Here is a 72,089-nt window from a genome sequence, read left to right as displayed (position 1 = left end):
AAATTGTTTGAAGTTTAAAAATAAGTGATGAATAAAGCAAAGTAAATATTTTCACTTATTTGTTAATTATGAAGTGCAATTTCAATATTGCCAAACATATTTGTTGGAAGGTATAATGGAGAATAGATCTTGCATGTATTGAATACATAAACTCAAAATTTCAAAAAAGCAAACTTTATAATTTGAATAATTTCATTTTAATGTAATATTGCCATTTTTTCATTCCGTTTGGAGTTTTTGGTGGGGTCTGTGGATTCACCTGTAAGTAGATACAAGATCCGTTATTTCTACAAATCCCAACCTGCCAAACACTCCAAACAGGATTTGCAAGACAGGTAGCCTATGAGACTTTTTAATAATTCAGCTCTTTCAGTTCTTTTACCGCAATCAGTTTGCTCTAACCAGTTTTCAATACATATGTATTGTAAAGAAAATCACCTTTAGATGATTTTTCTTTCGGATGAGTTATTTCTTAGATTGTAATTTATTTGGCTGCTAAAAAAACTTCTGTACTCCATATAAAGTTTTTGCAAAGCGAAATTTTTATATCATATTTTACATCACACACATCAAAATACATACATTAGAATGAATTACATACGTGAGAATCGTATTTCAGTATGAGAGATGAAGGTTTTTTAAATAAAAATCTTACATAATATCATGCAGTTTTTAATTTTACGTTAATGTGCATTGCTAGACTACATTGTGCATAATATCTATTTAAATCATGGTGTTTATAACATAATAGACTTTCCATTGATATAGTGGCAGGGAAAACTCGTTAATTGTGAGGGGTTGCACATAATCATATATGGATGTCTTAATTCTTAAAATAAATGATTTCAAAGGAACTTAATACAGCAGAGAACATAAAATATGAATATGTGTCATGCAATAATCGAGTTTCTTACGCCGCTGAATCAAAACATAATTTAAAAGTGCATTATTATTAGCTAAAAACTAAATGTTTCACCTGTTTCCATTTTTTCACGTATAGCACTTGTTTCACTTATTTTCCCACGTGTCCCAACATATTACACTTGTTTCATTTGTTCCATTTGTTACATCGTTTACAACTGTCGCGCCTGTGTCACTTGCATCACAAGTTGCACCTGTTTCACCTGTTGTTTCTGTTCCACTTGGCTCATTTGCTCTATCTGCTCCGTCTGTTGTATCTCTTACACCTGTAGCACTCGCTGAACCTAATACATCTCTTCTATTTGCTGCATCTGTTTCTTCTGTTCCATTTGTTTCACCGAATTCACATCCCCCATTGTTTGCAAGTTTGGTACACGGTTCAGTCAATAGATCTTTGTCACCGTGGAATATTTTATTATAAAAAAATCCCAATACACGAGCGTGAAATGCCAATCTAAAACCAATCAACATTAGAAGTACTCCTCTAAACTCCTTCGATTTATTTGGAAAGGCATCATCGATGATGGGAGTAAGATCTTCCACAACATCCAGCAATACAGAGGTAAATTTACTTAATGATTCGACGAAGTTGATTAAAAGTGCAAGCCAATAGAACCAATTCTTAGAAACTTTCTTATCGCGTACTCTCTCCCATAGGCTTCTTGTTTCTGTCGTTTTATCAGCAAGTAAAGGAACCCGATCCACAAAGTTTACAATACAGACAAGTGCTGTAAAAATAGGAACTGCAAGAAGGAAAAGAAGGGACGAAAAAATTCTTTTTCCAGAAAATAAGCGCACAATGTGAAACACGACAGTCACTACCATGAAGAAGAAAAAAGAACAAAAAGAACCTTTCTTATAGACAACTTTGATTTTTTCTCTTTTGAATTGGTATTCATCATCCCATATAAATATTATAATGAGGATTATCGATGATACGATTGACATGAAAAACCAAGCTATAATCCAATGTAACTCATTACCAAACACATGATCTGGTTCACAATTCAGGATCGATTTCTTTTCGAAGAGAATGCAACGCATGTCGTATTTTAAGAATACAACAGTACCTATTAGACGAGGTATGATCATGATTATGAACAGCTTCTGAAAAAAAGCATACAAATCTTTAAACCATTATTTCAAATTGTTTTGTCAATTATTCTTCACGACTACACACAATTACATCTTGCTTTTTTATGTGAAGTAAAGGATTCTATAAAATGAAATTATATCATCTATGCAATTTTAATTGTGCGAGTTTTCAAAAAAACACTGCGTAGAAAAGCAATGCTCCAAAGGTCCCAAGAAAAAAATAGTATTTAAGATTGGCACGTCGTTTTAGAGCCTTGAGATTTACTCAAAGCAAACGTACTTTCAAAACGATTAACAGCTTCATATCTTTGTTTATTGTCAGGGATCATAGAAGAACTTTATAGCAATATCTGAGAAAAAGCTGGGAGATGAATGAATTATGCATTTTTGTTTAGAAGCATTTGTGTATAAAAATATCTAAGAATGATGAATTTTTTTAAAGAAGTTTATAGAAATGAATAAAATTTCAAAGCTCTGATAAGCAGAAAACTTTATAAAATACAAAAAAACAGATTCCAAATGTTGACATCTTTTTTGCCTTATATTTTAGACAATGAATAAAAGTTTTGAAACAGAGTCTGTTATATTTATCTTTAGCAGTCGATCTTATCAACAGATTGATGGTGCAGCTATTTGCTGCTTTCAAGTATCTCTAATTCGCTGATATTCTATGTCTTTCAAAACTGTTTCTCCACTTTTAAACTCTTCTTTATCAATGTTACATTAATTATTGCTTTCTTTCTTTTAGATAATTGTATCATGTACCTCTCTTACTTAACTCGTTCTGGTTTCATTCCAATTAAGTATACAAACGCTTATCAAATTTTCATTTACTTCATAGAATGAATCCAATGAATCCAATTTCAAACATCAATAAAAATAGTTGCTTGCTGTGAGCGGTCAAATAGCAAAGTCAAATAAACAGCAAACTTCAAACGTTTTCTGTATGATTGCTTTGAATACAATTTTTTACAAATCTGACTAAAACGTTCCCTTCATAAAACGTGTGGTCTTTAGATTATTATGATCACTGAAACAAATAGTGTCTTAGAGAACATACAATAAAACATTTTTTAATAGGGCATTCCTTCGAGCCCCCATTTAACTTAAGTGTCACAGCTTTGGCTAATGCATCATCCCCCCGAGTTTTAACAACCAGACGACGCCATTGAATGCACTATAAGACACGATTTCTCGCAATTTTTCACAGCAGAAATTGATAAAATTTACATGTTCACCTCCTGAAGTGGGTCTGTTCACTATGGCGGCCTTCCACCTTGAAATTTAATTAGTGATTCACGACCTATGTAATATACATATCAATGGTTTCGACACGCATTTTTCTCAGATGTCGGATATTTGTCGGTGTTCATCGATAGAAATACTTCATGCAATCAAAACAAAAAAATCAAGATGGCGGCGATATGAAAAATCCATTGAACTAACATACAACTGGAACATTGAAATGAATATAACCGGAACGCTACTTTCAAATTGTTTGTATGAAGCCAAAATTTGCAGGACTTTACCTTCAGACACGCGGCAAAGTCCCGCAAATTTGGCTTCATTTGGCTTCATTCGTGATCCACTCGCGGGAGTGTTGTGAAGAAAACAAAGCTATTTGTCTATTTCATTTGTTTTGGTTGCGTTGTACAAAATGAATTTGAAAGAAAGTTTTTGTTTTATGGTTTTGAGTTAAAAGCTTGTGATTTGGACTGTAATAAAACGCGTTTTCAAACGAACGCAATTTTCGAAGGGAGTTGTCGATTGACTGGGAAACAAACGCCATTAACAGAAAAAACATTGGCGGCGTAAATAGTGCATACTTTCAAAGAGAATATTTTATCATATCAAGGGATTTGCAAATTTAAAAACTAAAATTTCAGAGCGAAACTTGTGTAACTTTTTCATGTGATTGATTTTGTATTTGTTGTATTTATATCTCTAAATAAAAACAACGAAACGTGTTGTCGAAACGTTTAGATTATTAAAATGTTACTTTTTACGGTGTGTCTATTGTGTTGTTCTGTACATTTTTTTGTCAAAGAAAAAGACCTTTCTTTTCCATTTTCAAACGATGAATCATTATCAAATCAAAAATATTTAACCTTGGTTAATAATCTTAAAAAATGATTTATTTTTCTAAAGTAAAGTTTTTTTAAAGTTTTTAATGATATGTTTTATAATTTTAAAATTGCCGTGTTTTCTCCTTGAGTGAAAAGACTGGGGAGAAGGTAAAGTTCCAGTTATATTCATTTCAATGATCTGTCACGATAAGTCAGAGGGTAAAATGAAACCAGATTTTTTCATTTTTGCAGATCGAACCAGTCTTTTTTAAAAAAAATTCAAAAAATAATTTATTTGTAAAATTTCAAAAGTAAACCATGCGGTAGTTTTTCAAAATACCATCGAATTTGAAGAATATTAGTCAAAATTATTGAATGTCAAAAAAAATCTGAAAAAAGTCATAGCATTGCCGAGAAATTTTGAAGCAAAGACGCAAATTACGAAAAGCCCGCGCGATTTTTGGTGATTTTCTGAGTTTTTTAAAGTTCCAGGCATACACAAACGTTTAAACCACCTAAATATTGTTTATCTATGTCAAATAAACTAGCCTATAAGGTTTCGTAAGAATTGAGCAATTTGCCAAGAGAAAAATGTGTTTTTTTAGAAGCATTTTTGATGCCACGAAAATACACCTACTGCAAATACAGCTCAGTGTCATAAAGACAAGTGAAGATCTTCGCAAAAAGAGTTCTTAAAAAGCTGTATTATTTGTTTGTAAATGTAGATCGTCCAGGTTGGTATAGTCCTGAGAAGGACTGTTTTTGTTGTTGATGACTGACGTTTCAACAGCCTTAGCGGTAGTCATCTTCAGAGTCATTTTTTTGACTCTGAAGATGACTACCACTAAAGTTGTCAAAACGTCAGTCAACAACAACAAAAACAGTCCTTCTCAGGACTATACCAACCTGGACGATCTACATTTACAAACATGTAACGATACTCCCGGGTTCAAACCATTTACTTTAAGCCATTTTATTGATGTATTTTTTAACATTCTGTTCCATCTTGTAGTACTAATTTGCCGATCCTTTGTCCTCTATTCTTGCAGAATATGTTTCTCCTCAAAAATACCTCGCTGTTGCAGGATATTTTTCTGAAGGACGCAATTTTATAGCAAAAAATGTGTAAAAAAACGACACTAAATTATTTTTTCACGTTTTTCTACTGCCAAAAAGCCTAAACAAACACCGGTCGCCGAAAAAACACGCATAGTTTCAGGGGGAGTTTAACAAATTTTACACGTCTTTTGGCTTCAGCCAATTATGCGACAAAACCATTGGACAGAACAATAGGAGTTATCGTTCCAGATGTATTTTAGTTCAATGGAAAAATCCAGATTTGCCCACTGGAGCCCTCTATTTGCAAAAGTTGGGACATGTATTGTTCTTTTGTTAACAAACAATGATTGAGAAGTATTGGTCAGCGACCATTGTGTAAAACTGCTCTTGACTAGGTTTACTTACGAAGGTTGTTTTCGAGTCAATAAAACTGTTGAATTGTTAGCACTAGGACCAAGTTTTCTAATGATTTTTTAGTTTTGTAACATTTAAAGCCAGTGCTTTATAGAAAGATTATGAATTATCATTATGTTCTGAAATGACTCTAATTCAAGCACCGCGGAGGATCAATAATTGGGGGGGGGGGCTAATATTCATACATTCATGATATGTAAGCTATAGCTCTTGAAAACCCTTGTTTTCTAAGGATTATAACATGAATATATGAATATGAGCCATCCCACCCCCCAATCATCGATCTTTCTAGGTGCTAAAGTGTATTTGATGACACTAGATGTCCACTTTGAAACTTAAACGCAACCCTTTAAGGCGCACGATTTTAATGATTTATTTGTGACTTTATTAAATGTAGCATAACGGTAAAGTATAGACTGAGAACACTGGAAATGCCATTACTGAAAACAAATTTCAAAAAATTTCGAAAGGGTATGCCGCCAGACCCCCTAAACACTCTGTGGTAATGCCGTATGGGCAATCTCACGCACGAGCAAATTTGAGCCTTGGCATCTATGACTTCAACAAACAGTTATGGCTAATCCAATATGCTAAAATAATATGATTTTGAATTTTGTATTTTTTATGTTTAGGTTATTCTTTGAAAGTACAGTATCAGTAATTATAAATTAAAGATTTACTGAAACAGCTGGGTAAAATAAATTACTTGGAATGAAATGATATTACTGTTGAAATGAGTTGCATAAATCCTTTTAGACTCTCGACAATTCTGTAGAAAGAAAAGATGACAGAAAGAGTCGTGAAAGTGTTGAAAGATTAATGCGTCATCCCATAAAGAAAAAAATAGAAAAACACGTATTATACAATTAAAACTTGGGTGTTCCGCTTCCAGACTATATTGCAGAAAATATCTTAACAATTAATGATGCTGGCAAAAGAGCAGTTGCTGCTTTTTGGACGAAAGATTGGTGAATAAATCTGTGCTACTTCATTACCCAATTCAAACATATAAAGTTCAATCTTTTGTTCGACAAATAAACAGGTTGAACTTAAAGATGCAGCAATAAAAGAGACGGTAGAGGTTAACAGAGAAATGTTGAGGGAAATTTTAGCTTTGTTTGCTAAGACACGCAGAGCAATAAACTCTAGGTTCGCCATGAAAATAACAGATTCCACACACGAGACATTACAAGAACATGTGTGTTTTTTGTATGGATTACGAAAACGAGGTGCGATATGAAATACTTCATCGAGAAATACTGCATACCAAATATTCAAATGAGAACAAGATCATTGACATGTTCCTTCCTCCTCCATGTCAGTCCACGTCAAAATTTCATTCAAGTAGAGCAAATTGTGTTGCAAAACTCTGAAAATCAGTTGCAGATTCCCAGTTACAGTTACCAGATATTTTTTCTCAGGGATGGACTAATAAATGTGAAATTAAATGGATGGACAAAACCTTTCCTAACGATATCGATGAATTGTTCCTGAATGAGATTGGCACAGATGTTTCATACTTCGGAGCAAATGAAGACGCCGACGAAGATTTTTAATAAACTTCTGGCAAAAAACTTCACCTTTAGACGCAACAATTGTAGAAAACGTTTGTGCATGTTATGTTAATTTATTGTTTTCGATACCGAAAATTAAAAAGTTACCATAAAATGAAATAAGTAATCAGTCAGGTGCCCATTAAATAGTTCTTTTCGAAGAACGCAATGTTAATCAAATGATGTTGATCATCAGCTTGAAATTTATTACACAGAGAAATTTCTGAAAGTTGTCTTCACCAGCAAGTATGTGGTGTACTATGCTAGTGTAAAACCACCAAAATCTCTATAAAACCTTACAAATTTCCAGATTCCTTAATTCCCTATTTCCCAGACTTCCTAATTTTCTGGTTGTCTAGTTCCTCAATTTTCTAGTTCCCCGATTCGCCATTCTCTATTTTAAAGATAGGAAAGGTTTTAATTTGTATTCCATGTCAAAAATAATCGCAGCTTATTATCGGTACTCATTGATTAAGTTCCATATCCTTTGCGACCCTCGCTCACAACAATCAAGTCAAAATTCAGGTTATATAAGAAAGTTGCATAAGAAAGTTGCAAGAAAAAGGGATGAAGCAAATAATCAACCAATATAGGTTCATATTGATAGGGCAGAACCTAACCCGGATGATTTTCGTGTATGTCATCCATTACAGCAAAGAAAAACGTAAACTACGCTTTAAATGTGTTGTAACGCCGTCAATCACAAAGTATATTGTATTGTTGTTTTGACTGCTTACCAGCCAATGACGTCACTACCGCTCGAGATAATTTTATGAAAATTTTATCCAAAACGGCAAAATTTATAAAACTTTTGCTACAAATATCTCAGCAACAAAATATTTTTGAAAAAAAATTTTGCTATTTTAGTTATTAGACATCACAAATTTATGCCATAAAGTTTTCGTTGCCAATGTCCTTCAACGAACCTTGGCTTTATTACCAAAACCTGCCTCAAGCATCACTTGTTTTGTAAAATTTATCCCAAAAAGATAATCAATCTGTAACCAAAAGATCGAAATCGATCTTTAACTACACTTTTACCAACTAAGTTTATAAGACCAAGTAAAGAACAACTTACCTTTAATAATAATAACACGTCATTCTTCCGTGGCCAATTGAAACTGCTCAAACAATTTCTTATTTTATTACAATTCCAAACGCTTGATTCGCATCCATGTTTGCAAGGACACATATCTTTTATAATACAGTAAAATATGAGACGAGGAATTGAGCTTATAATGCAGTATACAAAATCAACAATGAACAAGCAATATTCAACAAGCAATTCATAGCAATTTTTGTTTTCACTACGCGATGTATCTGCAACATTCCCTTGTTCGCCATTCTTCGAACTCGTGACTTCGATATGGAGTATCTCAGATTCAGACATTTTGTTTTTATAAAAGAAACCAAATTGTGTTTTGTGCTGCGTTGTTGTTGAAATGTTGTAATGCTTTTGTACGCATGAATTCCTCCTTATAAACTCCCCAACAGTGCTTAATTGCTTACAAAGGCTGGCTGGCATTAACACTGATAAATACAATGACATGTTTTCTATGTAATTGAGTAAGTTTCTGTGGTAAGTACTGGAAATGGAAAAACTGCATTGGTTTGTCTGTCGAGCAATCATTAAATTAAGGCGAAATCAAAATTAGCTAATTAACAAAATTCTCCAAATTGTTTTCATAGTGCGGTCACCCAGCATGAGATTTGGTGTAGATATAAGTGGAGTTATGTGCGGAATGACAAGAGTAAGATACTGACATATAGCTATAGTAACTTAAAAACTGTTCAGCATATGGTGAAAACTGTACAGCATATGATAAATGAATGACAAATTTTCCCCTTAACTGTCAGAGATGTGCATTGTGGTTCGGCATGCATTCATAATATGTAATGGTTGATTGGCAACAATGTTCTTAATAATATGAACTGACCAATGCAATAATATATATGTACGGAGTTTGGATTATTAAACTAAAATAAAAACATTTGTAACTTTGAAAATCCTATCTTGACAATCCTGTCTCAGATGGGTGATCTTCTCATCCCGAATCAAAGCATCTGTAAACTTTATAACATTTAGCATTACATTATTGGAATTTGGCGAATTTCAATGCTATTAAGCTCTCTGCATGAGGTTCTTATTTATGTGTTTCTATTTCTAAGACAATTTTTCATTTGGTGATGTATAATTACTTTTTCAATTAAAATGTTCAACATATATATATTATTAATGTTTATAATACTATTTGTTGAAGATCTTGACTCGCTCTTAAAGACGATGTACTGTTCTTGTATTTAGTCCAATGCAACACTTATCCATTATTCTTATTGTTTACATTTCGCTCTTTCACTCTGATCGCAGCATTTTGCTTGTATGTTAAATGAAAGGCAGTCCAGCATAAAGCAGATAATGCAAAAAATGTAAGATTAGAGCATGATCAATGTGTTCTATGGGATTAAGAGTCCCGAGCATAAGATAGAACTTAACGATTTCCAAATGATAGGGCTGAATATCGAAATCAGCAACTTTCGACACTATGTGAAGAATGCCATTATGTTCCAAATGATTTGAAGAATGTTGGCGTCAGAAAAATTAATTATTGGTTAACACGTTTTATTTTACAAGTAATGAAGAGGGATAGTTCCCCGTATCCTGTTAACCTTGTATATGCTATTACATGTGGATTGATGAAAAAGGTTCGATTTGAACATTCTTTCAAAGGACAATGCAAATTTCGACTCGTTTCGAAAAGCCTTGGATTCTGACATGAAAGAAATGACAGCTTTGTGAATAGGTACAAAGAAGCAATCGTCAGAACCTGTATCCAAAGATGACGAGGAGAAATTATGGTCTACAGGATTGCAACAACGAGAAGTTGACGTAAAGGAAATAAATCAATTTGCACAGGCAGCAAATTCTCAGGACTTTAATATCCAGTATGTGTCTTTGTTCATCAAAATCGAAATCACTATCATGTGCGCATAGCACAATTATTAGACAATTTTCATTTCCTCTAACATAAGGAAAATGTGAATCTGATAATATTCTTGTTAATTGTAGACGGACGGCTGGAGATATGATGTAGTTTCCGGAAGCCGAAGTTAAGGTCAATACAAAAACTCCGGCAGTGAGATTCTAGTAAACTTTGACCAAATAATTTCTTAAAATTCCAACAAAAAAACGTACGAAGTTATTGTTGAAGGAAAAGAAAAAACTTTCAGAGAAATAGAGAATTTTATATATAAAGGGCACATGTCGTCTTATTGTACTGACCACTGGATAGTCCAAAAAGGACATTTTTGTCCCAATAAACATATTCTGATACAAAACCCAGTTTTTTGTCGAAGTGCAAGAGTGATAAAAATTAAAGCATTGCGTTTGGTCAAAGCAAAGGTTGCAAATTTGGTTGTTACAATATTTGAAAAACCAATTAACAGTAACTAGTACCGCCACAAGGACAAATGACTAACATTTACACATCTGGCAATATGTTCTATATCATGTCCTACATGATCAATGATGTCTAAGCGAGTTTTTTCTCCAAGGGAAACTATCGTACCTGAAAAACGGTGTGCTTCACTTTCAAATTTCTTAAAATTTAAGCTATGTAAACATTCGACTGAAGCTGGACCTTTTTTTGAGGACCTTTCAACAGCGTTGCGTTATGGTTTTCAATACAGTCAAACTATTACTGAAGCTCACTCAGGGATAAGATGAAAGGGATTCAAAAAAGTTTAAAAGTTTTTAAAACGACCAAAGCGCAAATCTTATAACTACTTCAATTTACTTTATAACAACGGCAAAGATATTGTATATTTTGGTATTAAAACTCTTCCAGTAAACTGGGCAAAAAACTTAATAATTTTATTCCTTAGCGTATTCCTCTTGAAAGCATTTGAACTGTAGACAATCCTCGAGCTCTCGTTTTCGTTTTCCATAGAAAACTTCCAGCTTGGAGAGCACTGGATTAATTTTGAAATATAATTTCGAGAGCACAGAACAAATGAAAGCATAAAAGAAGAAGCGAATGTCATGAATATACTGGAATTGATGAGAAGAAAAAGACTGCAGTGGTTCGGACATGTGTGCCGGCGTGAAGAAGATATAGACATTCGGAGAGTTAATGAGATGCAAGTGGAGGGGAGACGGAAACGAGGACGCCCAAAGCATCGGTGGAAGGATACCATCAGGAGAGACATGCAGCTATGTGGTGTCAAAGAAGAGGATACCCAGGACAGAGCAGCCTGGAGAAGTCTGATAGAACTGGGTCTCCGGCAAAAACCCGCTACCCGAGCAGGACACAGCAGAGAAAGGTGACTAATGGTGACTTTTTCCAGTCTTGTGTTTTGTTCGAGTTATCTTTCTGCCACATGTCCGACACAAGTTGCTCACCTACATAACGCAGACCGGCGGCTGTCTAAAAGGTAGCACTCACTTTTTTATCGTGTTCTTCGAGCAATCTTTGACATTCTTCTGCCGTTTCACCATATTTTTTTAACTCAAGTTTATCTATTGCCTTCAGAGCCAGCTTTGTTGCAATTTGACATCACGTCATGAAAGGTTCTTGTTCTGAAAAAGACAACTTTGGAAGATAAAAAACTCTCCTCTTCAAAGTTTATATTAGAGACACCTCCTCTTTCTAAGTTTGTAACAGAGACACACCTCCTTCAAGATTATATTGGAGACATTCCCCTCTTCATGTTTACAGTAGATACAAAGATTTAAAGTGTGCGAAAAAAGTTGTACAATCTGGTATTACAGCAACTCTCAAACTTTTGAGTTTTCTCCAGGTGGATCAGTTTCCTTTCAAAGAAATCGTTGCAGAGGAGAGGAGGGGTAAGTAAAGGGTTACACCACTCGTGAACTTTTCTGTGCTTTTGATAAAAGTGATATAAGAAAGTTTTCATTTCCCAATCTATGCTATAACACCTTGACAGGAGTCAGGAACTTTTCAAAGTTACCATGGTAACTGGAGGCCTGTCCATACGACTCCATGTTCTTCCAAATAAGACATACCAACATCATGTAGCCACTGTAATACATAAAAAATAAACACAATACAGGACAAAAATTGTACCGAACACCGAATCATGGTTATCACGTGAGCATCATTTCTTCGAATATCCAAATTTTAAAATTGCAAATGACCGTAAACGATTCCGTGACTTTTTGACCAATTTTTTTGCATTATAATTGCGATAATGTCAGTACTATTTGGTGTCTTGATTGCTAATTTGAACATTGTGCATTTTGGAAACTTTACGGCAGTTAAAACTATACAAGGTAGTAAACTAATAATGACTAAGAATCTACAAGCGCATGTCGAATGTAACAACAAAATTACAATACACTAGCTACATGTAAAAGACCCTACGTCATGGCCCCAAACTTGCCATGCGGGTCCATGCAATATCCAACAAAAGCTTGTCCCTGCTATCTGTGCCGCAGACAATTGAGTTGGTGTCGTGGTCATGGCCCAATGCTTTGCAATAATACTTTTCTCACCAAATTCTCCAATGAATAAACGCTTTCTCTGAAAATCATCTATAATATCGTCTTTCTCTTCGCAGGAGCTGACAAACTAGTGAAGAAGAATATTGGAAGGAGATTGCTCTATGATTTCCTGCAGCATGGAAAAAGATCGCTTTTAGGATTATAGGTGATTTAGGGGAATGGCAAATATATATAAAAGAGTGCCGAAAAGAGTGACAATCAGTAACGAACAAACATCAGACTATGGAAAAGATATATCGACGACATCTTTGCCATAGTCAAGAAAGACAAAACTGAACAAATTCTGGACACCATAAACTATACCACAAAGAACATAACATTCGCTAAAACGAAGAGCACGACAAAAAACTTACTTTCCTCGACTTCCTATTGACCAGAACGAATGACAGTTTACTAAAACACAAGTATACCGCAAAACTACCCACACAGACCAAATACTCGATTTCAACAGCAATCAACCAACACAGCACAAAATAAGCTGCATACGAACACTTTTTAACAGGATCAACACTCAATGCAACACCGAAGAAGCCAAGAAAACATAACGCAACTATTTATACCATTTAACATTGACGTCGCCCACAAACCTACATAAAAACTCAAATCATGTTTTACCAAAGACAAATCAACAATTCATGATGCAACCGACGTGATCTACATGATACCATGTAAAGATTGCTCAAAGCAATACATAGGAAAAACATCAGAGAAAATCGTAATAAGACTCACAGAACACAAAAACGCCATAAAACGACGAGATCCGAACTCACTACCGGCAGAACATACGTATGCAAATAACCAAACCTTCGAGGTGACAGGAGCTAAACTACTCACACGTCAATTTAAAGAAGCTTGGTACAGTACAAACAACGACAAAATAAACAGACATATCGACATACCCATCATATATTCACAACTAAAGAAAAAGAACAAAAAGACTGCAAACAACAACAAAACTACAACATTACACCCTAATAATATTAACACCAATCATATTCACAATACACCAGAGCCCATGACAACGCATTCCACACCGTCCAATCATCTTAATCCACCAGCTAATCCAATTAGATGCTCCAAATATCTACAAATTCAAAACAGTTGTAAATAACTTCCTGTATATTTTTAAGAAAGGCTCAAAGCGCCGAGTCAAAAGCTCGATAAAAAATCATTTTTAAATCCGGAGAAGCGTTTATTTCACATTAAGAGAGTGAGTATAAAAACATTTTCTTTCTCTCTCTTCCTTTGTCCAGATGCCATTATCCATTGATTGATAAAACACATAATATGAGAAGTCAGACCAATCATTTACATTCTTTTTTAATCATTTCATGACACGTCTTTCCTCTAGTGCTATAATGAATTATTGTATTTACAAGCATTAGTTCCTCACTAAGTTATATTGCTACCATCTCCTAGTAAATTTTGAGCTTACAACATATAACTGTAGAAAAGAAATGAATGATTGATGTGAAACTTGATGAATCGTGACTATTGTCTGAAAATTGTATGGTCTGGATTAAGTTTTATAACGTTGGATAAAGAATTAATTAGTTTTGGAGAAAATTAAACACTCAGGGATGAAGTTATATACGGTGGGATAGAGTTGTTCAATATGGGATAAGGACTGCAATTGTTTGGGATTTAAGGAATCATTGTCAACCACAATGCAATGCGCGCCTCTTGTTTGTTTATATTTAAGCTAAATATGATAATTTATTCTATCACACGATGAACTTTCTCTTTTATTCTTCGTCATAACTTCCAAATGCCAAGTAATTATTTGAATACCAAGTTTTGGTCTTCTTCTTTAAGGCATGTTTTCAACCGTTGAGCTTGCCATAGTTTTAAATAATTGTTAGTCGACTCAAACAGATAAGTTTATGAAAAAAATAACTAATAAGCTTCTAAAATCCTTTTTCATCAAAAATCGACACAAAATTTTATACATCCCCAAAAGATTGCATAGAATATCCACGCTTACAAACTGATACAACGTTTGTCTACTTATTCAATCAAAAAAAATGGCCGCCAAGGTTATTTGAGCGCGAATTGCATTGTGGTTGACAATAATTCTTTAACAAATAGATTACATTTAACCGTTTTAACCGTGTTTTATAGCTACAATAGTATATACAGGAGTATGACGTAATTTGTGATTATAAGAGCTAAAAATGTCCACAAGCCGCCGAGGCGAGTAAAGTCTTTTTCTACCAACATGCCGCCAGTAAAGAAACTTTGTATGGATCTTTTGTATTACAATTACTGTTTTTTTATTATAATAGCAGTATTGTCGCTGATACTTGGTATTTTAATAGTCAATTTGTGCATATTCTTCGAAAATTTACAGCATAGTCTTATCAAAATATTCATTTAAAATTGTATAAAAAAAAACAAATGAAAGCGCGTGTTCAATGTAACAAAAACATACTGTGAATACAATGAATGGGACGTCTGCACTCTTTTCTTCAATATTACATCGAACCGTACAAGAAGTAGGAACTTATGACGTTGTCCATATGTGATCCGTCCGGAATGAACCGTACATCAAAATACATACATTAGAATGCATTACATACGTGAGAATCGTATTTCAGTATGAGAGATGAACGTTTTTTAAGTAAAAATCTTACATAATAGCATGCAATTTTCAATTTTACGTTAATGTGCATTTCTAGACTACATTGTATATAATATCTATCTAAATCATGGTGTTTATAACATAATACACTTTCCATTGATATAGCGGCAGGGAAAACTCGTTAATTGTGAGGGGTTGCACATAATCATATATTAATGTCTTAATTCTTAAAAAAAAATGATTTCAAGGGAACTTAATACAGCAGAGAACATAAAATATGAATATGTGTCCCACAATAATCGAGTTTCTTACGCCGCTGAATCAAAACATGATTTAAAAGTGCATTATTATTAGCTAAAAACTAAATGTTTCACCTGTTTCCATTTTTTCACGTATAGCACCTGTTTCACTAATTTTCCCACGTGTCTCACGATATTACACCTGTTTCATTTGTTCCATTTGCTACATCGTTTACAACTGTCGCGCCTGTGTCACGTGCATCACAAGTTGCACCTGTTTCACCTGTTGTTTCTGTTGCACTTGGCTCCTTTGCTCTATCTTCCTCCGTCTGTTGTATCTCTTACACCTGTAGCACTCGCTGAACCTAATACATCTCTTCTATTTGCTGCATCTGTTTCTTCTGTTTCATTTGTTTCACCGAGTTCACATTCCCCATTGTTTGCAAGTTTGGTACACGGTTCAGTCAGTAGATCTTTGTCACCGTGGAATATTTTATTATAAAAAAATCCCAATACACGAGCGTGAAATGCCAATATAAAACCAATCAACATTAGAAGTACTCCTCTAAACTCCTTCGATTTATTTGGAAAGGCATCGTCGATGATAGGAGTAAGATCTTCCACAAGATCCAGCAATACAGATATAAATTTACTTAATGATTCGACGAAGTTGATTAAAAGTGAAAGCCAATAGAACCAATTTTTAGAAACTTTCTTGCATTCAATATTGCATACTCTTGTTTCTGTTGTTACATCAGCAGGTAAAGGAACCCGATCCACAAAGTTTACAATACAGACAAGTGCTGTAAAAATAGGAACTGCAAGAAGGAAAAGAAGGGACGAAAAAATTCTTTTTCCAGAAAACAAGCGCACAATGTGAAACACGACAGTCACTACCATGAAGAAGAAAAAAGAACAAAAAGAACCTTTCTTATAGACAACTTTGACTTTTTCTCTTTTGAATTGGAATTCATCATCCCATATAAATACTATAATGAGGATTATCGATGATACGATTGACATTAAAAACCACGCTGCAATCCAATCTAACTCATTAGCAAACACATGATCTGGTTCACAATGAGGATCGATTTCTTTTCGAAGAGAATGCAACGCATGTCGTATTTTAAGAATACAACAGTACCTATTAGACGAGGTATGATCATTATCATAAAAATCTCCTAAAAAAAGCATACAAATCTTTAAACCATTATTTCAAATTGTTTTGTCAATTATTCTTCACGACTACACACAATTACATTTTGCTTTTTCATGTGGAGTAAAGGATTCTAAAAATGCAATTATATCATCTATGCAATTTTTTTTGTGCCAGTTTTCAAAAAAACACTGCGTAGAAGAGCAATGCACCAAAGGTCCCAAGAAAAAAATAGCATGTAAGATTGGCACGTCGTTTCAAAGCCTTGAGATTTACTCAAAGCAAACGTACTTTCAAAACGATTAAAAATTTCATATCTTAGTTTATTGTCAGGGATTATAGAAGGACTTTATAGCCATAACTGAGAAAAAGCCAGAAAATGAAGCAGGCCTTTTAAAGTGCAACATAGTTCACGTTTAATTTCAGTAGTTTTACGTCAAAGTACTTTTAACCGTTCTGCTCACTGTTCCTTAAACGCCAAAAACAACAGGAGCAACTGCCGTGTTTTTACGATTCCATACTCTTTTAAGTTCAGGATTTAGGTCATAGAAACTCCGAAGGTTTTCCTGATCTTTATTTTCAATTCTTGTGTCTAATGGGCATGCTTTACAATGTAGAATCTAATTGGTCAAAATAATCATATGATTGGTTAAAGTAAACATAAAATATTGGTTAAAGTGGTTAAATGCATCTGAGGTAACCAATTTTAATGTCTATTAATATGCAAGTTTTTTTAGGTGATTTTAGACAGTGTCTAGTTTTGATTGTATAATTTCGTTGTCTCTCTGGATTTCCTTGGCCAATAATGTTTTTCTCTCTTGCGTTTTCTTTGGTTGATGACTGTACCATTTAACTAAATTTGTGAGATCTAACTTAAGTCACCAAGTTACTCAATCCTAACACCACAGGTGTCTATAGCATCTTCATATCCTTTAAATGATATGCTTTAATGTCAACTGACACAACAATTGATTAGAACTTGTGTTAAATGGTTATTTTTAAACTCTGGAGAAAAAACTTGTCGATCAAGCCCGTAAAACTATAGTTAACTGTTTTTTTGTCTGACAAGGACATGAAGGGAAAAGAGAAATGGATAATTTTGAAGAGAAATTTCGAAAGGAAATTGAAGGAAAACAAGTAGCTGTTAGCATTGTTCTGCTTAACAAAGAAACTTTTCGATGAAGAAAGTATTTTAGGAACAGCAAGCAGATGGGTGCACAGGTGTTAAATTTGTCATTTTCGAAAAACTGATAAAAGGAATTATGAAAGAAAGTGAAAATGCTAAATCCACAATTTTCAAAGGTTAAATTGAAATAAATTTAAAATTATTATTATTATTATTATTGTTATTGTTACTAGGAGACCAAAACATTTACATCTTCATTCGATAGTGTTAGAACTCCCCTTGTTGAGCCCTCCTACTCCAAATGTCGATGATTTGTTAACTGTAGTTTTTAAATTTTTTGAATGCCGAGCCTGGCCACGTAGCTATAAGTGCAGTGTGACTGTGAATTTAGCTGTATTTCAAACCAAAAGATCATTTTTGTATGGTGTTTTTGACTTACAACGTTTACGAATAATGATTTACTGTTTGTCAATCATCCCAGTCATACGTTGTAAACATTTATGACGTGATATGATGTCTTCAAGATTTCCCGGTATCACCTTCGTCTCAACAATTTTTTTGTTGATGTTCTTACGACTAAAAGCGTAAGATGAAAGAAAGTGAAAGTGTTTCATTGAAATGTTTTATGTATTTCTTTGCTTCAGTTACGAGGCACGAACGTGAAGCCTTCCTGGAACATATTTTATTGTTTTTATGCATGGCGTTGCATATACACGTAGAAAAAGAAAGAGAAAGTTCAGGCTTCTGAATCTTTATTCTTTCGTTTACACAAAGTGAAGATAAGGCGGTGTTTGGTTAAGGAATTCAGGCATTATAGCGATCTTTAAAGGTACAGACAAAAAGACCCCAGACAAAGGTGAGTGAAATTTTTATTATTTTGTATATTGTATGTCTATAGAGATACATATTTAATAAATAAAATATAGTCCGCGTTCATGGATTTAGATCTATAGTTTAAGGTGATTCAAAATACCGTCAAAAAACAACCAAATACAGACAAATTGAATAACACCAAAATTATCGAAAGGCAATTTTATCTTAAGGCCGAGGAAGTTTAATTTAATTGAATAAAGCATAATTATTTAACGCTAATCTCGCCAGGGCTAACTTTTGGTTTCTCTTTCGTTTCTCGCTTGGGTTTCTTGATGCCACTGCATAAATACTTTAATATAATTTTATGTAATTCACATATTTTGGTAGAAAGTTTTGATCTTTAAATAAATTTTGATTCATTCATAAAGAAAAGTTTTTTATTCATAATGTCTACATTGGATATTGTCTGATTCTTTCATAATCATTCAAGTATAACATACATATTTGCTTCATGACCGCTCTATATTAACAAAATGGACAAAGTTTCTATGATGTATTGTTGCACAAAAAAGCGAGGGAAAAAGTTGCATATGAGAGTATTTTTATAGGATTCGTTTTAGTTCTAGTTTTATGGTTTACTTTGCATAATCCATGGACCAAAAGTATCAAATCCATTACGCTAACATTTCATACTGAAAATTATATTTTGGTTGAGTTTTGTTTTTGTTTTGTTATTGTTGCCAACTAAAAACCAATACAGATGAGGTTTTAATAAACCTCTATGTTATTGTATCGACCTTTTATAAATAGCTATTTGCTTTCATATATGTTAAAAAAATGTAGGAGTTTTTCTGTGCATTTCTTGTGGCTATATTAAGTTGTAGAATTCCTAGAGAAATGATCAAGGTGCGGCTTCTGTATACCTGATTCAGCGAATCTATTGTTTTCAATAAAAAAATATAACTAGTGACTGCCGAGATATCATTCAATAAGAGATTGCTTATTTTAAATGATTCATTGACTGTGTAGTTTAAATCCTAAATGTCCTCGATAACAATCCATAAATTAAGTCAAAAATGTTCTCAATTATCAATTTCTAGATGCAACTGAACAACGGAACTTTCCTCATTACCAATAAGTTGTATAACCATGCGAAACTGGCGATGTGGGGAACTGATCCCAGAGATATGGGCACTACTGAAGAGAAGGCAGATAAAGATCAGTTATGGCAACTGAAAGAAGAACCAAAACATCCCGGATATTACTACATCTGCAATTTGAAATATGTTGCATTTCGACTGGCCAAGTGGAGACCTGGAATTGAAGACGTTGGTTCGTATACTGGCCCTTATCATGACAATCAATTGTGGAGATTTGAAGATACCGGTGGTATGTATGCTAAGTAAAAACCTAAATTTTCTTCATGTTATAGCCAGGACCATGCGCAGCCACGATTGTCTAGCTGTCCGGACTCCATATTTTTTGGAGTGTAGGTGTCCTTTACGGAAGTAAATTCACGAGTTTGGTTTCTTTTTTGATCATTTATGATAAGAATGACAGATTTTACAGTTGTACAGAGTTTTCAAAGCAATAAACCTTTTACTGTATTTCAGTCAAAAGTTGAAAACCGAACAAATGGTCTAATATTAAATATTTTCATCACAAATTTAACAATTTTGCGTTATGACATATTGAGTGTGGAGCACTCCACAACTTCTAAAGGCTTCGAAAGATCTCAGTCAAAAATGTTATATAAGTTACTAGAACCCAATCTCTTGGATGTTGAGCTACGTTGTCAATGGTAAGGCAAGGACACCATCTTGAAAGATGGCAAAAATCATAACACTCGATCAATTATAAGACAAAAGAACGTTGAAAAACCAATACTAATGAACATTTTGAAAACTACACCTAAATTATCAACTCAGAAGAAGCATAGTATACTCGTGCATGTCGTCAGTTTTGCCACCTTTCAAGATGGCGGCTTGCCTTTCTCTTACCAAGTTCGGTATCTTGAAGACTGGGTTCTAGGTCATTTCCTGCTCATTACATAAGGATTTAAAGTATGATATGATTAAGGACAAAATGTCGACAAATTTCATTTAAGACGGTTTCTATCGAATATACAATTTTATCTACAACGAGGCAAGACTAAGAAAATGGGGAAAAGAAAATGACGAATGGGGCACTGGTGAAGGACGTGCTCAAGATGATGAATCATGGAAACTGGTACCTAGGTTCAGAGCAGACGTCAAAACTGCTACAATATGGAGCGTAGACAACAGACGAGGATCAGAATCTTTGTCAGGAAAAGTATCCGTAACCACTGGCCTCGAGTTTTCATCTTACTCGTCTATTTCAACCACAGTTGGTTTGGAACAATCATTAATGACTTCCATTTCGCGTGCTGCAGTGGATGAAGAAGTAGAAGCCAGGATAAAGGCAGAGACTCAATATTCAATGTTACGCAGCAAGGAAGACTGGAGTCGTACTTCGACGATAACGTTTACAGCACCAGCATACAAGAATTATCGTATAAAACAGTTGATGTGTTATTTCTCGAGTCCTATTGTATCTGATGACTGTGTTTTGACATGCAATTGCATCGTTGAAGAAAGCCAAGGAAAATTTAACTAAAAATTAACTGTGTTATGAATCTAATGCTATCGCTCACACGACTATTCATTTGTTTTCTAGATATTTCTTCGTCACTTCGTTAGGAGGCTTTCACTTTTATATGTAAGTTAACTGAAAGAATTTTGAACTGCGTCAAGTAGATATAAAGCAGTGTTTGTTTAAATGTCAGCAATGAATGTTAAGAAAAATTGCCTTTTTACATTAAATTTGGCAACTTGTTAATGCTTAAAACATGATATTTCTTTAAAGGTTTATCATTAAAATCTTTAGGATGCACCATTTTTTAGGTCTACAATTTTATATGCATTTTTGTATACCTTTGTGTCTACCTAGTTAGTTCTATTTTTGTGTCTTCCTTTTTGTCTTCTTTTTTGTTTTAATTTTTCTTTCTTTGTGTCTATATTTTTTTCCATCTGTGTCTACCTTTATGTCTTATTTAGTGTATAAGACTTCCTTTGTGTCTGCCTTTTTGTTGGCCTTTTTTGTTGCCTTTTGTCATCTTTTATGTTTTATGTTCTTCAGTTGTTTTCTCTTTTGTGGATCTTTTTTTTTTCTACTACTATTTTTCTTTTGTCTACTTTTTTTATTTCTTTTATTATTACCTCTTTTATCATTTTATGTCCACCTTATTTCGACTATAAAGTGTATACTTTTTTGTCTATCTTTTTGTTAACTCTTATCGATTATTAGTTGTGTCTTCCTTTGTGTATATCTTTATGTCTGTCTCTTTGTATAACGTTTTTGTACAGCTTGGGTTTACCTTTGCTTCTATTTTGTTTTCTACTTTTTTGTTTGCCTTTTCGTCTACTTGTGGTATATCTTTATGAATTTTTTGTTTATCTTTATGTTCTACCTTAGAGTTTTCTTTTGTGTCAACCTATGTCTTTCTCTTCATATCTATCTTTTTCCTCACGTTTGTGTCTACTTTTTTGTTTACCTTAGTGTGTTCGATTTTTCGTCTATTTTTCTGTTAGCCTTTAAGAATTTTCTTTTGCCTACATTTGTGTTTACCTTTGTGTTTACTTTTTTGTCTACTTTGTGCTTACCTTTTTTATTTGTCTACGTTTTTAATTACGTTTGTGTTTTTCCGTTTTTTTTTGTGTGTGTCTAACTTTGTGTCTTTCTTTGTGTTTATTTTCTCTTTGAACTTTGTGTCTACATATATGTCTGTCTTTGTGTCTATTTTTAAAACTACTTTTGTGTCTATCTTTGTGTTACCTTAAAGTCTAACTTTGTGTCAACTCTTTTTGCTGGCCTTTTGTGTGTTTGTGTATATTTTTGTCTTTATTTTTGTATTCTTTTGAAACCTGTGTATCTTTTTTTAATGTTTTTGTATGTACTTTTTGTCTTCCTTTAAAATAATATTTTAGTCTACCATTTTGGCCACTGAAGTGATTTTTTGTGCACTTTTTTGTCTTTAAGTCTATCTAATAGTGTCTTTCTTCGTGTCTACTTTTTTGGGTCTTCTCTATCATTTTAAGTCTACTTTTGTGTCTACTTCTTTTTGTCTACATTTTTGTCTTTCTTGTTGTATTCTTTTTCTATGCCTTTGTGTTCACCTTTTTTCATGTTTTTGTCTACGTTTTAGTCTTCAATCTTTTTCTAAGTTCAATCTTTTTGACTGTTTTGTGTGTTTTCTTGTGTCTACCTTTTTGTCTATCTTTTCTCTACTTTCATGTCTATCTTTTCGTCTACATTTTTTTTATTCTTTTTGTATTCTTTTTTCTTTCTCTCCATCTACCCCATTCTTTATTTTAGGTCAATCTTTTTTGCTATGATTCTATTTACCTTATGTGTCTACTGTATTCTTTTTCACTTTCGTATCCAGCTTTTTCTTGTTTTTGTCTACCTTTCGGTCTGCGTTTTTGTTTATTCGTATTTTTCAAATGAAAACCATGTGTATCAATATTCGGTCTTAATAATTTATTATTTCTATTTTGAATAGTATTTCATTGTGTCTAGAATTATTCATTAACCCAGATCATATCTATAGTAACTAGTTAGCATCTCTCAGATGTTACATGGACCTAAATTTTAAGCATGTGTGAGCTTAGCATGATTATCGGGCTATTGAATCTCAACGATTTGTCAATTTCCTGATTTCAAAAGAGCTCCTTTTTTAACCTTGTACAAGTAAAAATCAACGGGACAAAACAAAAATTAATTATATTTATTGATAATCCAATCATTTATTCAAAGACTGAAAATGTGGCCCTGTGGGATTCATCAGTGCTCAGTTATGTATGCATGATAAAGCATGAAGGCACTTAAAAGTTACGACTGACGCAACACATATAAAGCAAACAGACACTACAACAGCAAAGGCAATGGAAGAGCAACGAGGAAATCTAATCATACTGAAATAGCAAAAACTTGTGTATAAATCGATTATGAGAAAGAAGTTTGAAAGACCACATTAAGGACGCAAACACTTCAACGTTAGTTTGATCTTGAGGAAGACTTAGATGGTGACTCGAATGAATTCTCAACGACGGAAGGTTATAAACCAAAAAAGCAGAGTAACAACAGCGTTTACCAAAACTGCGTAAGACTGCAGTGGATATACTGCAACATTTATAAGAATTTAATAAGATGGCGATTTATACTAAAGCTTTGACATCGAGTCATCTTCTGACTCTGAAGATGACTACCGCTAAGGTTGTCGAAACGTCAGTCAACAACAACAAAAACAGTCCTTCTCAGGAGTATACCAACCTGGACGATCTACATTTAAAAACATGTAACAACTCTTTTTGGCATATTTCCCCATTTTTTAACGTATGAGCGATGGAAAATTCGCTTGGAAACCCGAGAAGGTGCGATCGATACACCTGCATCCACAACTGTACCATTAGGCACCCAGCAATTTTTAACTAGATAAATACGAAACAAAGACAAGTAGACAACGAGAGCATGTTGAACCTGGGAAGGTGACATTGACAGCGAAGCGTTGAATCATTTCGGCGAATGGAAAAGACTAAATACTTCACAATGGAAAACTTATTTGAACCATTACTCTTTGCTCTGACTTAGGAAATTCACAAAACCTTTAAAATGAAACAAATAATTTAGCCTGATTTGAAAATTACGACTAAAATGACTTATGACGCTTAAGAAAGGTTGTAAGTTTTGCGCTTAAACTTTTTACTCTTTTCAACAACTCAAAATCATTTCACTCCTCGCTGAATCTCGGTTACTGGGCTCAAGTAAGCAGCCCCTAAAACTAGGGGTCCATAATACGATGTAATATATTGTTTCGTAATTCATGTTGTAATTTACTGCGCAGAAGTCCAATAAAGAATGCACAATGTCAGGTATTGCTGCATAAAAATATTTAAACTCAACATTCAACGTATCTCTTTTCTGGCATGTTTTGGAAAAATCCAAATTTTCAACACATCAATCCACTCTTCACGTCTCTAATTTGTTTACATTTTGTGTTGATTTGTGATAGTCGAGTCAACAACCAGAAAATATTCAATAGAATTCGATAAAGGTGCGAGTAGATTTTTCACAACATGTGAGTGTTTTTTTCCGTGTCCTCTAAAATTCTGTTATGCCTTACAAAAGGCGAGCGAAATAATTACATCTTCCCAATATGGTGTTACATCACCGATGTTAAATTACCATCATAGTGCTTTAATTACATTATTAACTTATAATAACAATTCATAATCACAATTTCATCAAACCTACAAAAAAAGCAAACTATTATTAAAATTTCTTTTTCCAAAAGCATACAGTGAAGATGTAAACAATTCGTAAGTTATTCATCCCCATACGTCTTGTTATCATACCCTTCCCTCACCTCACCCAAAATGTTTAATCGGAACCTAGAAGAAATGCCTTATTGTAATTTCAGGCTCATTACCAGACCTCTTTTAAAGTAAGCAATGCCTCTCTCCTGAGATGCATCAAATAATTATTGGATGACATTGAGTTATTTATCATGCGAAAGCCGAATTCAATAATTGATTTGTCATTCATCTCAACTGAAATAGAAAGAAGGCAGTTGGATGTAAAACATTGTCACAACATCAGTTAATTTGTCTTTTTGGGACGGTCTCTTGAATTTATTCTCGCTTAAATATGTTGTAAATATATTTGAAGCGAGCTTCATCGCTTTTTAATGTTACCGCATTCTTTTCCCTTAAAAGCTTTTGCACATCATTTTTATTTATGATGGCAATAATCGTTGCCACTATTTAACTTTTGATTCAAAACTGGCATTTGCCGGTGTAAACAATTGTGGAAACTATTACTTGTAAATGGGACGTTAGAATTACGGAATATCAGGAATTATTTCAAATGTAGTACCCACCCTGTTCGTCATTCTCAACCCATGACCCTTAAACCCCCGAGAATTACTCATGTGTGATAGCTAGATTGTGACGGTGATTGTTCAAGGACATTGTCAGTTTTGGTTGACTTGTTAGTAGGTGATGTATTTTCTGGACTTTTTGTATTTATAGCACTAGTATGTGATTGTCTCCGTTGATGAATTTTCCCATCGTTGATATTATTTTGACCTTAAACTACGCTAGGAGGTCGTGAACTTGTAAAAATACATATAAACGACCTCCGCTTTGAAGCTTTTGCCACTTTCGTTGAATTATAGTCAATGTTGGGTTTTCCATCCTTAGAGGAACCCGGAATATCGTTATTTTGCACTATTTTTTTAGCCGAATCATTTTGCGGCGCTTTGTCGACAAATTTTGTTCCTCTTGAACCGAAAAGTCTTTTTTTAAGCGAAGGTCGTCTTTCGAAGTTTTGATCATCTCCAGAATTCACCTCGTCCAATGGATTGGATTTCGTTTTCCTCATCAACTATTTTGCTTCATCTGTTGACTTTTTTCGAAAAGAAATTGACTTAGCTGGGGCACTTGTAGCATAATAGTTAAACCGCTCGCTAGGTAGTCGGTACTGCCTCGTCTCAAGCTCGAGACCCTCCGTATAAATCGACGTTTGTCCATAAGAGGGCTGGTGTATTGAGTGTATGGAGAAGAAATGGTTGACATTGTTATCGTTGGACTAAAGTTTGACGAGTCATCAAACAATGATGATCACGGCGTGGGAGCTTGTTCTCCAGGTTGACTACCAACACTGATACCTGTTGTAGCTTCGGATAGACAATTCTTTAGAGAATAGGACGATCAATGTGTATAAGTTTTGTATAAGATTCATTTGCAATCAACTTTAGTGACAAAATAATAAGATAATCAGTGTCTCCAATCTTCTATCAACTGAATTTCAGGATCAACTATTGAATATGATGATATTTTAAAACACAGTTCTAGTTTCTTTCATATCTTAATATTATAGACAATAACGTCAAGTTGTTGTGATGTACTAAGGTATAGTAACAAGATAATCATTGTCTTCAATGTTTCACGAACTAAACTACAAGAACAATTGTGAATTATGATGATACTTTAAAACAGAGTTTTAGTTTCTTCCATATCTTCATATCATAGATAAAAACATCACGTTGTTTTGATGTACTCAGTTATAATAAGAAAATAATTATTGTCATTGTGTCTAAAAAAAAGCAATTCAACTTCAAACAGGTGATGTGCAAAAATAAATTAATGAAACACAGTGGTTATAAAATATTATGAAAAAGCAAAGTTCTAGTTTTGAAATGTTATGTGTTTGAGGAATATTCTTGTACTGAGGGTCATATAATGGCCGAAACACAATATGATTTTGACAAAGAATTTTCCTTGTTTACAATGCAAATCTAATCTAACATGACCGAAAGTCCATTGTTCTTTACAACAAAGATTGGGATTATCATCATTAAGATAGATGACATTTATGTGTTTCATCGCTAGATTTTTTCTCTCTTGAATAGTTACTGCCGCTTGCTCGGCAGTTGGTACTGCCTCGTCTCATAGTTGACATTCTCCGTATAAGTCGACGTCTCTCCATGTTTTCGTTGTATGTAGAAGAAATGGTTTGCATTGTTATTGTCGGACTAAAATTCGATGAGTCATCGATTATCGATGATCGCGTCGTGAGAACTTGTTCTCCAGGTTGACTACCAACACTGATACCTGTTGTCGCTTCAGCTTCACTGTACCCTAGAGAATGAACGATGTTTATAAGTTTTTATAAGGTTCATATTCAATAGCCTGTAAAATCAGTGTCATAAAATAATATGAAAAACCAAAGTTGTAGTTATGGAACGTTATGTTGTTTGAGGCATATTCTTGTTGTGAGGGTCATGTAATGGCCGCCATAGAACATGATTTTAACCAAGAATTTTCTTTGCTTAGAAAGTAAATCTAATCTAACATGGCAGAAATTCCACTGTTCTTTACAACAAAGATTGGGATTGTCATCATTAAAATAGATGACACGGGTGTATATATAAAGAAAACATTACTTTTGTTTCTGACTGCCTGACACTCTAACAATCTTCTTATTTCTTTCACCCAAGCTCTCTTATTTTCTATGCTTTTAGCCTAAAAATAAAGCTACAGATTTGTCATACAGTAACACATTACGTATATACAAAAGTTAAATTCTGACACAGCTATGCGCACATATAAAAACATGTGGTACAAACAAGATTCAAACTCCCAGCTTTCAAATACCACGATTGTAAATTGAATTTCTGATTCTCGTATATCTTTGGAGTAAAATGGAAACACTAAGCCATCAAAACTGCTGTTGTGATTCGAAAATATTTCGACCAATCGAAATTAAAAAAGATCAGTTCCGACTACTTTCCGGCTCAGAGTTGAATTTCTGATTCTTTGACAATGGCTTTGGAACATTAAGCTCGATTGTTTTTCCTGACTACCAAGTTGGCGGAAACCCCCATAAAAAAATTCACTTGAATTTCATGTTGTAGTTGGAAATAATAATTTTGAAGCAGCCCGCCAAAATTGCCAATTTGACGTCACATGACTGGCATGTAATTTCTAAATTTACAGGAGCAGGTTTATCGTAAAATTTCCACATAATTTCAAGTGTCACTATTGGTGTCTACGCAAGGAATCAAACCAATATGAAATTTCAATATTTAGTCACATTAACTAGATGTAAGACATGCAAGCAATATAAAAATATGTCTACCTCGAAAGTAAACGTATCTCTGGCGTTTTGCCTTCTTCTAAGCCATAATTCAAATCTAAGAACATTTTCGCCAACTGCCTCCCTCAGACCAATGTCAGCCGTCTATATAAATGAGACAATTATTGCATATAAACCTGGTTAAAGTATTTCAGTTCATGGAAGCAAATTTCAAAAGTACAATTTTCATCTTTTTGTACATCGTAGTTAGTGGCTGCCAGCAAATTTCAAAATGGTAATGTTTGCATACTAGAATGCAGATTACAGTGTGATATGACTTATGTTTCGAAACACTTTTGTTCTAAATCTATCCTATATTCAAAAAATTTCCTTTGACTAATTTTGTGAAAAAAAATATCAATATCCAACCCTAACAGGAAAAAAGAAGGAAAAACCTGTCGAGATTATCGCGTTACAAACATACGTTGACGAAGAATTTCAATAGCTAATCATGGTTTGGATGTCCATAGCTAATTTAAAGTCATTTCCACGTAAAAACAAACCTTAAGTGAGCTTTTATAAATAAAAATATCCGCTCCACTTGTTTGTTCCTTTGCTTTACTGAAGATAACCACGTCTTCAAAAAGAAAAACTCGACGAAAGCATTTCCTTCTATCTTGCCACACGGTAAAATCATCCTTAATTTAAAAAATGACAATTTTAGCTCATCAAAAAATCGAAGTTCAAATAATTTCACTCAAACCTACCACAAGTAAGAGTTTTCCTTGTTCCTTTAAGTTGACCTAAAGCAAAATGATGCATTGAGAAGCTAATTCTTATAATAAATATTAAAGCTCAGCAGAGTGCTTTTAAAAGAGCCATTCAATACAAAAATAAAAGAGCCATTCAAAAATAATGTACTACATATGTGCATTATTACATGCATACATTTATACATCATGTACATTATTTTTTTATTGAATGGCTCTTTTAAAAGCACTCTGCTGGACTTTAATATTTATTATAGGAATTTGTTTCTCACCCGGTACATCCCTGGTCAATATCGAGAAGCTATTGAAAATTCGCTCACTCGTGATTTTAGAACGACCTATGGATTGTTGCGCGATTGATGGGTCGCATTTCAACGATCAAGATATCATTATTGCTGGCTTTTTATGGGCTGCACATATGAGCAAGTTGACAGGGATTCAGCGACGCGTTAAATGCATTGAAAGGGGGCAAAACTTCAAGCTTAAAAATTACAACTGTTGTTAAGCTCCACAAGTTATTCCTGTTAAAATTTTTAAATGAAGCAAACCTGGTTGTTTCAATTTCAAATGTTTTGCGTAGTTATTAAATCAGAATATCGTGAAAGTGCCCGAGAAGATTTATCTTATAATAAATAATAAGATAAAGAATAAGAACAGAATCGAGATTCAACGCCTCGCTGAATCCCGGCTAACCGAGCCCATGTGAACAGCCCCTTAGAAGTTGACTACATGAGCCCATGTAACAGGGATTCAGCCAAGCGATAAATGATTTTGGCAAATGGAAACGATTCAATACTTATCATCAGATAAATCTTCTCGAACAATTTCAAGCCTCACTAAATGTTGGCTAGCCGGGAAGCAGCCCCTTGATCTACTTTACTTGGTGTCCACAAAACTAACAGGCTACCCACATGTACGCATCGCGTAATACCTATTTTTGTTTATATCTTTTGAAGACCTGTTTCATTGTATTGTTTTGTTTTATCTTTTTTGTCTTTGTTTTGTTTTACTTCAATATTTTAAAATATAAAACTAGGCGTTGTTATTCTTCGCTTTTAACTTACGTGTTTATCTAACGTCGACTGCAAATTTTAATGTATCTTCTAGCAATAAAGTAAATGGTTTAAACCCGGGAGTATCGTTACATGTTTGTAGATGTAGATCGTCCAAGTTGGTATAGTCCTGAGACGGACTGTTTTTGTTGTTATTGTCTGACGTTTCGACAACCTTAGCGGTAGTCATCTTCAGAGTCAAATGAGGAGTAAACTACAGGTTAGCCGTATTTGTTATCTGGTTCTTACGTCATTGTATTGTGTGTACAGGAAATGGGTATTGTCATTGTGAATAAGTGTGAAGTGTAATGTGTTTAGTTGATCGTTTGTTTGTATTGTGAATAAGTCGTTTATAAGGTGCCGGTAAATACTGTGATCTGTTCATGGGGTTTGTTCCAAGTTGGTACACAAACTTTCTAACGTAGGCCGTTGTCTATAGTCAGTGCTGTAATAGCCTGCGTGTAGTCTCTACAGGGGAGAGAAAATTAGGCGGGAGAATGTAGATACTGCGAATCGGCAGCTAAATGCTTGTGACAGTGACGCAGATTTCCCTGGAAAAGCGGAGAAAGACTCTGATTGGCTTTTGGTAATAACTCATATTTTACACAAAAATTAATATTTTGGCGAGCAAGATGACGTCGATCGATTGTGGGTAGTTTTAATTAAATATCCTTATAGAAATTTTTAATTAAATAACACAAAAATATTGGGTTAGAGTTAGGGTTATGGTTTTTATTTAAGGGATAGTATTGAGAAAAATATGGACCAATCAGAAGCCGGACTAGATTCCTGTGTTTAGCGCCACTACTTGAATTAATTTAACACTGAATTATACGGGAAAATATATGAAATATCTTGTCGTCCTTATGATTATGAAAGTGGATATGAAGAGTCAAGATTTAAGACGGCTGTTGACGACACTTTTTACTGTTCTATTTGCCTTAACGTCGTTAGAGATGCAAGAATGTGTCAGCATAAGGAACATATCTTTTGTCGTTATTGTATCGAAGAACATCTACGAGTTAATGCACAAAGATGTCCTTATGTAAATACAGATAGATAAAATAGGACGTTATGTGGTCAACATACGCAACTGTGGAAAGAAATAATGATTCAAAGAAAGAAATGACGAAATCAAAGCAAGAAATGGAAAATGTTTAACAAAATTTATATACAGTGACCAAAGAAATGAAAGCCATGATGTTTCAATGTTTGAACAAGTTGAAAAAAAACTTGTTCAAACATTGTGTTCACCAATTGAAGAAGAGATGAACTCAGTAAATGGTGGTATTTTGATTGCTGGAGGTTTTCCCCTTTGCTCCTCAAAGGGCATTGAAATTTTTCCATGGAAAGGCAGGAAATGGTTTCAGACTGCGTCAATAGAAAACAAGCACAGAAATACTTCATCGATTATTTATACTGCCAGTCAATAGAGACTTTGGATCTTAAACATTTATCTTTGGCATGGAAGACATTTCCTCGAAAGTTTCCTGATGAATGTTGCGATCATCAAACTGTTGTTGATAAACAACAAATCCTTTACATTGGAGGATTTATTGTTATTAAAGGAATACCTGATCTGATCATTGAAATACAGATTACTGATACAACATCTCATGTTTTAAAAGAGTTGTGTCATATACCCGAACCACGAAAGAACCATTGAGCTCAGGTTGTTAATGAAAAAGTTGTCATTTTTGGAAGAGAAAGAAAAGATTATAATGCTTTATCAAATGTTTTGGAGTTTGATCCAAGGACTTTACATGTAAGGAAACGCCTCCATTACCTTATCCATTGTATGAAATGGGAACAGTTCAATGGAGATATAAAATTGTTCTTCTTGGAGGTTGAAAGAATATGTTGTGTAGTTATAAAAGATGATACAATTGTCCTCATGGGAGGTTGCAATTTTCATGGTAAGATCTTAAATCAGGGGAGTGTTTTAAAATGAGAAGTAGTTCTTCAATAAGTAGTAGTGAGACATATCTTCCATTGATGAATGAAGCACAAAGTAGGGCCATTGCTTAAGTTTTACCTTTTGAACAGAGATATGCATAAAAGCAAGCAAATGTTCTCGAAATAACAAGAGAGTAAACTAGAAAACTCGTTTGTATTAAGTTAAATAATAAATATAAATAATGTAAAAAACAGAAATAAAATCAAACGTACATTACATTCCCGTATAGAGTCCATAGCCAAAAGGTCGTTGCCATGTCGTAGTTGATATTTAACCATTTCCTCAGCATGCTAAAAAATGAAATGTTGAGATTTTATAAATAACGAAGTCAATAAGGTATAAAATAACGAGAACTTTACCCGTAGAAGTTTTGTAGACGAAGAATCAACTTCAATCACCTTGATCATTTCCTAGCACAAAAAGCAAATGATTCGTAAAATAAATAGATAAAAATTCAATATCAAAAGCTCGGTTTATCCATGTCCGTTTTCTTTCATATTTAGGAAACCAGGCATATATAATTTTCCATTCAAGGTGGATATAATCAAACATCAATTATCTTTTTTTACCTGTAAAAACAAAGCGTATTTTCCAATGCGTTGAACAGGTTTAAGGAGGTAGCTGCACAAATCTAGTTTATCATGAAGTTCATCTTGTCGTTTCTTAAAACGGAAGATTGTAATCGTCAGCAATGTGTCAGATAATTAAATAAAAATGCTATGTTGTCAAAGGCTTTTACTTTACAGAACGTGACGTTGAAGAAAGAAGAAGAAGCTGGTAAATAGCGAAACAGCAGCTGACGGCAGAGGGAAGAAGTCGTTTAAAAGGAGCGAGGTAAAAGCTAAAGACAGAGGAAGGCAGCAGCTATAAGGGAGCAAAGGGTGCAGCTGAAGATAAAGTGAAAGAGGTTTGCAGTTAAAAGAGGACTTTTCAGTAACAAAAGGAGCAAGTACGAAGGTATTTTCTTACCCTAAAATGAGCACTACCATGATCATGAAGAAGTTTGTCGGATGTCGGCTTGTTCTTGTTATACAACGCGTACAAAAAGAACTGCCTTTCCTACAGCAAAAATAAATCAAAACGTTTCGTGAAAATTTTCCTTCACTTCAAGATAAAACAATTAATGTTTCCTCACCCATTTCAAAAACGTAGCAGCAACTTGATAAGGTCTTTCTAGACATTGCTCAAGTTCTTGTGAAAAATTTCTGTGTAAAGAAATTAAGCATTAAAACTAGAGATTTTTACCACATGCGCAGTAGCGGATCCAGCATTCGTCAAGAACTTTGAGCTGCTCAGTTTCAAACTAAAAGTACTTTCAGAAAAACACTATTGGTTTTGAAGTTTTAGAGAATATAATTTCACCAATGGATATGGCTCAAAGGTACATAGAAATGTAAATACATGTGCTGCAGTAATTTGTCTTGACCTATCCTATAGATCCCCCATTGAGTGTAATAAGATATGCATAGTAAAAAATTCAATTGAGTGGCTCTATACTGTATATTTTTTGTTTTGTGTTGTGTTAAATGTAATGTACTGGGTGTATAAAAAACTGCAGTTCATTGGACTCAGCTGACATCAAGAATTTCCATGGAGACCTAAACGTAATTGAACACAACTATACATTCCTCTTGCAGCTACACCATTTGCTTGTTATTAGTGCACATTGAAAACTCAATTGCACGCTTTAACTCATCAAAAGCGTTGTAGAATATTCATCAACACGAAAGAAGAGTCAAAGCAGTTGTTGACGATCAATAGCATTTATTTATGCCGCATATCAATCGGGAATTTTCATGTATCATTAACGTACATTCAATAAAATTAAAGGAAAGATCATTAAGATAATGCAGACATTCAAATAAATTTACATGTACTTTTTATGACAGAGAAGTACTGTATTGCAGTTGCCAAAGACTTTACGCGACACACAACATTTCTTGGGACCGGCATCTTTCGTACAAAGTATGTACATGCTTATTTGAAAGTTTGCTTGATCTTAACGTTCCTTGACTTTTTTCCGTTTATTTTACAGAATGCACGCTAATGCTACTTGAATATTGTGAATTGTTATGAGGCATAAGTAAATGTTATTAATTGTCGACTAGTGCTCTCGATTATTCCTTCGCGTTCATGATTATCTACAGCGCTATCGATAGGTCAATAATTAAAGTGTTTAATTGAACGTCCAATGTGCTATAATGATGAGAAAATCATGCATTGCAAATCGCAAGTCCCAAGTGAGACACCCCTGTATGTCACATGCCAAGCGTATGTGTAGTAAACTATGTTCCAGGCCCCTACTAACCGGAGCAGTTAAATCAAAGAAGCTGACCGATACGTACTTTCAGGATTAAACAACAAATACATGTTTGTAAACAAGTTTGAAACAGAAAAATTACCTTTGGTGAAATTCATACAACTTTTCAATATTTCCAAATATTAAATTTTTCTTTCCCCGTAATGACGCCGGCAAATCATCGCTCTCCATTTCCTTCACATAATTCTACATGAAGAAATTTCACGAAATTACTGATAACGTAAACTCTTGATTTATTAGGATCCGAGATTACCTGGATTACATAATTCAAGAAATTGACATAATCTCTTTCGGTAGTGGCCATTTCATCCACAATATGCAACAACTTTCTAGAAAATAACAATGGCCTTGAGCGTTTATGCAAAATAGTTTGATGTTTCGTTTTTATGTGAAGTTCGCAAACTTACTTTTTGGTTGTTTCTGAAAGTTTTTGATAAGTTTGTTCATCATCTTCTCCAGCTGTCTGAAAAGCAAAACCATTTTAATTCATTTGCATCATTCTTGTAAAGTCATTACTTTACGATGCAAAAAAAAACGTTTATAGATCAACAAAAGATGAAAACGTATTGGTAAAAGAAGATCTAATTGAAAGATTGGTTTCATGTAGAGGGAAATATCATTGCAATAATAGTTAAAAAATAGAAAAATGAATGACTTCACTGTTATCTCCATAGAAGTGGCTTCATAAAGTGGTGGCAAAAAATATCAATTGACATCAGTTGAAAATCGCTAACACCACCATACATGCAAGGTCAACACGTCTCCATAAAACATACCTGTACGCATACTGCCGCCCCCTGTAATGTTTCCTGACGTTTTAAAAACTTTTCCTTGACTTCCTTGTATTCCGCAACAGATTTCTCAGCCTGATTTTGAAGATCCTCATTCTTCAATTTACCAGAAAGTTCAATTAAGTTATTTAATCTTTCCTTCGACCACATGGGAAATTCTTGAAGAAATCCTTCCATGCTTTCTTTTAGTGAAGCGACACCTTTAGAGGAGTTTGATGCTTCCATATTCATGAATGCCATGTGTTTCAATGCTTGAATTCTCCATTCAGAACACTGTAATGACGTAAGATGTCTTTAATGGAAATAATACTTAACTATTCCACACAGTAATTGGGAAGATCAAAAGTTCCACTAGTCTCTTCAAAAGAAGTAAACCAACGATAAGAAGGAAGGAAAGTTTATGAAATGTCATCAGTAACCTAGCCAGCCTGCAGACTTACTCCTGCTACGTAAGTTCCTAAAGATTATCATTATTCATTTCTTTAGAAATCTATTGTTCTCACGACAGGTCAACATAAAAATATTTGTAAAGCAATGGTATAAATTCAGGCTGGCTGCGTCACTGTGTATCATGATGATTTACAAGTTATTGTCTCCAATTTCTCGTGTTGAAATTCTTTCCATTCTCTCTTTTGCTTCATCTAAGTGGATTATCCATTGATTGATAAAACACGTAATATGACAGCTCAGACCAATCATTTACACGAACAAGAAACCACGTGGTATAAACAATCAGACCAATAATTTACACGAAAGTGAAACCACGTGATACAAGCACTCAGACAAATCATTTACATTACCTCTCTGATCGTTTTATGAAACTCAATACACGTGACCAAAGCGACACGTCTTTCCTCCAGTGCTGTAGTGAATTGATCCAGTATTGTCTTGAGTACCTTTGACATTTCTTTCTCATCAATGAAATCAATAGTTCCCAACTGAGCTATATCGCTACCATCCTCTAGTGAATTTTGAGCTTGGAGTATATAACTCTAATAAAGAATTGAGCAATGTCAAATATGAGAAATCGTGTACTGACCAAAAATTGTACTGTCTGGATGAAGTATTATATTCAGGGATAAAGACTTCAATTGAGTGAGATAAAATTCTACATTCAGGGATAAAGATGTATAACGTCGGATAAAGTTGTTCGAATTGGGATGAAGATTTCAAATATGTGGGATAAATTATTACCACTCAGTGATAAACATGCATAGTTTGGAACAAAATTGTATAATCAAGCATGAAGATTTATAGTGGTATAAAGTAACACAGTCTGGGATGAACATATATAGTGTCGGCAATAAATTTGTCTAATATGGGACAAAGATGTACTGCGCGATATAAATATATACAGCATGGGATTAATTTTTTGCAGATTTGATTGAAGTAGTATGATTCTGGACAAATATTTTAAGTGCATGAGAAAAGTTATGCATTCTGTGTTTCTTCAACGTTGAGTTCGAAGTTTTAGATTTTCTCTAGATGTAACGGTTTCATTTCAAGGAAAATGTTGACAGAGGAGAGGAGGGAAAGTAAAAAGTTCTACCATTAATGAAATTTAATGTGCTTGTTATGAAAGTGACATACTAAAGTTTTTACTTCGTAATACAATAATACCTTCGCATCAGTCAGGAATTTCTTAAAGTTATCATGGTAACTGAGCGCCTGCTTATATGACTTTGCAATCTCCACAGGTTTTTTCAAGTGAGGCATACCGACATCCTGTAGCCACTTTAATACCTAAAAAAAACATTTAAACCATACATTACAAAAATCGTGTCGAATACCGATAGCCTATAACATCAATAAATTTTACACTATTGACTACACAATCCAGCTATAGGAAAAGGTCAGTGTAGTCACGTGAGCAACCATTCTTTCTTCCCTTATTGAAATTTGAAAATAACAGTTGATAGTAAACGATATCGTGACCAGTGACCTTCACCAAGAAAAAGAGCAAAATAAAGAAATAGAAAATGGTACAAGCAATCGTTTAACGATGCATGGTTAAAAGATCCAGAACTACAAGACTGTATTTCAAAAGACCCCGGAAATAAATTCACACTAAGATGCAAAGTTGTGAACATACATTCAACGGTCCCAACAAGTCGGCTTTGATGAAGCATAAAGCTACAAAAAGGCATAATGATGCATTTAAAGCCTAGAAAAACACTTTGCACGTAAGGAAGTTTTTCAAAAAGCAAACAGGGCCAGATGTTGACGAAATGACAGCTAGAGCCAAAGTTTTGTTGTCTGGTTTTTTACCTTACCACCGAACGACTTTCATTCAGGCGGATCGTTTCAGTGAGTTAATGAAAAAAATTTTTCCAGCCCGCAAAATTGCGCAGAATACGCAGTTAAAAAAAACAAAGGCATCATATGTTGTTCAAGAGGGAATTGCGCGAGAGGAAGTCGAGTCGCTATCAGCAATCTGTCAAAAAATCAAATTTTCTCGGATCGCAGACGAATCAACAGATGTTTCGGTCTCCTAAATTCTTGCTGTTGTTGTCAGATTTTACCATGAAAGGAAAGTGACTGATGCTTTATTGACTGCGCTTATAGTAGAAAATGGCTCTGCTAATGGATTGTATGCGGATGTTAAAAACTTTTTTGAAGAACGAGCAATACCACAAACTAATATTACTGGTTTTGCTAGCGATGTTCGACAATGATGGGTGGAAAAGGTTTCCAAACTCTTTTAAAAAAAGATGTACCAGGTGCATTTGACTTTGGTTGTATTTGTCACTACTTTGTTCTCTGCTCACACCATGCAAGTAGTCGCCTACCTTCTTGATTGGAAGGATTTGTGAAAGACGTCTACTGTTATTTTTCCCGTAGCAGTAAGCGACAACACCAGTTCCGTCTCATACAAGATATTATGAAAGCACCTCATCATAAAGTTCTCAAACTTTCACAGACGAGGTGGCTTTCCCGAGGCCAAGTTGTTGCAAGAATTTTAAAGCAATGGGATGCATTAAAACTTTTTTTGCAATCTGAGTCTCCATGTGATCGTATAGACGGGGCTGTCAAGATCTATGAACCCATGACGACAAATGAAACCAAACATATTCTGGCATTCCTAAAATACATATTGTAAAACGTTGATAGTTTAAATGTTCAATTTCAAGCTCAAGATTTCAAGCTGCACACTCTGTACAGTTTTATGTCAGATGAGTATAGAAGCATTTTAGCCTTGTTCATCAAAGACAATATAGTACGAGAAACACCGTTGGACGAGATTATTCCAAACGACGTAAAGATATACAAGCCTCCCAATGATATTCATCTCGGAGGAAGATGCGAATGCCTGTGCACTCAACTGTCTTTGGGTAACCAAGAACAACGTTTCAGAAGCCATTGTCGTAACTTCTTCGTTGAGTTATGTAACCAAATAAAAAAACACGTTTTCTTTCAAAAGTGATGGAGTTCTAGCTTTGCTATCAGCTGTCAACCCTTCAGAGGCATTGTCCACCAGGTGATCACTAAGCTCGATAGCGGTATTAGCACACCATTTTCAATCTTTAGTGTCTGAAGATCAGTTGGATGAACTTTATGATCAGTGGAGGCAATTGTTATATGCCACAGTTTCTCTTAAAGGCATGGCTAACTCCCCAACTCAGTTTTGGGATGAGATCAGAGTTATTAAAGATGGTAACGGAAATAAAAAGTCTGAACTTTTGGGAAATTTTATGTGTAACCTTCTTCTTTTACCTCACTCATCAGAATTTTTTCCGAAGTTAGCATGATAAATACTCCTCAAACCAAACGCCTGCATTGCTCAACTTTGAGAAACAAACTAATTGCAAAACAAGCTATTGCTCGACAAGGTGCACATTGCTACACATGGGAGCCGTCAACTAAACTTGTAAAAGACGTACAATCTGGTCATTGTCGGAAAGAGTATTTTAATAAACATGGTCAGCGTCAGGAACAGGAAGAAAATGCAACTGATGTTTATGACATTATAAGCGAAGAGATTGTTGAAATAGGGTCTGGTTAGCATGTTTGACAATTTTATGAACTGTTATGCTTCACGAAATTTCCCTGATCATGTAAAAAAATTGTATTAACTATCGTTTTTTATAAGATTTTTGATTTGAAGTAATATCAAATCAAAAATGATGCGTTGATGGCGTACCCATGACAAAGGAACTCCCCGGAAATAAGTGTTTTGCTGTACCTGGGGGATCTTGGCATACTTTAAAGGATCTTGGGAATTTTATCCCCTAAATCTTGGGAATTTCTAAAATAGTCAATGGCAACACTGATCGTGACAAACGTGCCAACTGCCAACATTGGCCAAAAAAGGAAATGCAAAGTTTTTGTTTACTTGTAGAAAGGGTGGAAAAGCCAGAGAGACTATATTGACTAAAAATTTAAATAGAAGTTGGGTTCACATAAGATTAATTGCAAAAATTTAATCTGTGTTTAACCGAAAACAGCGAAACCGGACAATTTGTGATGTGTTTTCAAATGTAGGTTACATCAAAGAGCAAATGCTCAAGTGAGCATGAAACCAACACAAAGTCCTTTTCTTTTTTAAATTTTCTGCCCACTTGTCAGTTAAAGCACTTCATTCGTGTTTTTTGTTATATAATTGTTGATTTTGTGTTATAATTAAACATTGTCGGTGATATTGGGTAACTTGATTGTTAATTTGTTCAATTTTGTGGAAAGTTTACGGCATGGTCTAAGTAAAATCTTCAGAAATATTAATTAAAAAAAAACAAGGCTCAACCATTCAACTGTATCATATGATATTGTCAGTAATCGGAATATTGACAGTTCAGCAGTCTATTCATACAGAACAAAACAAGAAATTCATTTATCCATTTAACGGACTATCGTGCTCTATATAAAACTTTACAAAAAATGATAGAAAGTAAGCAATAAAATCCTCGAGAAATAATACGAATGTAGACAATGCAAATGATCAAAAATATCAAAATTATCATGTGTGTGGAATGGTAGTACGAGAAACTTATACTTAATACGATGAACTGTACTTGAATTTAGTCAAATTCAACACTTTTATTCGCATTGTTTACATTTACCTAGACTTACTTTGTTGTGTGTTGAATGAAAGGCAGAAAGTAAATAACAGCAAATATTATCTTTCAAACTTACATAACGTCAAAATGACAACACAACATCGAACTATAAAAGTAGTAAATAAAATTAACTATTTTCAATCACTTGAAATGTGCGATGTATTCGCTTTCACAGATTAAACATTGTTTGAACAGAATCTCCAGAAATACAGTTTTTTCAAAAGGTTATTAGAAAAAAAATAATAATAAAAAGCACAGCGCATTGACACAAAAAAGTAATACAACTAATTCTAGTGTCGTATTCCTGAACCACGGTATGCCTATGGAGCTGAGGTTGTTGATGATAAAGTTCTTATTTTTGGAAGAAATGGAAAAGATTGGGAAGTTTTCTCTTCAGTTTTGGAGTTTGATCCAAGGGCTCTTACATTTAAGGAAATGCCTCCATTGCCTCATCGATTGTGTGGAATGGCAACACTTCAATGGAGAGATCAAGTTGTTCTTCTTGGAGGTTATGGTGGAAAAGAAAGGTTGAGCAGTGTTATCATGTATGACATCAAAACAGGTAAGATTACAGCCTTACCATCCATGTTGGAAAAGAAAAGATGGTGTTGTGTTGTTATAACTGGTGATACAATTGTTCTTATGGGAGGTGTGAATAATAAAGGTGAAGAACTTAAATCAGTGGAGTGTTTCGAAATGGGAAGTAGTTCTTCATGGACATATCTTCCTTCAATGAATGAACCAAGACGTGAAGCCTTTGCTGAAGTTTTACCTTTTGGACAAGAATATGAATAAGCAAGAAAATGTTCTCCAAAACAATAAATATTTAAAGTTAAATATGAAAACCTTCAATGTTCATATAACCTTTGATTATTATAATAAATTACTGGAGAAATAAATGACTTTATTATTTTATTCATAACTGAGGTTAAAGAAAATTTATAGCATTAGTTTTTGTTCCGAATCTTCTAACTGTAGTGTTTTGGATTTGACCAGTTGTGTTCTCAAGTCTTTGTTTGTTAAAATCAAAATCACTGCAAAGTGTACATAGCATATTTACCAAACAATTTTCAATCTCCCTAACATGAGGAAAAGCGTGATAAAAATACAAGGTTATTGTTGATGAGCAAGCAAAAATTTCCACAGAAATAGCGCGTTTTTTGTATGACAGATAACATGTCGCTCTATTGTTTTGACAACTAGATAGTCCAAGAACGATAATTTCTTTGAGTAAAATAGAGACAAGCCGATGTTTCTTATCAAACTACAAAATCATATAAATAAAAGAATTTTCTTCATTCAAAGCAAAAGTTGCAAATTTAGTTGCAACAATATTTGGAAAACCAGACGATATCAGTACCGCGACAAGGACAAATGATCTACACTCACACTTTTAACATTATTGTCTTTCTTGTGTCTTTTACTATTGATGATGTCTTATATTACGTTCACACGATACCGGTATGAAACTCAACCGGTAGAGTTTTAAACTGTTCACATCATGCCGTTAGAGTGTTGCTCCGTTTTGGTGTCATGTTCACACTACACCGGATTGACGTTGGCTTTCAAGCTATATCAGTAATATTTATATGAAGTCTTCCTATTTTTGCTAACCATATCTACCGCCGTGCTGACTGCATTCGAGTATTTTACCGCGTCATTTATAGCAGAGAAAAGTTTTGCGGAACCGTAACGAAACTCTTACGAGTAGTTGCTCCGACGTAGAGGAAACGGTATAGTTATTTGCACCGTTTTCAAACTATTACGGTTAGTGTTACGGTTCCATACTTTTTCATACCGGCGTCGTGTGAACATAACTCCAAACCGTAAGTGTTTTGAATCGCTCTCAAACTTTACCGGTATCGTGTAAACGGGGTCTTAGCGAGTTTTTTCTCTGGCGGGGATAAACATTATTAAGAATCGGTACGCTCAACTTTCGAGCTTCATGAATATTCGGTCATGGAAACTTTTTCGCAGAAGCCGGTGGGTTTTTTTAGCAATAGCCAGAGTTATTTTAAATGGAGCAGGAGTTAAATATTCTTTAAAAATTTTTATTGTTGTTATGTTAATTTGAATGCAATCAAAAACCATTGAGGCCGACTCGCTGATGAGATGAAAATTACTGAGAATCAGTATGCTTTTTATCGCGTCATTTAACGTTGCTTTTATGTTCATTTGAATACAATCAAACGCCGACTCACTGATGAGATGAAAAAGATTCTTAGAGCAGAGATGAAAAAGATTCTTAAAAGCAACTTAATAGATTTTTAAAAGAGCAAAGTGCAAATTCACTAATATTACTTCAGTTTACTTTATAACAATGGCAAAGATATTGTATATTTTGGTATTAGAACTCCAGTAAACTGGGCAATCATCTTAATAATTTCATACCTTAGCGTATTCCTCTTGAAAGCATTTCAACTGTAGACAATCCTTGAGCTCATGTTTTCGTTTTCTATACAAAACTTCCAGCTTGGAGAACACTTGATTCATTTCTTCATATAATTTCGAGACAATTTCCATGGTATATTTCCAGTCTTGTGTTTTATTTGAGCAATCTGTCTGCTGTATGTCCGCCACAAGTTGTTCACCTTCGACTTGTAACGCAGACAGGCGGCTGTCTGAAAAGATGGCGCTCAATTTTTTATCGTGTTCTTCGAGCAATCTCTGACATTCTTCTACCGTTTCACCAAATTTTCTTATCCCAAGTTCATCTATTGCCGTCAAAGCCAGCTTTGTTGCACTTCGACAACCCGTCATGAAGGTTTCTTGTTTCTAAAAAACACAATATTCAAAACTAAATGTTAGAAAAGCTTCACTCCTTTTTTCAAGGTTATTTGGAGACACTCCCTTCTTCAATGTCAACATTAGTGACGCTCCCCTATTCCAAGTTTATACTAGAGACACTCCCCTATTCGAAACTTATATTACAGACGCAGCTCTTTCCAAGTTTATAAAAGAAACAGTCCCATGTTACAAGTTTTTGTAGAGAGGGTCCCCTCTAACAAGTGTAGTTAAATGAACATAGAATTGTTTTATGAAGCTACAACGATTAAAGAAAAAAACTCGATAGACAAAAATCGATGTCGACCAGTAATCCTATTAAAATAAAGCTTAATTCGATCCTTCGAGAGATTTGACTGCACGTAATCGAGGCAAACTGTTATAGAAACACGCACAAGGAAGGTTCGAGAAAAACCTATCACATGAACTGTGTCATAGCTGGACATCTTATAGTCTAATTTACCAATGAATGTTAAAATCTTCGACAGAGACTAGAAATGCGTCAAAATGTACAAAGTAAGTAACATGTTTCAAAATGTACAAAGTAATTAACACGTGTCAAAATGTACAAAGTAATCAACTCGTGTCAAAATGTACAAAATAATTAACACGTGTCAAATTGTACAAAGTAATTAACAAGTGTCAAAATGTACAAAGTAATTAACACGTGTCAAAATGTACAAAATAATTAATATGTGTCAAAATGTACAAAGTAATTAACACGTGTCAAAATGTACAAAGTAATTAATATGTGTCAAAATGTACAAAGTAATTAATATGTGTCAAAATGTTTAAAGTAATTGACACGTGTCAAAATGTACAAAGTAATTAACACGTGTCAAAATGTACAATGTCATCAACGTGTTTCAAATTTTATAATTTTATCATCAAATGTACAATGTAAAATGTTATACGTAGACATATTAGTCTATAACAAATTGTTTTAGAAATGTGTCAAGATTTTGTGTCAAGGTCAACAATGTTAACGGAACGCATTAAAGTACAAAATAGTACAACGTGATAAAATTCTCACCAATCGAAACTGCAGCCAAGCATCATGGTCGTACTCAAAGCTTCCGCCGAAGGTCGTGGGAATTTGATCCATTGAAATGGAAGATAGCACATCATCAAAAGACGACAGCAATTTGAACTAAAAACAAAAATTTTCATGAACCTTTTCGGAAAAGGGCAACACGAGTCTTTCCACCCACCTACCCCAACATCCCTCAACTCACTTGAAATTTAAGTTTTTCTTTTAGTTTATCAGCACTGAACATCAATAGATGTGAATCCTTCCGTCCCAGGAGGTACGCAATGTGCACGCTACCTGGTTTCATCTCCTATGAGGATACGAAATACAAGCATTAGATTACAAAAGAAATTCAAAGTTGAAAAACGTAGAAAGGAGTGAATTATTCAAATTTAAATAAAACATATATTTGAAACTCGTAGTCCTCTGCTTTGATAATTTAAGTATGTTTCACATTCCTTCTAAAAATCATAAGTATTGACGAAATTTTAGCAAATTCCAATGACTTTCAGAAGTAACGTGAAGCAAAGCTAGACCCACAAACAGACAAAAGTTCGTTTTCTTTTAATATCATTATGGTTCACCAAATAAGATCGCAAAAATGGCGTACCTTGCAACAGTAACAGAACGGTATACATGAGCCAATTTGGCCATTTTCGGTCAAAAAACTGGTCAATGGCCTTTTTGAAATCTGTTTCGCTGAGAAAATAATCATTGCCCAGACAAGGTAAATTTGACCTTCTTTGGTCTTTTCAAATTTTGCTACAGTATTTTCCTATTTTACACGATCAATGGTTAAATTGCTGTGTATTAATTGATAATTACGTAAGCCAACATCCAATATGAAGACAACACGATTGCATACTTTGAGCTAGTACCCAGTTCATTGTTTCGCTTATTTGTAAATTACAGAGTAAATGTACAGTGAAAGTTGCATCATTTTGTCATTTGCCCGTGTTCAATCACATTCTGTCGATTCGTAGTGACCAATTTGACCGTCATAAAAGGCCTGGTAACTAATGTACTCTACGCTCTATGAGGTGTATGAAAAATAAAGACCTTTAGTAATAGACGTGATGATAATATTAATGCCTATCACTTTGCTAACCCGTAGGGGCCGCACGTGGTTAAGTATTATAAGTTACTTGCATATATTACGTATCTTTGTTACTACTACTGAAGCTTTTCTGCTCCTGAGAATTAAACATTAACTTCTAAGAGCAAAATTATGCACTGAAATAAGTACAACGTCAATTTGTAACGGTCGTTTTTTGCTTAACACAACCTTTAATTAAGAAATAGAAAACATTCTCTGTTTCTTTCATTCTTCTGTCTTCTATAACTCAATAGGAACAAGTAAATATGTCTTGTATTTCCTTTATAAAATGGTTTTTTAAAAACAATAGTAAATTTATCGATTTTAATGACGTAATGTTCGTGTCGAGCATTCAACCAATCAGTGCCCGTGTTTTTAAATAGCTATTTTATAATGCAAATTCACTGATGAGGCTTAGTATTTCTCCGAACGTTTCTTGCTTCAAACTTAACGTACCTCGAAAAAAACTAGAGCTTTCCCGATGATCTGCAAAGTCTTTTTGTTATGGTCAGCGTTTCGTGCATCGACAAAAATAGACAAACCTAGTTTGGAAACTTCTTCCCTAAAAGAACGAGAATAGAAATTTTTTCCCAAATGCAAGATAACAAAGAAACGTTGTGAAGGCTAAAAGAGCTAATAAATACGTAATTTTTTTACGTACGTGTAAATATAGAACATATAAACCAATGATTCTATTCTCTTTTTTTCAAATAAATGCCTGCAGATAAATAGACTCCCAAACCACTAAGAAAGCCAAAATGCTTGACAGACTTCCGGTTTAACAAATAACTAATATCCAAGGATAGTGCAAAGTTTTGACTTATAATTTGAATCAAGCCTAAAATGTTTCGTACATTTCTTGTACTTATTTCACCATTGACTCCCATTTGATTATCATTCACGTATCATGAGGTGAACAACCATTGATTTCATGGGAAATAAATATATTGTAAATAGAAGTCATCACAAACTATCGTTTAAATAACCAGTTGTTGTCTTGTTGTTCACAGTTTACACGTAAGCGCTTTTTTGTCCACCGAGTAATATCTATATGGTTGTGTAGTGGCTACTTTTTTCACGCACAGTGGAGAGGGTATGTAGGCGGTCATTGAGGCAACGAGTTTTAAAATGTATTTGTAGAAACAAGCCAAAGAAGACAGAAAACATGCCAATAATACATGACTGAAAACTTGCGCAGTCCATCCGACCAACTGATGAAGTTCATACCGATCAACTGGATACTTAGATATGTGTGTACCACTAATCTCGAAAAAAACTGGATCAAGCAACTCTGTATTTTTAGTAAACAAATTTTGAAGCCACGGTCGCCATTACTAAGGGAACAACACATCGAAAGATTTTTTAACAAAACTATGGAAAACATGGCAACACATGGCCAAATTATGCTTTAAGATAACGCAGAAGATGAAAAACAACCTTTGTGGCGATAGTAAAGCGAGTCAGAAAGAATAATCGGCCGTATAAAACAAAACGCATACAGGTTTCACTCGTAAAAAAGGCTTGTAATTTTAAAGGATTGATCAATTAATGATGGTTAATGAGATTATTTAATGAGTTTGTACTTCTGAACTACGATTCCATCAATTCTAGGTATTTCCATGCAGTTGTGGGCTTTTTTCCATTATTTTTCCACAGTAGAGTTACCGATGAGAAAAATCGCTGCATTTTGATCACATTTCATCGAATTTTTAGCTCTATAAACTGATTTATCTCTTAGTTATGTTCATGTACTTACATGTTAAAAATTATTGATTATTCTCGTATAAATGCACAATATATTTGCCTTTATTTGCGAAAGTTGGTCTCTTAGTAATGGCGGAACTCCTTTTTTTGTCTTTAACTTTTGTGCAGGGTGCTAGATGCTTGATCCAGTCTTATTTCGAGATCATTGGTGTGTACGCGTGTGTCCCACTGATCTGATAATAGACTGGATGTAGCTTCTACAGTATCAAAAGTGAAACCTAATTATATATGCAAAATGTACTTCCGCTTACCCACTAGAGATACAAATTACAATAGAAATGTCTGGCAGATAACGTTTACAAACAAGCATTTTCGAATATTTAAGGCATTTCAGGACCTTTTACTTATCTCAAATATCCGTCATGGCTAAAACAAGTTATTTAAATCAATTTGACATCAAAGCTATTACAATACCTGTAAAATATCGGCGTTCGTTTTCATTTGAAAATTGCTAGTGCAAGAATCGAATTTGCTCAATCTTTGCCAAGGCAAAATAATTCACAGCTCGCTATCCAAGTTTAGAGGCAGTTATGATCTACAATATGTTTCAATGCTTAAAAATTGTGGTAAGTACCTTTATTTTATCATTCTTTATAATCTAGAGATTGTCGTATGTTACTCTTGCCGTGACTTTATGAGTCCGGTACTATTCTACTTCATAATATAAAACAAATTCCGAAGAACCAAGACATCTTGAGATTGCAAATTTGACAATACTTTATTTCAGAACAACATGCAAATACATAATTATTAAGAAAAAAGAAACCCAGAGGTTGGCCCTATATCAAGGGTCTCTTATTTATGTAAAAAATCTTACAGAACTAGTTAATCAAAAATTAAAAAAGTCAAATAAGAAACAGCTAAATATCAGTTATGAAATGACGATCAATATATATTCATGTTTCTTCAATTTTGATTTAAACTCACGAACGTTAGGGCTGTCACAAAAATTAAATAAATTAATAGGAAGATTATTCCAGGGTTTGATAATTGTGAAAAAGAAAGAATTTTTGTAACAGTTCAGTTTTGCGTGTTTGAGTTGTAGTTTATATGGGTTGTTAGATCTCGATTTAGTGTCTTTACAAAGTTCAAAATAGTCGCTGAAATTTAATCTATTTAGATTGAATACAGTTTTATAACATTTCACTAAGGAAAGGAAATCTCTCCTTTGTACTAAAGAGTTCAATTTAAGAATTTTACATCTCTCCGTGTACTCCATCTCTTGTCTTCTTTGGCCTAAGGCAATTCGCAAGGCTTTTCTTTGTATCTTCTCAATTTCATCGATGTGTAAAACGCTCGATTTTACAATCTTCTCCGCCGTTTTACTGATGATAGATGTTAGCGAGACCTGGCGATAGTTTTCCTTTCTATGTTTTCGTCTTTTTATAAATTGGAATAACGTGTGCAATTTTCCAGTCCTTGGGTAGTGAACCGGATTGGAACGACATGTTAAATAAGTTACAAAGTGACGTAGATAGTTCCAGTGCACATTCTTTTAGGATACGAGGCGATAATTTATCTGTACCTGGGGATTTCTGTATGGTTAGGTTTTTCAGATGTTTTTCCACTTCGCTAGGTGTGAATAATACATTGCACAACTTTTCATTGAGAACATGATCAAATTCCGGAAGAGACTTTTGTTCTTGTGTAAATACTGATGCAAAATATGTGTTCATATGTTGTGCAATCTCCTGATCCCCAGTAATTTCTACACTTCCATCTTTTAGGAACAATAGGTCGTTAGTTCCTTTTCTTATTGAACGCATGTAGTTCCAATAAGCTTGGAATTATTCTCTACCTGCAATTTATCTGCGAGTGCCTCAAGATGTCTCCATTTGGCTGAGTTGCATTTCTTTTTGAAAGAATTGTTCAAAGTAAGATAGGCGGCCCAGTGATTTTCATTGTTGGATTTTTTTGCTTTTTTATAAAGGTGTTTCTTTTTCCGGTAGACAGTATAATCGCTACCAATAGCTTCCTCATTTGAAATCGAACAGTCTAAATGCGTCTCAGTTAGAACAACGATATCCGCTTGACTATTAGCCAGTTGCAATTGTAATTTGGTAACTTTGATGACAATGCTCCTGGCGTTTTTGTAGAATACCTTCAACTTCGAAGTGTGATTTTGTCTTCGAGGTCGTGTCGTGGCTTTAAGTGCGTAACCGGGATTTATTTCAACATCACTACTGTGTAGGATCTTGAAAACAGCTGGTTTAAAAGCACAGGAGGCATTTGAATAGTATTTAAAACGCCTCGAGAGGAACTTTGAACGCTGGAGGCTCCTAAATTTTCGAAAGTTACCACGTGTAGTGGCAGCGGTAGCACCAACGTCTACATTTGCACTAAAAAATACTCGTGGCCAAGAAACGATCTTTCCTGATTGTGCACGATGGTAATAATAGTCGAAGAGGCCATTGTGCGGAGGCAAATTGCCCAAAGAGGCCAAGAATATCGCCAAGAAAGCTGTACTCACGAGAGCACAACCTTCTGCCATTATGTATTGAATTTGTTGAAATTTTAATTTTCAAAATATGAATCAAAACAAGACGAAAAGTAAACTGTAAATTTTAAACTTTATTTCAAAGTCATCCTCAGACAGAATGATATTTGAAACCATACATACACATATATATTTACAACGCATGAAATAAGTAAACGGAAGTAAGCAATAGAAATTAAATGGTGTGGTTTTTACAAAGGCAGAGTTGGAAGAGGTTTAGTATTTCAAAAGGATGAATTGAAACTGCCGACCTGACTGGTAGAATAAGTGTGTTATAATTTAAGAAAAGAGTTGTAATTCTTTGCTAGCCTTAAGTCCCGTGTTGAGAAAAGGTTTGTTATGTTTGATGAGAAGTGCTTCAAGAAAAGCAAGAATGTGGTAGTTGTTAGATTTGGTTGAGTGAAGTATTTTACTTGAGTGAAGTATTTTTACGTTGAGTGAAGTATTTTACATTGGTTGAGTGAAGTGTATTCTACTTCATCATTGGTTAGTTCACAAAAAAGCCACGTGAGATAGAGCGTGGGACATCAAAGCATTCAGTTCGAGGGTGATTTACAAAGTGTTTTGAGTATAGGAAAAGTTTCTATAAATCACGCTACTAAATGCGAATATGATTGCTGTCTGCGAATCGCTCAAGCAATTTCATGCCAATAATACCAACATTTCTACGGCAGAACCTGCCAGGAAAAGATAACAAGCGGATGACGAGAATGATTTGTCTAGCCAAGATGGTAGTCAAGAATCAGATACCAATCAACCAGCAGACGCGTAAGCGACAAAAAGTTGTTAACGACAACAACAAAGTCTCCACAAATATGGCCGTTAACAACCAAGATGACCCTCTGCTAGATGAAATTGCTCAGGCTATGAACGATGATGAAAAAACCCAAAAATCTCAAAACAACTGACAAAAATTATAAATTCTCGTTGGTTGACTACGCTGAGAGATGAAAGTCTTCACGAGAAACTTGATTCTCACTTACGTCCAATTAACTGTGACCGACTCATCACCCCAAAAGTCAACCCAGAAATCTGGGGGCGTCTCGACAGAGAAACACGTAAGGAAGACCTAAAACTGTCCTATTTGCAGACTAACCTAACAACGGTTGGTATTATTGTCTCTCATACAACAGATATGTTGTTGACGGCTCGGGCAGAAAACAAGAAAGTAGACATTGAAAGCCTGATTCGCAAGAACATTGATGCCCTTGCTATCATGGGCCATGTCAGTTATGATCTGGCTCAAAGAAGACGCGATGTTATTCGCCCAACACTCAACAGGGAGTATGCCACATTGTGCGCTTCACATGTTCCAGTAACCACTTTGCTTTTCGGAGATGAATTGCAAACTCAGTTAAACCACATACGGGCATCGAATAAAATTAGAAACGCAGCGAGTGGTGCTCAGTTTCCGCCCAGACGCCATTACTCCTCTTATCAAGCTACAACTAAAATGGGCAAACAGAAGCCTTTTTAAGGAAACAGCCGCCGCCGGGCGGCAAGCCATAATACAGGAAAAAATACAGACATCGTTTCAACCAAAATCATCAGGTGGATCAACAGAAACAACAGCGATAAATATTTTGACAAAATTGAAGGTAAGCAATTACAATAATCTTTTGCCGTCATTGTTAGCGTACCTTAAAGATAAACTTAAAACGTTTAAAGCAGGCATATTAGCTGCCTATGTTTCAGAATGGTTCTATGCTTCAACCTCTGATGCAGAAATGTTAGAGACCTTGACAGGTCAGAAAATTGTACTTTCTGCAATTCCTTCGCAGGCAACACCTATGCAAAATGTAAAATTTACAGAGGAACAAACCAAACTGATAGATCTTGAAATTGAGACACTTCTTAACAAGGGGGCTGTTGTACAATGTACTCGTGAAAACGGAGATTTCATTTCTCCCATTTTTACCCGTCCGAAAAAGGATGGCACTCTTCGTGTGATTTTAAATTTGAAAATCATTGAATAAATATATTATTTATTACCATTTTAAAATGGAGACGATACAATCTGTGATAAGGTTCATGTCGCCAGGCTGCTACATGGTCTCCATAGACCTAAAAGATGCGTATTACTCTGTTCCCAATCCATACTGAATACCATAAATATTTAAAATTCCAATGGAAAGAGAAGCTATTCAAGTTTATTTGTTTCCCTAATGAACTAGCATTATGTCCTCGGAAATTCACTAAATTACTAAAACCAGTTTTTGCACACCTAAAGAAACAAGGACATACATCAGTTGGCTTCAATGATGACTCTTGGTTAAAATCAATGACTTATGATTAACAACATTATAGCTACTTTAAGATTGTTTGACTTGCTGGGATTTACTGTGCACCCAGATAAGTCAATTCTTATCCTTACACAACGCATTGTTTTTTTTTGTTTTTTCCTTGACTCCTTTAAAATGTGTGTGTCATTAAATCCTGAAAGAGTACTGAAAGTAATTAATGCTTGTAACAAATTGCTTAAAACAGATTGTTGCATCATAAGACAAGTAGCCCAAGTGCTTGGTCTTATAACTTCTACCTTTCCGGGGGTAATGTATGGCCAACTCTACTATAGATATTTGGAGATGGACAAAACTAATGCTCTTAAAGTAAACAAAGGGAATTTTAATGGGAAAATGTCAATCTCACATGACTCTAAACTAGATTTACAATGGTGGATAACATCTGTGCCAGATGCCTATAACCCAATAAGTCATGGAGAGATTGAAGTCACTCTGAGTACTGATGCATCACTGACTGGTTGGGGGGCTTGTATAGACAATACAACAACAGGTGGTAACTGGTCACCTACTAAAAAGGAAATGATTTAAATTATCTGGAAATACTAGCAGCCTTCTTGGCACTACAATCTTTTCCCTTTGCACTTGCAGGGAATATGTCAGACTACTAGTAGATAACACAACTGCAAATAGCTCTATTACCAACATGGGCACATGTCACTCAAAAGCTAATAATGCATTAGTGAGGGAAATCTGTGGATGGTGTTTAAATAACAATGTTTGGCTAACTGGAGAACACATTCCGGGAAAGGAGAATAGTGAAGCTGATAGAGAATCTTGAGCATCACGTCGAAAAACTTAATGGTCTCTCAACAAAGACCTTTTTAGTGCCATGGTTTCAAAAGTCAGGCTTAATCCTGACATTGACTTGTTTGCTTCTAGGCTTAAGTCCGCTTAACTATCAGGGGCCGGTTGTATAAAAACGTAGTTAACTTTAACTATAGTTAGCGCTAACTACCGTAGTTAACTCCTTAACTGTAGTAACTTAACTGCTCGACTTAACTGCGTTGCACAAAACGTAGTTTGTCGGATAGTTAAGTAACTGCGTAGTTAACTTGCGTGGAAATTGCGTGGAGTGTTGTTTACGTTAAATGACATAAAGTTTAATCAATTTATGCTTTGTAATGGCGGGCAAGTGAACTAGAAAATGACTTCAAAATCAAGAAAAAGCTCTTGGCTTATGTAGAAATCTTAAAATATGGCAAACTATTGTCGTTTTTACGGATGTTGATGATGCGAAAAGAAAATTTAATAAACGATTCACGGTGACATGGTAACCGAATAAAATTGTAGCATATACTTTGGACTTTTCTTAAGAAAATCGACCCTTATCTTCTGTGTCATACAGTACGATATTGATGAATGATATGAATCTCGGCAAGGACTGCTTTATTTCATGTACCAATTGTATATAATGGACTTGGGCAAACGAAACAATGAACTCTTCTCAAATTGATTCATATTGTGTTCTTTGTGCAAGGATTTGAAAATTTAAATGGCCTTGCTTTCACAGATTTTAAAACTGAGAGATTAAAGGTAACAAAGGAAAAGGTCGTTTTGTTTCTCTTTATAACAGCTGAGTAAAATTCTTGAAAGAAATGTGTTTGTACAGACATAAGTCACACATATTTGTTTTAGACTATTTAAGAAATATGGGACCTGTTCAACATTTAAAGTTGAAAGCTTTATCACTCAAAACTATTATGTTAGTTGCTTTATTAAGTGGTCAAAGATGCCAAACAGTACATGCTCTCACATTGAGTGGCATGCGACAATTGGATGACCAAATTAGCTTTAAAGTTAATAAGATGTTGAAGACATCTAAACCTGGAAAGCATATTCATCCATTAGTTTTTAAGGCAGATCCAGCTGATAAGCTGCTCTGTGTGGTGACTTGCCTGAAGCAGTATTTAATCATGACAAACCAGGTGAGAGACAACAATGACCAACTTTGGTTTAGTTTCAACAAACCATACAAACCAGTAAGAAAAGACACTGTCGCATGATGGATTAAAACTGTAATGGGGAATGCTGGAATTGATGCAACTTGTTTCATATCATTCTGCATCTGCAGCGGCAGCTACGAATCTCTCCACTGATGTTATAATGAAGGCAGCTGGATGGGCCAATGAGACTACTTTCCATAAATTTTATAAGAAACTATGGAACAATCTCCTAATTTTGAAGAAAATTTGTTGTCTTCTCAAAATATGAACAAATAAATTTTTTGTTGTCCTTTCAAACATCTTGTAAAGCTGTTCATGAATACATTGCTTTAAAGTCTCACGTAACTTCTTTGTGAACTGACCAATGATGAAGTAGAATTTAAAAATTAAACAAGGCTTACCTGTAAGATGAAGTTTGATTTAAATTCTACGAGCCATTGGTCAGGAACAAAGAAGTCACATTCCCACCCATGGGACATGTATAGAAGCTATGCATCCCTCCCTATTATTATTGTATGAGTTGTGTTCACTCACAGCAAAAATCCTTTAAAAACTGAATGCTTTAATTTTCCACGCTTTATCCCACTTGACTTCTTTGTTCCTGACCAATGACTCGTAGAATTCAAATCAAACTTCACCTTACAAGTAAGCCTTGTTTAATATTTAAATTTCTGTAAGAACAAACAAATTAACTAAGCGTTTCTTTACTTTATTCTCAGTTTTAATTTTTGTTTTTTTTTATAAAGATAATATTATCACTACTATAGAATTTGGATATGTGTAAGAACGCTGTATGGTTGTTTTTGACAAAAGTATCTAACATGTTTGAAGGAATACAATTTCTCATGCTGAAGCTTTGTATATAATATGCAATTGATGCACATGCTATGAACACCATATCCAAATGCTATAGCAAGGTGTAGTGATAATATTATCTTTATAAAATATAAATATAAATTAAAACTAAGAATAAAGTAAGCTTAGTAAATTTGTTTGTTCCTACACTAATAGTACTGGACTCATAAAGACTACCGTGAAATTAGCACAACATAGGGCACCATAATCAACACAACATAGGGCACCATAATCAACACAACATTCATCACCACATTCAACTAAAATTTATCATTCAAAATGTTAAAGTGCAAAATCGCCTTTACAACACTTTTTCTACCAAATACAACAGTAAAAAACAATTCTTAACTACTTATTAATATTTTACTGTCCTTAAACATCACAAAGAAAGTATAAAAGTCAAGAAATTGAAGAAAACACTTAACTTTAGGTTACAGTGTACTTTTCATTTCTATTAATTAGCGTATAATTTAAAAACTACACGGTAGAATTTTTTTAAACTTGGCCGGAATATAGATAATTATATTGTCTAAGATATATCCAAATCTGGAGAGTGCACAAAAAAATAAGTTGTAGAAAATAATCTTCAAAGTCGGATGACACGAATACGCGTAATTTAATCTTATATAATTAAATCCCTATGTCTAGGTAACTTTGCAAACAAAGGCCATAAATAAAAAACTACACGGTAGAATTTTTTTAAACTTTGCCATATTGTAGATATTTTTAATGCCTATAACATATCCAAAATCTGGAGAGTGCACATAAAAATAAGTTGTAGAAAATCATCGACAAATCAGATGACACGAATACGCGTAATATGCTCTTATATAATTAAGTTGAGAATTTCAAGTCATTGCTAAACAAAGGATTGTAAATAAAAAACTACTTGGTAGAACTTTTTCAAACTTGGCCATATTGTAGATATTCTTATTGTCTATAACATACCCAAAATCTGGAAAGTGCACAAAAATATAAAAGGAATAATATTCCTTGAGAATGTACTCTGGTATAAACTGTGAAGTTGGCATCATTTTCAACAAACAGCTCTATAGATAAAAAATACACGGTAGAATATTTTTAAACTCAAGTATATTATAGAATTTTATATTGTCTAAAATATATCCAGAATTTGGAAAGTGCACAAAAATATAAATGATAGAAAAACATCGACAAATTTGGATGACTCAAATGCGCGTAATATAATATAGTTCTCAACTTAATTATATAAGATCATGTTTGTGCAGTTTCCAGATTTTGGATGTGTTATAGACAATAAGAATATCTACAATATGGCCAAGTTTAAAAAAATTCTACCGTTTAGTTTTTTATTTACAGGCCTTTGTTTAGCAATGACTTGAAATTCTTAACTTAATTACATAAGAGCATATTACGCGTATTCGTGTCATCTGATTTGTCGATGATTTTCTACAACTTATTTTTATGTGCACTCTCCAGATTTTGGGTATGTTATAGACAATAAAAATATCTACAATATGGCCAAGTTTAAAAAATTCTACCTTGTAGTTTTATATTTATAAGCCTTTGTTTGCAAAGTTACCTGGATATAGGAAGTTAATTTTATAAGAATATATTACGCGTATTCGTGTCATCCGACTTTGTCGATTATTTTCTACAACTTATTTTTTGTGCCATCTCCAGATTTTGGATATATTTTAGACAATATAATTATCTATATTCTGGCCAAGTTTAAAAAAATTCTACCGTGTAGTTTTTAAATTATACGCTAATTAAGAGAAATGAAAAGTACACTGTAACCTAAAGTTTAGTGTTTTCTTTAATTTCTTGACTTTTATACTTTCTATGTGATGTTTAAGGACAGTAAAATATTAATAAGTAGTTGAGAATTGTTCTTTACTGTTGTATTTGGTAGAAAAAGTGTTGCAAAGACGATTTTTCGATTTATCATTTTGAATGATAAATTTTAGTTGAATGTGGTGAAGAATGTTGTGGTGATGAATGTTGTGATGACCAGAGCCCTCTATAAATAAGAGTTGGGACAACGGTCTGGGGCGAGCGCGGAGCCGCCATTTTGGTTCCTACTTGCAAAGTGAAACTATAATAATACTATTGGAAATTGGGTTTATATGCAAAAGAAGAAGGCAATTTAAGCTTATTCCATGGTAGTATCAAAATATTAGGAATAATAGCAAGCTCTTTGCGTTTTTTTAACGATTTGCGGCAGACCTGATTTAATTTCATTGGTTTGAGCTTCGTTTGCGGTTTACTAGTTCGTGCTTCAAATTTGTCGTGACCTATTGTAAGAAGTATTTTTCGTACGTGAACGTGCTTTCTCGGCTTATGTTCCGACTCTGTAACAAGTTTTCAAGATCTTTAAGCTTCGTGGCAAGCGGCAATGTTATCCTGGCATCAGTGTTATCAAATAGTTGGACAAGACTTTGTTCGAAACTTCGAATCATAGTAATCATGCAGTTTTGGTCCGGAAAGATTTGTGTTCAAGATTTGTAACAATTTAATGGTAGTGAGTGGTTTATGCCCCCAATTTAATCCAAGCATGATATTTTTTATTCTGAAAGATCACACAATTTTCTTGCTCAGCAGAAAATGACAGACTTTTTTACTTTTTAGTTATTGAAATATGCAATGATTTGACCAAGATGCATTTGGCCTTAAACGTTTTATTCCTTTATATGAAGTTATTTCGCCTTTATCACTTTATAAAGTATTAACGTTTCTTTCTAATAAAGTTTGTTAAGGATTCTGCTGAAAATTTTGGTGAAGCATTTCTTTAAAATGAATATATTATTTCTATAACATGAAATATTTCTGTTGTTGAAGAACAGTCTGTTTGCTATAAATGCTACTGTTTGTAGTCTTTTATACAGCATATGAGTCTGATCCAATCTTTAATTTAGCAAAGAGTTAAATTTATTGGTTGAGGAATGACAAAACTTCTATATGTGTTTAATGATCAAACAAGGGTGTGTTGGAGGGAGCTCAGCCCCGTTTGTCCAAATTCTATGCCTTGTATTGCCAGTGAAATATATATCCCAAAAAGCTAGCAGCAACTAAATATATATCAGAAAGCCAGCAATATTTTAATATATATGAGAAAGGCAGCAATAGTTGTAAGATACATTAAAAAGCCCAAATAGCTGAAATTATGGAGATATGCCTCTGTGATCTTATAAACCAAAACCTACAATTGAAATATTATTGACAAGTCTAGAAGAGAAGTAATGTTCTACTTTGAGCTACAGAAGTAGGGTACATTTGTACAATTCATTACCAAAAATATATTGTATTCAGCTGTTTCAGTGAATATCCTAATTATAATTACTTCATTTTTAATTGATGAACTAAAAATACAAAATACAACATGGAAAATCATAAGAGTTTATGTGATTTGGTGTAGTTGTTTGTTTTAGTGTGGAGTGGCTGAGAATTGAGAGGTTTGTATATTGACCAATTTCAGAACATAATGAGAAATCATCTTCGATTAAAAAACAAGCTTTGGAGTAAGAAAACTATTGAAACTGCATCAGCCCGAACTTTGCAATGTTATTTGGCCCAAAAATGTTTCTCTACTTGAGTCAGTTAATTGAACCTTATATGAAAAGAAGTTCAGCACAACCATCACCATACGCAATCAAATTTCGTAAGTTCGACGTAAAGGCATTTCTTTCATTTTTTTCGTAATCCTCGATTCTTGCGATATGTAATGACATTTAGTAGCCGTCAACCATCAGTTATTACACACTTATCCATAAAAAAGCGCAATATTATCTCAAAATACTGTATTACTAGCAGCAATTGCTTTATAAACACTAGCTCAAATTTCAAAACTAGGAACCAAAATGGCGGAAATTGATCAGGTGATCAATATTGCCCAATCAACGTAAGCTAAACGGATAACAATAGATGTCCCAACTCTTATTTATAGAGGGCTCTGGTGATGACTGTTGTGTTGAATGTGGTGCCCAATGTGGTTCCAATTTCACGGTAGTCTCATAAAGTCACGGCAAAAGTAACATACAACAATATCTAGATTATAAAGGATAATAAAATAGAGGTACTTACCACAATTTTTAAGCATTGAAACATATTGTAGATCATAACTCCCTCTAAACTTGAAAAATGAGCTGTGAATTATTTTGCCTTGGCAATGATAGAGCAAATTTGATTCTTGCAAGAGCGATTCTCAAATGAACACGAACGCCGATATTTTACAGGTATCGTGATAATTTTGACGTCAAATTGATTTAAATAACTTGTTTTATCCATGACGGATATTTGAGATAAGTAAAAGGTCCTGAAACGCCTTAAATATTCGAAATCCTAGTTAGTAAACGTTATCCGCCATACAGTGGTGTGTCCACGTGATTTTAACGACATTTCCTGACGTCATGGATGAGTTGTAGCTCTGGGATTTCAAAATATTTTTTGAAAATCAAACGTCAGAATATTGTTACGACGGATGATGCAAAACAACAAATAAAAATTTGATTTCTGAAGAAACGGCAATACCATAGACGTTCATAAAATATCAAATCTTCACATCTATCTCATCTAAAGGCTGAAACACACTAGGCAGTCGCTTCAGTCGCGCGCCCTAAGCGAATTGATGCACACGCGTCAGGCGCTTGAACGCCAGAAACACACATGCAGCGACCATCACCACTTTTACCGTGGCGTCAATTGAACATGGCGGTGATTTTAGTTTGTTACAGACACAGATATCACTTAGAATTTTTATTTGGGCCTTTATTATATCTACTAATATATGAATATTTACTCAGTACAAACTACTATGTGGAGAAAAGAGAACAAGCCAGTTAAAACACGCTACTATGATCATAGCCCATTACGCGTATATCGTGGATAATCTTTTTCTTTGCATTTAGGTTGTGCATTAGGGTTCCAGTTTGTAGCTTCTATTGTCCCTATTTGATAAGTCATATAAAAACTGAAAGATTCCAGTGTGAATTCACTTTATATTGCCTTCGTTTTCGAAGGTGTAATCTATAAATTTCGTATGATGCTTATGAGAGGGAATATGATGTGCATTGAGGAAGTTAAAATGTATGCATTGGCGAATCAGTGTAAAGCGACTGAAGCGACCAATGTCAAAAGTTCAACATGTTGAACTTTCACATCAACTTTCATCGCGAACCATGCGGCGAACAGCAAAAACAACATGGCGGCTATGGAGGAAGGGATTATGCAGCAAGTGAATCAAGACGAAAACTTGAGTCACTTTCATGTTGTATTACCAGAAAACGTTGAAGATGACGATGGTATAGATGAAATTTTGATTGAAGAGGTCAGAAACAACGGAATTCTCTGGAATACATCGTTACGTGATTACAAAGATATTGCGAAAAAATCGCAGGCTTGGGTTGAAATTGCTTCTCGTTTGAACCGAAATAGTAAGTTTTGTTGATTGAGTATGTTAATTGGTTCACTAGGTTTGTACTACCTTTTGCTCAGATTGTTGTTATACTTGTAAAAGACGAAAAAATTCTTTATAAACGCTGAACAGTGAACCAGGGGCGGATCTAGGATTTTTCAAACATCAGTCATAAAACGTCGAAGGCGCTTCGCACCAGGGGGGGTCTGAGGCATTCTCCCCTGAGAAATTTTGAATTTCAGAGCCTTGAAAATGCCATTTTCAGCGTTTTAGAGCAATACAAAATGTGGGTGGGCATCGTTTTGCGTAAAACAACACATTTTGCTTACGTTTTTCAAAAAAAAAATGAAGTGAACAATACTTGAATGTTTTGCCAAATATTTAGGCTCATTATCATGCCAAATATATGGCTCATTAGCATGTCTAGGAACGTAAAATTTATTTTACAATAATGCTATTCAAAAACAGATATAGTCTTTAAAATTTCTACCAAGTTGTCAGGCATAGACCCCTAGAGACCCCATTCAAACCTCTATGTAATGAGTTTAGTTAAGTTAGAAATTTGGTACTACAAGTGACAGTTCATAGATATAGAAAAGCTCAGACTTCAAACCATGCAAGTTTATTGTAACCTTTACCCATCTCCACATCAGTGCCAGCAAATTCACCTTTGAGAAAAACTCAAAATTTTTTTCTGCCAAAGATTAAGCAAAAATTATCAGAGTGAAAATTTGCAGTTAAGGACAGCTTAATGCCATAAATGTTTATTAGGCATTTCACTAGACTATTATCTCCTGTAAGTATATGCAAGGTGTGCTATATAGCAATCACTAGTAGCATTGTATTTGCAAATACAAACAGAATGTAACCAACATGTCTTTGATTATATAATTACATGAATGTTAAAATTGGTTCATGTGTCATGCTTACTGGTTATGATAAATATCTTTTCATATGATCAAAGCTTGTTTAAATCTAAATCGGAAATAATTTAGCTTAGAAATTATAATGATCATCAGAAAAATTACCTAGTGATCATGAAAAATACTTTGCTGTTTTACCAAATTTCAAGGTTTATCTGCATACATAGAAAGACATTTTACTTTATAGAAAATGCTTTTCATACATCAATAGCCCTTTGGAATTTATGGCAAACAATCTGGTATGAGCCGTAGATTAACTCACCTTTACATCTCTACATGAGGTGTTCAGTTAGAAAAGGGGACAATATGTGACATGGGACAACAATCCATGTATGTGAAATACTCAGGTTTAATACCATTCCAGTCAAATTGTCAAAATAAAAAGCTTCATGGATCAGAAGACTCAAAATCACAGGTTATAGTAAACAGCTTCTCATGTAATCAATGTTAGTTTTCTCAAATCTTAAACAATATGTAGTATAACTGTCCAAGGATTGAATGATCAATGATCATAAACTGAAAAACCCCAAACATTTGTTTATGATAAAGTAAATAATAGTATGGCTACAGATTTTTTGTCCATTGAAATATATTTGCAGGAATGTAGGATTTCGCTGCCGTATAACGGCCACGGTTCCCCAAGCACTAAAGAAATCATAGCTAAAAGTCCTTCGTCAACAACAATTTTAGAAGCATCGATCTGCTTACCATACGCCATATTCACATAAATTGCATCACACACTCGCATAATTGACTTTGATATATTACATTCATGCATACACTTCACTTGTCCTTTACTTACGATTTTGGATGTAAATTTCTGCTGATAAAACTCAAAACAATGTTGGTTTTCTTTTGAACATCAATGTCTGAAATGTCGCTCGCGAGATCGTCTTTGCCAAGCATTTACAATTCCATCCATAAATTTTTCGCCCTCTTGAAAAATTTCACAGTTTGGACAGCAGCATTCATGTCAATATATGAATTTGTAAAAAGATTTCCATAAATTCCATCTGATTGTAGTTTAGTTTCTATCATGCTTATAAAAATTACTATAAAACGATCAAACATTCAATTCAGACAGTGAGCTTGACTATGTTAGTTCAGTTGGCTATCAGTCGAAATCCGTCAAACCAATCACAATAAAGCAAAAATTCAAATGAACCAATTGTAAGATAGCAATTGGACTCCCTTATACGTCCGGCTACCCTTATTATCAGTCGAGACCATTCCAGACTGTCCACTGATCTGGCTATTGACCAATAAAATAAGCGTTTTTGACGTTTATAGACTCCTTTATCCGTCGAACCAGTCAAGCCACCCCGCTTATCAGTCGGTTATTCCAGGTCAATTAAAATTCAACTGATCTGGTTACCAACGAGATATTCATTGGATTAGTCATTAGTTTTCAATAATAAATAATGCGGGATTTTTATCATGAAGTAAATGCGATAAGAAAATAAGAATAATTAATGAATTTTTAATTAATATGAATAGGTAATTTTTGAATTTCAAACATCAGTCGCGCGACGGATTTGACATACTCTAGATCCGCCCCTGCAGTGAACACTATCACGAACGACTTATTTTGACTCTGAAAATGACTACTGCTAGTTGTCGAAACGTCAGTCAACATCAATACCAACAGTCCTTCTCGGGACTCTACTAACCTGGACGATCTTCATCTACAAACATGTTACGAAAGTCCAGGGTTCAAACCATTTACTTTATTACTATCAGGTACTGTCACTGTACCATATGCAATGTCAGATTTTATCAGCTAACTGAGACTAGTAAAAATTTGTTTTCAATAGATATTTTTTATCAAAATGTTCTCAGTGTCAGGAATTGTGAATTATTTTATTGTTTTCTTCTGAGAAGGGAAATAATTTTGCAGGCATGTTATATACTGTTGTACTAAGTGTACTCAGTGCTGTGTTTACAGTTTAATCAGATGAAATTATAGTGTTGTTGAGGAAAAAATCTAGAATTGAATTTTTGTAGGTAATTTTGAGATGGGTATGACTTGAAATATTAAAACAAAAGCCATCATCTTTGAATTTACAGAGCAAAAAATGTTGTCTAAGTTTTTTGTATTTTTTATCTATTTTAGATGGAATGCTCAAACGAAGGTGGAAAAACCTACGCGATGGCATGATGCGTTGCTTAAAAAAGATAAGTGATGGACAAAAGTCTGGGGCGGGTGCTACAATAACACCCACATGCAAATTCTTCGAGCAATTGCTTTTTTTACGTGATTTTGTTTCCAATCGTGAAACAGAAAGCAACATAAACGTAACCCCAATGAATTTTCCAAACAATCAGATGCATGAACAAAAAACTGAATCTGCTGCACAGAAATCAGTGAGGTTCACAACATACAAATATGACAGCCCAAAAGAATTTTGTAAACGGAAACTGGATGTAGATCAGTGTGACAAAAAGCAGCCTTATAAGCGATCAAAGAAACATTTTGAGTGGCAAGAAAAGATTGACTTGTTGTTGGTTGATGCTTTTAACAAAGTCAGAAGATGTGTCAACACAAAAGACTGAAGTGCGCATTTCAAACCAATTGTTTTGTGACAGCATTGTGGATATATTAGACGAATTGCCTCCTAAGAGCAACCGAATGGCAAGGGTTGAAATTCAAAACATTCTTATAAAGTATGAATTTGATGATGAACATTAGAACTCTTGCCTGTATTTTTCGTAATTCCTCATATTTATTTTATATTGATATTTCTTTCAAATTTTATTGTGAAATATGTTGATATGTTGTTTGAAGACAAAAGTATATTTATTACAAAAAGGAATATAGTGTTTTGATTAATGCTGAATTAACCATTAAGAGTGTATGTCAATCCACTGTTTCATCTAATACAAGTCTGTCAAACGCACAGGGTCGCAACTAACGTCAGTAATTCTTCAAACTTGAAAGGAGTCATACGAAACAAACGAAAAAAAATTCTTTGTCATATAACATAGCTTCTTGAACTAGAGTATGGTATTCTCCTTTTTCTTTCCTTTTTTGTAATATATTCCTTACCCAAAATCTTTTCTTGTATTTTTGTTTTCTTAATCTTCGTCTTGAAAGAATTAGCAGAAAAAGTAGTCGTCGATTATTCAGAGCCGCCATGTTTTGCTTAAATTTCCCACCATCTCTTGCGAAAACAATGGAAATAAAATCCAGCGGGCGGCCAATGCTCTCAAAAACAGATTTCGCCCGCGCGGGCGAAGCGACCGTGATGGAAAACTGCCTTAAAGCGACTGCCTAGTGTGTTTCAGCGTTAATTCGCAGCAGACGGTTTGTTGTAAAAAGAATAAAGATTACGTCACAAGGCGCAGCACATAATATTTGGAACATTTCGGATGAAAATTGTTACGTAAAAACAAGGTTCGACAATTTTTCATTTCATAGAAGTCTCGACAGTTATCAACTTTGTTACTAGGTTGCGTATAAAAATTTTTGAGACCCGATAAGAAATCCAATTGGGTGAGTTGTTAGTGGTCAACAAGCAGGAGCGAAACTAGAACGCTAATTTGTGGGGGAGGGGGGGTATAAATATTCATACATTCAGATCTGCCCTGAGGATTTCTGTTGTTGGCAATTTTAATTTCAAAAGAAATCAGGGGGGGAGAACTGAATTCATGAATATTGACCCCCCACACACAAACCCAATTGGCGTTCTAGTTTGTCAAAAAGCATTTGTGCTTGAATTCTATCTTTCTCCCGGTCACAGGTTTCAAAATACAAAAAACAATAGAAATAAACTTAGAAAGTCAGCGCTTGAATCAACTACAGCATTAGTAAAGCACTTTGCACGTTCTGCCGTATTTCTAACATTAGCTACCACGCATCCAGATAATACGTAAATATCAGAGGTCAGTGTACCGAACGCTGTACGTAATGTTTACTTGCCTGGGAATTTGAAGGAAATATAAACATATTCGTGCTATTTCTTCGCTGTTGAAATCTGGAATCTGCCATTCCGACTTTCCAGCATCCAAAAATATCACAGGTGCACCCCTGGCGTCCCTTGTACCTATGCGGGAAAATGGAAACTCGAAATACGAATTATATTACAAATTAAAACCCGATAAACAATAAAATAACAGCAATACAACGCGTGCGCTGATTGGTCTATAATTGAGTTTGCATTATCCTGTGCAAACCGATGTCAGCTCAGTCAATAAAAGCAATTAGCTACAGAGAATTTGCAAACCCATCAACATACATGTTGTGGGAAAAATTGAAAAACTTGTTTCGAGTTTATCTGTTTTTATTTAAAAAAAAGTAATAAAAGATGTTTATTGTGTTTGCACTTGGTTATGCAATTAATGTGAACCGAGGAGACATTAGCAAGAACTCGCTCTTGGGTTTGCACTGATCTGCTCTAGAATTCTCTCAAAGGTCTCCTCGGTTTACATAAGCCAGTGCAAACACAGTAAACATCTTTTATTTCTCATGTAAAAAAACAATTAAACACGTGCGCTAATTGGGCTGTAGCTGATTTCGAATCAACCCATGCAAATCGATCCGAACTCAATGAATTTAATCAATCAAAGAGAATTTGCGAATCACTCAGTCTCAAGTTTGCAGTGATCAGTTCTCGAGTTTTCTCAAAGGTCTCCTCGGTTTGCATAAGCCAGTGCAAACACAGTAAACATCTTTTATTTCTCAATTATAAAAGAAAAACAATTAAACACGGCGCTAATTGGGCTGTAGCTGAGTTCGAATTAGCCCATGCAAATCGATCCGAACTCAATTAATTTAATCAATCAAAGAGAATTTGCGAATCACTCAGTCTCAGATCAGCTCTCGAGTTTTTACAAACTTAACTTCCAAACTTCCAGACTGAGGGGGACCATATTCATACAAATTGCTATGACAACCTGATTTCTTTTGAATGTGAAATTGCTTTCAAAAGAGATAGACCACGCATAGCAGAATATAAGAATATCACCCAATGTAAGCATTTGCAAACAAGAAAACGCAGTTTTACTTTCTAAACGTTTTCTTTGATTATTCGTTAAAAACGATGTCATCAAACTATACACCAAAGCGACATTATACGTACGTAAATTTATAGTGTAGTTTTTTGAGATTTGTTATAACAGCTTTATTTAGTACAATGAAAGCTATATCTTCAATGTACGTGTTCTCCTTTCTACGTCACATCCGATTCAGAGTCATATACTTCTGGGCAACAAAAACCCAAGAAGATAAAATTTTCTTCCCATCAAATATGTTGAAAATGTTCTTAAGTTCGATGTAACTTTCTGTAGAATTTATTTCACTGACTCTTTACGTAACTATCATCTTACCTGGCAAGCAGATTACATTACTATGAATGACTTCGAAATTCACATCAAGTATAGTCAATGGCTTCGAGCTTAAATCTGTGAACATTTTGATAGAATTTACTCTGCTCGTCCGCGGGCTCAGCTCTGTATTCAAGTCCTTACTGCTTTGCCGTCTGTGCATTGTGTCAAATGCCATTATGTACCTCCACGGTCTGCGTTCAAACCCTTTGCCTGCTTGGCCTCTCACAATACAGCTCAAAAAAAGAAACCTGTTCTTCATTTGCTTCGACTTTCGTTCATTCCAGTTGGAAGCCCATATACCATCGTATTCACTTTTGGTCAGCGGCAACAACATCACCTTTTTGGAATCGTAATACTTCAAGATGATCTCGCCGGGCGATGCAGGTTTCAAGTGAAAATAGAATTCCCCTTTGTGGAGGTTGATGTCGAGCTGCGAGAGATGTATCACAGATGTGACAAATCTCTCGTAACATGGTAGCCATCTTTCCTCGCTCATTCCAGAATTTGAGAAAAATGTCTGAAAGTAGAAAACGAAGCAATGTTATTGATTTCAAGCAATTTCCGTGAAATTGAGACTTCCCCGGATGGTCACACTGCAGGGAGCGTGGAAGATTGATAATTGACGCGGGGAAGGCTCACATTGATTTCAACAGAAACTAATAAAGTAGTACATGAATATCGTCACGTTACTAACTTTTATAGCAAATCATTTTTGGTAGTTTTGAGAAAAAGAGGAAATAATTAATATAACTTTAAAAAAGTCAAACGCTTCAATAAACATCATATATTGAACATTTATTGAGTCGTTTTTTGATTGGTCAATTGACTTCGACAATAAATACGGTACATAACAATGGGGAAAATAATAATTCTACGCAAAAATCCTAAATCCACCTTCCCCTCCCTCAACTATCAATCTTCCGCGGTCCCTGACACGTATGAAAGAACTATCATAATTAATCCTATGGCATGGAATGTACATATCCACGAAAGTGTTGGATGGGAGGGGGGGGATGCTATAGTAAGTATTAGATTTCGATGGCTCCATTTTGTTGTTTAATGTCAGACTGTTTTTTTCAAATGACTTAACTTGATATTGTGACAGTAAAATTTTGCTGGAAAGGGCACTCCATTAAAATCTTATCACAATTGCTTTGGCTTAATTGTTTGGTCTATTAGTATTGGTAGGAAAATTGGTACCCATTGTACACCCCTTCAACGTGCACGTCTCCTAACCCCAATTATCCCCGCTATATGTACGACGTAGACAGTAACCAGGTCAGTTTATTTACTCATGTTCTGTATTTTTTCGACGTTCACTCACTTCAAAAACAATAAATGTTCAAAGAAAAGAAAACTAATAAAGTTCTCAAATTTAAATGGAACGACAACGTCACTAGCCACCACGCTACGTCATTGCAGGTAAATGGGGTGAGATAGTGAGATTATTCTGAAAAAACGCATTAGAATTCGGACATGAGGGAGCACGTTAATACAACGCAGGAGTGATCAAGTACTTTTCATGGAATTTAATGTTCGAATGACATTTTTTTAAAAAATTCAAAATGCTCATGAACGCAGATCAAAATTGCATTAAAGTTGAATATGTATCATGGTCTAATAGACCTAGTTCATAGTTTACAGAGATAAACTTGGATCAAAACTGCATTAAAATTGAATATGTATGACTAGTTTATAGTATACGAAGATATTGCAAACTCCGATCAAAATTGGAAAAAAATAAAGTATGGACTATAGTTTAATAGACATAATGTAGTTTATAGTTGGTAGATAAGACTTAGTCTATTTCACGATATAAGAATCTTGTAACACATATATTGAGGAACAAAATACAGAAGCCATTCGTTTACCTATGATGAACAACAAAACAGTCGGTTCCAGGCCCCTTATGAATTAATGATCGTCCCATTATGCTCTAGTTTACAGATATAAAAACAGCATAAAAATTGAATATGTACTTTGGTTTAATAAATCTAGTTCTTATTTTGCAGAGATAAACTCCGATCAATTAATAGACCTATGCAGATGGTTCAAAGTTTACAAAGATAAACATGCTCTTTCAACATTTATATACCATTTGAAATACGACAAGTTTAATATAACTAATTTATTTTGCTGTTTATGATGCTCTCATTTTTTCATTATAGAATAAAAGTATGAATTATTAATTGGTAATTCATATGTATGACATATTTATCTTCACCTGAATTAAAGATGACTTGAAATTAACTCAAAACATGTTTATGTTGGAAAATTTGGTCGTTTACTTCAAATGCGCTATTAATCTTGTGCTATTGACATCATATGGAAATACCAATATAGCCTACAGCAGAGAGAGACATGTTTATGTTCACAAACCTCAGCTGATGTCCGTAGTTCTAGAAGTAATGAGCAAATAGGCCTCAAAAACTCATCATCAAAGAGCTCAGAATGGCCACCATAAACCTCTTCACAAATCTTCTCGAGTTCATTAAAATGATCCTCGAACATGGAACCCTCGAGAAAGAGTTTCCATTGTTCATCATCTTGTGTCTACAAGATCAAAAAATAGCATTTTTATGTACTCTATTATATTGTGATTAAATAACATTTAAGCTCAAAGTTGCAAGGCTTCATCATGCACAAAGGCTTGCTATTGTAATGGTGATGTGTTTATTTATACACAGAAATGCCAATGACAAAATAGGATAAAATATTTTAGCAAAAGTTTATTATTTCACCGATATCAAAAACTTATTTTTAAAGTAGAGATTAATGTCCTTAGAAACTGCCAAGAATACCAGTCTGGCTGGCTGCTATGCCTTGAAGGATGCAAACACAATCTGCCTACATGTTAAATGTAAACTATTTCTTGAGAAATTGGCTTAATTCGGATCACTTAAAATAGTTTGAAACATATTGGAATATAATGGATAATGTATGTAGTAATCACCTACAATTTGAGTTCTAATGATTCAGGGAATATGTAACATAAATTACTTTATTTCTGTGTTATTTGAACATTCTGGTAACTTTGTTTACTAAAAGATTATGTTCCTCGATAATTAGGACATTGTATGTCAACAAGGATGAAGCAGTTTGACTAAGGATTTGCGAAAAAAATTGCGTTATTTGGAAGGAAATATTTCCCTGGGTTATCGCAACTGTTACAATTAGGTAATATCAATCAATTAAGGAACCACAACAATCGTATGTTTCAAATTAACATCAGTAATTGAATACACCAGCAGTTTTCTAAACAGTTATAATAACTTCAAGAAAATTGCTTTGAGCAAATAGCATATTGTCAACCGCACTCGAGGTAAAGTTATACCGAAGTTGCTTGCCGACTCTCTTCCGTTATGTGTAAATTAGAAATTGTGACATACAATTCGTATGTACTTGTTTATCGAGTAAAAAATCGTGTAATTTTGCTTGAAAAGTGCGATATCGATAAGGCTGTGGTTAAATACAGTTGTATAGTCGAAATAGGTAGAGTCACAATTTGAAAGTCTCAACTAAAAATCAGTTAAAATCAATCGCAAGAGTTTCAAAACAATTCTTCGATTTCGTAATTAAATTATTCCGTCTGGATGAATAGAACACGATTAAATAAAAAGAACTTTTCCCTGTAAACGATATTCGCAACTATTTATAATATCACTTACAAATGAATAAAGATTATACACAATTGATGACAAATGATCGCTACGTACGTCAAAGACGTCAAAGATCGAACGTGATTACTGATGAGCTTGTTTACAGTCGACTACGAATAACAAAATTTCTTTACAAATCCCTAGAATATGACCAAACCTGGATAATACAACGGTATGTATTCCTTTGTGTGATAGCTCGCCCAAAAAAGTGACGAGACCTTTGCGCAGAGGGATTAAATAAACATCAAACACGAACATCGGTCAACGACAATGGCAGTAAACTCAAAACACAGCAGCTATGCACGCGATTTGGAATCGATTTCAAGACATCTTACCTCTATAGACATCCTAAAGTTTCTCAAAGACAACTGGCTTGCCGTATATCTTTCGATTTTGGTAGATTTTCGATTCAAAATACTGCATCACAAAGCATTTTATGAAAAGGTCGATTCACTGGCCATGAGAGTCGGCCATAATTGGAAGTCAATATGACGGAGACCGCAAAGGTATGTGGGTAATCTCGTCAAGTAAGGAGACTGCTGTAAAAGGCTTAGCAATCCTTCCTTTTCTCTCCTTTTTTGTCAACTTGTGCGTCAAAGTCTCAACGAATTAAACAGAATATATTGAATGAAGTGAAGTTTTTCTAAATACCTGCTTGAACTCAAACAACTGTTTGGTCAACTTTGTAGCTTAGCGATCAGTGAGTTCTTAGAAATAAGACTAAAGGACGTAGCTTGCTCAATAATCGGTGGTTGTATCTCGTTATTAGTTCTTTTGATTTTTGAAATTCAATGCTTTCAGCGGATTATAGAATGCACATATGAATATAAGCCTTTCCCCCCTCTCCCCCACCCCCCGAATCATGTATTTTCCTACGGTCGTGGATTTGAGCGAAACAAATGGTTTTTCAAAAGTCCATAATAAGTTTGGAATGGCATAATTACTTAACAGATTGTGTGTACATTTTTTACGTAATTATGAATTTTTTCTTCTTGAAAACCATATTCATTTTGTGTTGTATGTTCGCTGAGAATTTTATCATTTCAAGTTAAGTAATTATCAAGAATGTTAAATTTCTTTTGACAGGAAAGATTTCGGTATTAATTTTACATTCTCGTTTATAAGAACTTTTAAAACGACGGCGTTCTTTCTAAAACAGTTCGTGAATGTCGTTTTACATTCTCATTTCTCATGTTATTAAAGTTTTTTAATATCCATTTAGTACAACCAGTGACATCATTATGCATAATGAGTCGTAGAAAAATTTCAAATATTCTTCAGTTTTCTGGCATCTTTTCGATGAAATTCTTTCGCAATATTTCATGAATAGAGTATTTGCACACTTCAACGTCAAAGCTTTGGACAATATCTTTGATGAAGTGTTTGAATATTTTAGACCTTTTAATTTTGTCAGTTCGATGCAAACATAGTTTATTCATAGCATTATCTTTATGAAGATAGACATTTCAATATTTTAAAGACTTAACACTTTCGTCTAAAAAAGGGAAATATTAATTGGGATCAATCACATCATCTCCAATATGAACAAAAGTGATCATAAAGCAGTCTTTACACTACCTAAAATATAAACGTGTGTCAGTGTAGGTAGTGATGAATGGACAACAGAGAATGAAAAGAAGAAAATCATCCAATTGCTTTTTGGCTATATCATTTTCTTGAGCAGGCTATTTCAAAAGTGTTTCTCGGTAACACAATTCTTACGCTATTTTACAGTCAGATGAACCATTAGAAGTCAAACTTCTTATTCCACCAAATGTTTATGAAGATCTTGCACGCTGAAAACTACAGCAACGTTTTCGTAGCTGTTCAGTTTTTTTATACACTCAATGTACACCACCGACACGACATTATAAACTAAATAATGTTTGTCGGTGATGATGAATCAATAACAGACAAAAAAACTCCAGACAATGTTTACGTGAAACATAAATATATATGAATTTAATTGGTTTAATCTAAGCTAACAATGTCTACAGGAAATTACACGAGTATAAATTTAGAGAGAACTAAGTTCACCTTAAAACTGCGCAGAGTCATTTTCCTATTCTTGAATTCTATTCTTGATTAGTCTGGAATTTTCTTCCGACTTTTTCAACACTTTTGCATTCTGAATTTGTAATTCTTTATCCATTTTAAAAACGTCACTAGATCTTCATTTTTTTTGATTTCCTCCGAGCTCACGTCTTCTTTATCGGAGGAAAAATCATAAAATATAATTCCATCGACAAAATTAGAAAATCCACGTTTTTCCTTGGGCCATTCCACCTAAGGATCTTTAAGTGCCTTTTTTTCGTGAAATAAGAAAACATGAACTTCTTTCTTTCAAGGTTGATGATCATGTTCGCCTAAATT

The 72,089-nt window shown here is 34.3% G+C and overlaps 2 protein-coding genes across 3 annotated transcripts in view; both read right to left on the bottom strand.

The window, feature by feature from the left end:
• The window catches only part of LOC124436660, an 8,574-nt gene extending 36 nt beyond the window's left edge, over nucleotides 1-8,538 (bottom strand). The window contains exons 1-3 of one of the 2 annotated variants that reach the window (XM_046986632.1): nucleotides 8,187-8,538; nucleotides 977-2,028; nucleotides 1-259 (exon numbers count right to left, since the gene is read on the bottom strand). The exon at nucleotides 1-259 is cut by the window's left edge and continues 36 nt beyond it. In XM_046986632.1, the coding sequence (XP_046842588.1) occupies nucleotides 1,009-2,028; nucleotides 8,187-8,498 (1,332 nt within the window). In that variant the 5' untranslated portion in view covers nucleotides 8,499-8,538 and the 3' untranslated portion in view covers nucleotides 1-259; nucleotides 977-1,008. Of the gene's footprint in view, nucleotides 260-519; nucleotides 2,029-8,186 lie in introns of those variants that run through there. The other variant, XM_046986631.1, reaches the window with a different exon arrangement.
• Nucleotides 8,539-26,517: 17,979 nt separating this feature from the next.
• Nucleotides 26,518-70,185, bottom strand: LOC124436351 (pleckstrin homology domain-containing family G member 4B-like). The gene is made up of 24 exons (XM_046986270.1): nucleotides 70,052-70,185; nucleotides 68,437-68,610; nucleotides 66,058-66,574; nucleotides 64,652-64,775; nucleotides 45,512-45,617; nucleotides 44,165-44,269; nucleotides 43,963-44,079; nucleotides 42,537-42,920; nucleotides 36,712-36,834; nucleotides 35,892-36,083; nucleotides 35,077-35,364; nucleotides 34,708-34,763; nucleotides 34,554-34,629; nucleotides 34,383-34,486; nucleotides 33,116-33,185; nucleotides 32,950-33,039; nucleotides 32,550-32,642; nucleotides 32,340-32,390; nucleotides 32,193-32,270; nucleotides 28,969-29,004; nucleotides 28,765-28,899; nucleotides 28,265-28,366; nucleotides 27,570-27,648; nucleotides 26,518-27,264 (listed from the first exon to the last, which is right to left on the bottom strand). Exons 1-24 carry the CDS (start codon nucleotides 70,061-70,063, stop codon nucleotides 26,981-26,983), a joined length of 3,396 nt encoding a protein of 1,131 aa, XP_046842226.1. The 5' UTR covers nucleotides 70,064-70,185; the 3' UTR covers nucleotides 26,518-26,980.
• Nucleotides 70,186-72,089: the final 1,904 nt, after the last annotated feature.

Source organism: Xenia sp. Carnegie-2017, unplaced genomic scaffold, assembly GCF_021976095.1.
Source record: "Xenia sp. Carnegie-2017 unplaced genomic scaffold, XeniaSp_v1 HiC_scaffold_16, whole genome shotgun sequence".
Lineage (NCBI taxonomy): Eukaryota > Metazoa > Cnidaria > Anthozoa > Malacalcyonacea > Xeniidae > Xenia > Xenia sp. Carnegie-2017.
Note: the sequence above shows the minus strand (reverse complement) of the source record. Positions and strands in the feature narration are given on the sequence as shown.

Bases quoted from the DNA above. Each gene is read 5' to 3' on its own strand.
- LOC124436351 (XM_046986270.1), bottom strand. The intron at 36,835-42,536 runs GTATGAAATTAT...TGTTTTTTTTAG, and splicing joins TTCAAGAGGAATACGCTAAG to GTATTAAAGTGGCTACAGGA. The intron at 33,186-34,382 runs GTAATTTTTCTG...TTCTTTACACAG, and splicing joins TTGTATGAATTTCACCAAAG to AAATTTTTCACAAGAACTTG.